The sequence below is a fragment of the Ochotona princeps genome, chromosome 7 (genome assembly GCF_030435755.1).
Source record: "Ochotona princeps isolate mOchPri1 chromosome 7, mOchPri1.hap1, whole genome shotgun sequence".
NCBI lineage: Eukaryota > Metazoa > Chordata > Mammalia > Lagomorpha > Ochotonidae > Ochotona > Ochotona princeps.
Window position 1 is genome coordinate 1,614,784 of NC_080838.1, and position 72,089 is coordinate 1,686,872.

The window sequence follows — 72,089 nt, forward strand, 5'->3', positions numbered from 1 at the left end:
TTCTCTATCCACACTTCTAATCCCATACCTGTAGAATATTTTTCATTTTAACCTAACAAGAATAGCTCAATGTTTTCTAACACTGCAGGTACACCACAAATCTGCCATTTTATCCACATTATTTTTCATATCCTGAAAAATCCCAAAACTTCCATGATAATTTGCAATTTTTTTAAAGATTTATTTTTATTACAAAGTCAGCTATACCAAAGCTGGAGTTGAAATGCTGCAACTATACAATAAATGAGCACTAATGTTTTTCACCACTGTCCAAATATACATGGTAGGCTTGTCATTATTTGCAGTGGATTTATTATATAAAGTCAACACAAATCCTGACATATGGATTGGGCATTGCGGTGTTGCAGGTAAAGATAACAGCTGCAATGTTGATACCCACATGGCTCCTGGCCCTTGTCTCAGATGTTGCCCTTGAGATCCTGCTCCCTTTCAATTTCTGGGAGAAGCTGAAGGTAGTGGTCATAATTGTTCGTACCCTAGCCATCCACATGGAAAAATCCACTTGAAGCTGCTGGATCAACTTCTCACTTCTCTATTACATCTATCTGTGGAGCAAACAATTGCATAGAAATTCCTGACTTGGGACAGTGCAGTGTGCTTGAAGTTATATGGCACAGGGAAAAGCAGTCTGTAAATCAACCAAATGGAAAAAAAATCTTTGCACAATATACAACAGATAGTGGAATAACATCCAAGATTTACAGAGAGCATCAGATACTCAAACAACAGCCAAACAAACAACTCCATTAAGAAATGGATGAAGGACATGAGCAGGAATTTGTCAAAAGGAAAAATTCAAATGGCTGGCAGACATATGAAAAAGCGCTCAGGCTCCATAGCCATTAGAGAAAAGCAAATACAAACCGTACTGAGGTCCCACCTCACTCCAGTGAGAAAGACCTACACACAGAAATCTACTAATACCACCACTCATAAGAATGAGGGAGAAGGGCACACCTGCTTCATTTTGGTGGGGAGAGTACCTTGTAAAGCCACTATGGAAATCAGTATGGAGAGTGCTTTGGCAAGTGGAAACTGATCTGCCATATGATTGAGGTATCCCACTTCTGGGAATATATCCGCATGAATTGAAATCAGAATATGAGAAAGTGACCTGCATACCTATATTTACAGCAGCACAATCCATGATAGCAATCATATACTAATAATCTTATATCCATAGAAACTGCGATGGTTACAAAAGTGGTATATTTACTTCATCAAAACATATATACCCATAAAAAATAATGAAAATCTACCAATAGCAACAATCTACTATTTGTAATTGAAGAGGAGAGCATTATGCTTAGTGAAATAAACAAGTTCCAAAAGGAAAAGAACACAATATGTTCTCTCTGAAATAAGGCAATGTTATGCAACTACACAAAACAAATACATATATTGGTAAACAGATGAGTGTATATATATGTGTGTGTGTGTGTGTGTCTTTTCTCATATATCAACTGCATAATGGAGACTAGAATACTGGGAGTGAATAAATATTCCTGTATGCGTCTCTACTCCTGAATAAAAGACGGACTCCCACATGGGTAAATTCCCATTGTGCCAGGATATATATTTTAAGACAGAATGATGGACTTGTGACTTCTCCTGAAGGACTATAACATTGTGAACCTACGGGAGAAATGGTTAGGAGGAATGGGGAAGAGGATGGGAGAATCCTTAAAGCTGAAAAAAAATCATCACAGAAAACAAAAAACCACTAAAATAGAGGAATAAGGTTTATAAGAAAACTGCCAATATTCAGCAATAGAATAAATACAGAATTTACAATTTAGATCCTTAAATTCATGCCATTTATATTCCAATATTCAATGACTAACAATAATGAATTGATGGTGGAGATTACATCTTTTCATGGCAACTAGGCTGTGCATGAGCCTAATGAGAAATCCCAAGGCACTAACGGGTCACCATGGGGAGGTGCTTCTCAAGAGAGGGCAGGTAGGTTACAGAGGCAGAGTATGCTTCACATCGCTCTCTGCTTCCTTGTCTGCTGTGTAATGAATGGGCTCTCCACTGTTCTCCACCCTCACCAGTTCTGGACTCAATTTTGCATAGCCTATCTAGAGCCTGTTGGCCAAAATAAATCTTCCTTCCTAAGCTATTACTAGTCAGTACTTCAAATAGTCATTAAAAGCTTACTAAAACACAATATAAAACCAGAAGTCAAGGATGCCTTGAGCAGTCACTCTGATCAACCAAGCAAATGAACCCTCTTTGATGAGTCAAGGAATACTTGGCAGTGTGAGAGGAGTTAGACTGGGTAGTAGTAAGTTAGAGTATGCTGGGTCCTCAAGCCATTTTTACTCAAATATAAAAGATTATTTCCCCCCACCATTTCTTGGATTCACCAGAACATGTCTCTTCCAAGGAACAAAGGTGCTTTAGCGTATCAATTCCTCAACCTGAAGTATCAGTCACTATCTTTGGCCATTGTGTGGGAGGGCCTCAGACTGGTCTCCTTATCATTGAAGGACTGGAGGAAGTAGTACTCATCGCTAGGAATGTCCAATGTCTGACACCTGTCTGGTCTTTTGCCCCAAAGCCAGATACCAGGGGGACCAGGAATTTCCTTTTTTCCTTGGAGAGCCCCTTTGAAGTAAACCATTAAAAGATGCTTTCTCCACCATTAATATGGGTTTCTTTTTCCATTTTTCCTCCTGCCACTATGGCAGAGGACTAGGGTCTCTTTTTTCTCCACTTCTGCTGCTACTCTGGCAGGAGGTAAGGGTCCTTTCTATCTCAGAGCCCCCTCCCATCACTAGGACGGGAGTTTCCTTTCTCAACTTTTCTAATAAATCTTGCTTTAAAATTAAATTGTATCCGCACGAAAATTCTTTCCTATGAGACAAGAAATGAGGTTCCTGCTATAATCGGGGTCAAAAACCCAACAACAGCAGGAGCAATCTACCCAAGAAAGTTCAATCAGTGATGTGTGTGTAATCAGAGATGCATGTAAAGAATAATGCAATCATGCATGTCCTCTTTATTTCCCTGACCTGCCCTGACAGTATAACTATATTTAAAGCAAAAATATACTGAATATTCACATAATAGAAATAACACTACCTTAAAAGTGTAAATATTACTTCAACAGTTCCCCCCCACAAAATAGTTTAGGATCAAATAATATCCCAAGAAATGAATGAACAAATTCAATCAGAAACTGAGAATATCTAGTAATCACAAAAACTGAATGTGCAATATAGGACTAGAATTTCCAAGCTTTATTTCATTCTGTTTATTGGAGCTATCAACATATTTTTTGTTATTTGTGAATTTTTTTTTTCATTTTCTTTATACCACTTAGAGAATAATGGAAATATCTTTGGAATTTCACTTTCAAAATGCACAAATTTTAATTGCCTTTTCCACTTGGTTTGGATATTTTTGATGTGCTTTCAAAATAATGGCAATGAACTAGCTACCTAACTTCGTTCATATACATATCAAAGATGGAAAACTTTAAAATTTTGTAGGAAAGCTTTAATCTTTCAAATAATATTCCAGTGACCCAAGAACTTAACAACAGCCACAAAATGAGTAAATACTTCAAAATGAAATATGCAAGATTCACCATACCCTTTCCTATTTACGCTTACAAAAAAATTAACTATGTCATAAAGCAGAATAAAGTAGCCAAAGTTTTCAAGTGTTATCACTGATATACTTACATTTTCCTTTTATTTTCTTGCTTCAAGTCATTCAGGCTTCTTTGAGCAATACAAGCTGCCAACTTAAAGATATGCAAACTTTAGATTAAAATGAGCAACAGCATCTTAGTGAGAGTGTACAAATATCATAGTCAGTGCACATATCATTTTTATTAAAATCTTATCTAAATAAAAGATTTTCATTTTAAGGATTTACTGAAACAGGAAATGAGTTAGAGTAAGAGAATAATGTGAACATAAAACTGAAGCCTATTGTGCACTTGTAAGTGAATGTTAAGCTCCCCATGTCAGATGAAGGATGTTTGATTAATCAAGAAATATTCCATTAGCTATGGCAATGGAAATAAGAGACCCAAAGTCATTATCAATGGCAGCTTTGCTTATTTGCCTCAAGACAATCATTTTTAGAAAAAACTCACTATAATTCTGTGAAATCATAAAGGTTTAAAACAGTGTCACAGCCTGTGGCTAAAGGCTATTTAACAGTTAATATAATCAGAGCTTGCCACATTTCCATTAAGTATATACTATTGTGTAAATACTAACCCATTTATTTCACAAAAGATAAAATTTAGTATGTTACTGACAAAAAAATTACACAACATGGTAAATATCAACCATATTCAATAACCACAAAAAATTAACATGAAAAAGTTAAATGCATTCTGAGGAATATGGAGGTTAGATGCAGTAGTTACCTAGAAAATCTGACTAACCAAACTATCAAAATCCAGCAGTTCGTCACATAAAGGTTGGTAAAATCACTTAGTACATACTTTTGTAATATACAACTGAAAATCACACAGTTCACATTTTTACACATGTAAGGATACACAATAACAAATTTATTATTTAACTTATGATGCATCAAATGGTAGAAAGGAACTTGGCAAAAGAATAGAGCAAACATTCACAAATTATTTGTAGTACTTTCCATCCAAAAAGATTACATATAAAAATCCTTCCCCAACACAAAATGATGTCATCACTTTTTTTCCAAAAACTATGTCACAATCATCCTGTTATTACAATCACCAAATTTTTGAACTAATAATAATATGGAAACAAAATGATTTCAGAATGTTTTCTATAATACTGTAAGATAGCTACTTGTTAATTACAAGGCAGAAAACTATATAGGCAATAGACTACTAATATCAAAGACATGGTGCCAAAAATAAATACATACAAAATCACAGCCAATAGTTAAGACTTCTCTTATTCTTGTATCTGAATGGCAATGGAAACTTTTTCCATACACCTGTTTACTCCTCATCTGCCACACAGCCAGGCAGCCCAACAGAGGACCAGGTATCCTAAGCAGCATCTTTACTGCCACATGAACTGAACACCTAGTTCTGAGTCTACAGCTTATTCTCAAAGAGTAAGACAAATTTCAGCCAATGACTATGTTATACTCCAAGGCACTGTGTTCAAACACTGAGCACTCACATCTACAAAGCCTTCTAAGAGGTCTGCTCACGAAAAAGTGACATTCGCTCACTAATGGAATTTGAAACTCTCTCAGGGTAAAGACACAAAGAATGATCACAGTAAGGCTGTTCTTGGGCCTTGAAGGCAAGCTGCCACTAAAGACAGCCATGTCCCACATTAGAGAACTTGGGTTCAGTTTATGGTTCCATCTACTGGTTCTGGCTTCTTGAACACACAAACACTGGAAAGCAGTGGCAATGGATTAAGCAACTGAATCCCTTGCCACCTGCATGAAAGACATGGACTGAATTCCAAGCTGACCATCAGTAGTCTCAGAAAACTGCACAAGTAGATTAGCTTTCAGAGAACTAAACCAAATAATGACTTCACTTTTGCATGCGTATTTCTCTCTCCCTGCCTCTTTCTTTTTCCATTTCTTTCTCATTGTCTTTCTCCACCAAATTATTTCTCAAGTCTTTAGGCTCATTTCATACACACATATAATGGAACAGCATTCACACAATAAACTTTGTCTTTCACAAAAATATTATGGAATTGGTGACCATTACGCATACTTGTTATTTCAGTCACGAAGAGACATTGATTCTTTCCCTAATTTTGCATAAAAACATACAGAGTGCAACAAATATATAGATATTTTATTATTTCACTATCATTTATAGCCGTGGTCAATTCTCCTGAAGAACACTGTCTAATTATTATAGGTTGAATTATTCAATTAACGAAGGAAAGGCAAAGCTTATGATTGTAAACAAAACGGAAAGTATATAATTTTTAAAACTAAAGCAAAAATAAGAAAGTAGGAAGGAGAGAGGAGACAAGAATAATGTAGAAAGCATATTTTAAAATCATGCATGTGAAATACATGAAATTTCTTAATTTTGTGTATGTGAATAATACATTTAAAATGACCTCAGTAAAGAACACTGTATTCAGCACAGCACATGAAAGAGACTACTATGTAAGTTTAAAGCAAATAAAGTTAATCCAACAGGATGGAACAAAGTAGTGGCCAATGAAGAAAGTAACAGTTGAAATTGTAAACGTAAAAAAGTGGAAACAAAGCAAGCTTAATCAAATGTGTAGGTACTTTCAAAGTATCCACACATTATTTAATGTTCTAGGAAAGGCAGATTTACACAGAGAAATGAACAGAGAACGAAAGATCTTCAATCCAGGATTTTGCTCCCTAAGAGGTACAATGTCCAGAGCTGAGCTGATCTGAAGCTAGCAGCTAGGAGCTTCCTCACAGTCCCCCATGTAGGTGCAGAGTTCCAAGGCACTGGGACAACCTGCACTGCTTTTCTAGGCCAGAAGTAGGGAATACACTTTCTAAATGTTTTAACACAAAGTCACACGTACTAAATAAATATTAAATGCAAACTAATAGAAACTCTACAAGACAAGAATCTAAGTCATCATATGTCCTTGGGCTGTTTTCTCATCTATAACATTTGTAATTATAAAATCCAATTACAGATATTAAATGGATTTCATAACTATAACTATATATGCAGGGCTCAGCGGCATGGCCTGGTGGCTAAGGTCCTTGCCTTGATCCCATGTGGCCGCTGGCTTTGATCCTGGCAGCTCCACTTCCTCTCTGTCTCTCCTCCTCTCAGTATATCTGACTTTGTAATAAAAATAAAATAAATCTTTAAAAAAAACTATGTATGCAAAATACTTCCAAGAACTTTGCCAAGTATAAGAGGATTTTAAAAAATTATCTTTAAAAATTAACATGTATAAGTATTTAGAAAATGCTGAAAAATGGTGAAGAAAACTGAATCAATAATGATGCTAGCTAATTCACTAATGATTCTTCACTTGAACTCTGGAAACCAAAACAAACAGAAAGTCAGAGAGGGGAGGGACCTGACAGTCAACACACCACTCTCTCATTCTATGCTCCTCTCAGACTTGCAAGTCTTCACTATAATAACAATGGTAACACCAGTTAACATTGACTTAATGCTTATCAGTGTCAAGCACTTGACAAACATCCCTGAATGCTGTCTCCACCTCCCTGTGACAGGCACTCCCCAGTAGACAGCTACTGTCAACAGCTCTATCTCTGTTCTTCCTTCTAACTGCTGAAAGTCTACGGCCACTTCACTTCCCCATCATGCAATTCCTCTGCAGCACAACTAGTTCCCCAGATGACCCTTTTCTTAATTTGTACCAACACTCAGAATCACTTAAGAGAACCCTCAGCATTATGATTTCCAGTTTGGCGCATTTGGCCACAAAGAACTGCATTTTGCTTTTTTTTTTAATAGCTGAGTAGTATTCCATGGAGTAGATGAACCATAGCTTTCTTATCCAATAATGCTAAGGGAAATGAACCAATCCCCAAAGGTCAGATACCACATGTTTGCCTTAATTTAAGATGATATGATGTTAAGCATAACATGTTATGTTATGTTATGGATATTATGTCATATGTAGTATATAAACTAAAATTGAACTGTGAATGGGGGGTCACAGAAAGTGGTTAAAAAATCGCATTTATTTTTAACATGTTGACTGCTCAATACCATGTCAATTAATTCCATAACGATGTTAATTGTTGCAGATGGTATATTAGTGCTTTTGTTTGACCGGGATGATACTCTGCTGACTCTGCCCTCAGACCAGAGAGGGTTGGACTTGACTGGACTATAAAATGTTGGACTCTATGCTTGGCATATACTTGCAAAGAGGGAATTTCAACTGAACTTGAACTATGCTTATGCAACAAGGTGGAGGAACCCACCATGGGGGGAGGGTGGGGAGAGAATCCCAGATTCTATGTAATTACAACACAATCTAATTAATGAATAAATTTAATTAAAAAAAAGAGAACCCTCAATGTTACAACTAGAAAGGGCTTTAGCTAGCTCTTTTTCTAATCCCGTTTGTTTGACAAATGAGTAAAATGATCCAGAGACCTTTCAGGCTCTTCTAGATAACAAGGAGCAATCCAATGTCCCAAAATGTAAATACATAAACATGAGCACATGCACCAAGTTCCTCTACTTTGGAAGAAGAAAAATACTAAAACAAGACTGTGAAAACAACCAGGATACAACTTAGAATTTAAAGCTCACAGTAAACATAATTCCATCATTGATGCAAATAAAATTGGCCAAATCTTTTACACACTACGTTTCATAAACTTAACTCCCCAATGTTAGCTCTCTGAATTAAATACACAATTTGGTTTGAAGAAAAGATTAAAAAGGGCATTTGAAACTTACCCAATTATCGTGGGTTTCTTTCTGAACAGAAACAATCTAAAACAATATCATTGAGACATTAATTAGTTTTCTTAAAAAAAAAGCATATCTATTGGTAACAAAGGAAGTAACTCACAAGCTAAGAAACACTCCAAGAACACTTTGTGTCAGTAAACACACTTTTACGGAAATTTCCATCATCTATTGTAACTACACTTAAACACAGCTAAAATTTATATAATAAATTTTTACTTTATTCTCTCTGGTCATCAATCAGCCACAACAGGAACTATCAATTAACAGATAACTGACCTGGCTGAATGTGACACCTTATCAGTGATTTAAAATCTATTTTTATGTCTGCAATGTAATTCCACTTTTCCAAAGAAACAGCAGACATGATGACTCTTAAAATTTCATATCTCATATTCTTTGAATCACTGAAATATGGAAGTGTCTGAAAACCACATGTAACACCTGAAGAAAGATATAAAACTAGTAAAGGAATCACTTTTCCCTTTCTATCCAACGTAAATTCACAGGAACAAGTAAATGCATGTGTACACACACACACAGGCACACACCTACCTCTTGCTGGTAATAATGAAATGTTCTTTGAAGTTCTATTTCAAGATCATTGATTCTGTTTCTGTGAGGAACAAAGAATTACTCCATTATTTAAATGTAATCAAAATACTAAGTCTTTATGCCCATTTAAAAAATACTAACATTAATTGTTGTTTATGCTAGCCTAAAACAAAGCTCAAGATTTATACTAAGTGTAGTATAGTGTATGTTTGTATTAACATGAATAATGCTCACAGATTTACCCTTATATAGATATCTATAATATTAATATAGTCATAGGATATTAATGAAATCCCCCATAAAGCTCTGATCACCTTAAAAATACTAGTAAGATAGAGCAGCACCATGAGACAATGGGCTGTACCTACTGCCTGTATCACAGTAATTCCATAGTGGCAACTGTTCTAGTTCAGCTGCTCACATAAATTCCAACACCCAGACAATGTTGTGTGGAATGTGGAGGATGAGCCTGGTGCTTGGCACCTTGTACCATGTGGAAAACAAGTGAAAGCTACTGGCTCCAGAATTCAAGCTGGCTCAGCCACAATTGTTATGGCCATTTAGAGAGTGAATCAGCAGATGGAAGCTTCACTGTCTGCCTTATTCTCTGTTATCTTTTCACCTTTTCTCACACTCTCTAATTCTGCATTTCAAGTAAATACATCATTCCAAGTTTTTTTTTTTGGTAAACATTAATCTTAGTCTACCTAAATAAAAAGAAGTACCAAAACTCTCAATATACAGACAATTCTTGCCCTTTGTCTCTAAGCTTTCCAGTATCTCCTTAGTCCAACTGAAGAAGGATTCAAGGCAAAAACTAGATTTAATATGAAGAAACTTGAACTGACTGACAAAATGTCCCACTTGTTTCTAGATCCTTTAACATTATTTTCTGGAAATGAGCTTTAGATATGCTTCATCCACAAGACTAAAGTCATTTAATACCTATAGATCAAGATTTCTGTTGCTTTATACTCCCAATCTTCATCAACAAGTGACACATCAACCCTTTGGTCTGGCTGGCAGTTTTCCTCGACCATCAGGCACCTTAAAGCAAAAGTGAAAATTCATATTATATTCAAGGCATGTCATTAAAAAAGACTTATATGCTTTTAACTGTTCCAAAACTGGAGCCTCCCATAAAAATATCCATAATCATCACTGCAAACACAACATGAAAACTAATATGCAAGCATTTCTGTTACAGAATTAACATTACAGACTTAAATTTCAAAGCAACTCCTCTTAACATATTCTTACATATAATACATAAAATATTCATCCAGACTCCTATATAAAGCAGCATTATATTTGTTACACTGAAGTAAGCCACAATAAACTGGGTTCCAGTCATTTCAGATTGGTGGTTAATGATGTGGGAATCCCACATGCAGTGCCTCAGCCAGGCACAGCCCTGGCTGTTGTAGCTATCTGAAGAAATCAACCAGCAAGCACAAGGTCTCTCTCTCTCTCTTTCTCTGTTTCTCTCTCTCTTTCTCTCCAATGCTGACTTTCAAATAAGTAAATGAATAAATAATTTTCAAACCAGTCTTTAAAGTCTTGACGGGGCTTCCAGGTCAGACCAGAAAGCAACAAAATTATATTACACTCAAAGTAAATTTTGCCTTACAAAATTATATTACACCCAAAGTACAATCAGTGCTGCCTATTTCTATTAGTGTGCATACTGCTAGCAGTGATAAGTACTTATGGAGCCCTTAGACTATACCAGAAAATGTCTTAAGCCTGATCGTAAGGACTGAACAGGGATACAGAGGGTTCTAAAATTCCTGTTGAATAAAAATGCAAATGAAACAGAGAAATGAAGTCAAGCCTTGCGTCACTGAAAAACAAGCACAAATTCTGAAAATATACTTGAACTAGTATACTTATCACATCACCAGGTAACACAAATGTTTGGGACCATCATCATATACACTGTCTGACCCAAACAACAGTATGCAATATGTGACTGTGATTTGATCCAGTTGCAGGGCTCACGGATAGTGGTTCTTTGATGCTACACTATCCATCTTGATTGACGTAATATTTGAAAGCCCAAACAGATGACTCTGGACCTTGCTCAGTAAATGTTTTATATTCCACATACTTTCATTTCATTTTCTCCAGTATTAAATTTGGAAATGTGTTACTAAATCACAAAACTGGTAATGAGAAACAGACAGCCAGCATATAGAAAATCAATGAAGCTAAAATACACCATATGTTTTCAAGAATTTAAAATTAACATTTTACCTATACTATTGATTGTATTTGCACGCTACAGAATTTTAGCAGCAACATCCATTGAATCCCATTAGGAAACAGTTTATGGGCAAGAATGACACATTAGTATTAGTATCAATTCACAACAATCCAATTTTGGGAGTGTGAAATCACTGAAAGAACACACATAGTCAGGATCACCTTTTTAAAACAACAGAAAGTACCATTTCCTGTTTAGAATTTCAAATCAACACTGTTTAAAATTCATTAATCAACAACATTCTTTAATGTTTTCATGACAGAGTCAAAAAGTTCCTTCACCTAACTAATTTAACATTCAACTCACTTAATTTTCTCACATGAGCCTAATAAGAAGAACTTACTTTAGGTTTTATTATCTGAGTCATGGCAGCCATACGTCAGCTGATGCATTTTGCCAATTTTAATCTTATTTGATATCATGAAGAACTGCATATGTCCAGAAGTCCATGATGAATAGACATTTTAAAAAAAAATTTGAATTGAATCGAAAGCTAGAGTTGAGGTGTTATAACAGGAGGCTGAATGAGCCTAAACACTACCAACATTTTAAACTCAACAGAATATTAATGTTCCCTATTAGGTTCTAAATACATTCAATACACTTATTATTTGTGCTGGTTCCATTGTATAAAGTCACCACAAATCATGAAAGAGTGATTCAGCCGTGTTGTGGCCTTTAAGGAGACACCTGCAACACCAGCACCCTCTATAGATGCTGAATCATGTCCCACATGCTTCACTTATAACCTCCCTTGAAATACACTGAGATAAGTAAAAATGATTGTCATATTTGTATGCCTGCCCCCTAGCTGGAAGACGAAAACGAGGCTCCTGCATCTGCAGCAATCTACTAGCAACGCTTGCTGCTGAGTATAAGGAGAAAAAAATAACCTGCCCCGTTGTTGGTAGAATCACAGAATAGTATACCTACTATGACAGTGTGAAGAGTGCTCAGACAACTTAATGTTGATCTACCATATGTCCAAGGTGTCCCATTCCTATGAATATATCCAAATGAAGTGATATCTGTGCATGGCAAATCAACTTGTCTCCCCATATATAGCACCAGAATCTATGATAGCAAAGACATTGAAACAATACAGACTCCCATTGAAAGAGGGATGAGTAAGAAAACTGCTACGTTTTCCTCAGGGATACAATATAGCCATTAAGGAAGGGATTCTACCATTTGCAACATTCTATCATTTGCAAAAGTTGATCATCATACCCAGTGAATTAAGCCAGTCCTAAAATGGAAAATAACATGTCTTTTCTCTGATACAAAGCAACTTTCAGGTAAAACACTAAAACAGATATACAGGTAAGCCCAGAGTGTGCGTGTGTGTACACACATATATATATGTTTATACATATATATACATATACATATATATATGTATATATACACATTAGATGTATGCATATACATACATATATGTGTCTATACATACAGGAAGAATTATATAATGAAGATTAACATACAGAAGATTAGAAGATATGTTGCAGTATCTATCAATAGTCAAACAAAAGGAGAACTTAGTCAATAAATTTATCTTGATTATATGGATGTCTATGTTAAAAAGCAGAGTGTTGACAAGTAATTGTTCCTGAAGGACTGTACTACTGTAATAATATGGGGGAAATTGATGGAAGGAAGGTGTTGAGGGAGAAAGCAGAGGTAGAACAGGGACTCTCTCTGTGTCAAGAAAGATCATAAAAATAAACACACACACACAAAAATGAGTATAAGAAAGCTGCCAAAATTTAATTACAGAAAAAATAAAAAGTGCTGTGATTTGGCTCACTGATTTCATCAAACTGTACCTGAAATTTGAAAGTTAATGATCGGAGTCTAGGAAGGTAGCCGAATGTAGAGGTTAGTGTAGCTAAGCACATGCAGAAATAAAGACAAATATTGGCAGAGTAGAGAATAGGAAGAGCAGAATTGCTGGAAAAGTCATCTGAAACTCCCCGGAGTTGGCATGATCAAGGCAGGGGACGAGCAGACATCGAGAACTGAAAAAAAAAAAAAAAAAAAAAAAAAAAAAAAACAAAAAACCTCCCAAGACAGCAAATGGCAACTTGAACTGCTGGAAGCAGGCACCATCTAGGGTAAACACTGTTGCAGACAAAGAAAAAAATAAAAAGAGGAACTGGTGAGTCACTCTTTGAAGTCTCATGTGGCGGAATATGAGCCTATCCCCTCCTGAATACTCTCTTGGATTTGGGCCACTCAGACGGACACCTAAATCACCCAAAACAGAGGATCCTAGGGGATAAAGGTCTCTCTCAGAGACTAAGGCTTCTCTTGGCAACCCAGAAATGGCAGGGCAGATTCCAGGGGAAAACAAGACTGGTGATGCAACAAAGTGAACTGCCCGGCTGGTGGCAGTGGGTGCGTGAGAGCAAAAGCACAGTGAACTGCCATCACTGGCCTATCACAATTGGGAGAAGATGTAATGCCCTTGGAGTGTAGAAAGGCTAGTTTCTGATCACACATAGTGTGGGAGGAGCTGGACCACTCCCACTCAAGGCACCAGGTTGGGCAGGCAGAGGCCGCAAAAGCACAAGGCGGTGGGGGACCTTTGACAGCCAGAACACTCTGAATAGCCACTCCACGGTCAGAACTATCTAATCTATACTAGCTCCATATCTGCCCAACAGCAGGAAAGGTGAGTACCCAGGAAAGTGAAAGCACCTGTCACCCACAAGGTGGCAGCAGCCAACAAACATCCTGACTACCTAACCAGCTGACAGAAAAATTAGTGTTGGATGACAGAGAACCATTAGGATGAACCACAAGAGACAGATTAGAAGGGAAAAAAGGGGTCAGGCAGTTCGCAGGGAGTACCTGGAGACCCTCTTGACAAGGGGAAATGGCAACAATGCTGGAGCAGTGTTGTAGTGAACGGCAATCCCTAACAGTGGCTGGTGAACAACAATACAGACCCCAGCGACAGCCAAGGATCTAGCGGCAGCCATGGCTCAACTCTTGTGGCAGCCAGGTAATACATCTTAGAAATCTGCACTAAGGAGATGGATCTGCCAACCAGAAATGCAATGCCAAATGGCAAAAGAAGACACAGAGGTACTATGATTGTTACTGAAGACTCTCCAGCAAAGGAGGAAACGCCTTGACCACCCTCAGAGTTAACTGAGGAAGACCCTGAAAAAAATGGGAGACACAGAAGTCAGAGAACTCATAAACTTTGTAAACAATGCAAAGCACAAGGAATCTAAGGAATACATTAGAAAGTAAATAACAGCAATGAATCAAATGAAAGCAGATATATCAGAAATTAAGTACACAGTGGAGCAAATTAAAAGTACAGTGGAGACTCTCAAAAAATAGAATGAATGAAGCAGAAGAGAGAATTTCAGAATTGGAAGATATTTCCTGTCAACAGGGGGAAACAATCAAAAAGCTGGAAGCAGAGCAAGGTCAAACTAAAAAAAAAAAAAAAAAAAAAAAAAAAAGTATCCACGAATCAAAAGATACAATTAAAAGACCCCTAAGAGTTAATGGAAGTTCCAGAAGGTGCAGAAACAGAAGCTGGTATTAAAGATGTATTCAAAGAAATAATAAATGAAAAGTTCCCAAAGCTGGAAAAGAATCGGGAAACAATATACAGGAGGGTCATAACACTCCCAACAGAGTTGATCAGAAACAAACTTCACCATGACACATGTAATCAAGCTCTCTTCAGTTGGACATAACGAAAGACCCTTAAATGTGCACATAAAAAAAAATTGAATGACCTATAGAGGAACCCCCTCACTCACAGTTGACCTCTCAGAGGAAACACTAAATGCCAGAAGAGAAAGGAGTGACTTATTCCAGATTCAAAAAGGGAAACATTTTCAGCCCAGAGTAACGTATCCTGAAAAACTCTCCTTTGTCTTTGAAAATGAAATAAAATTATTCCACAGCAAAGATAAATGCAAGAAATTGCTTTCTAGACTTGCCTCGCAAATGATATGAAAGATGTTCTTGTGAAAGCAAAAAGGAATAGCAACTACCAAAACCAAAGGCAAATGTGGAGAACATTCCACTAAAAGACTAGCAGAAGACTAAATCAAATAACAACCCATTGCTAAAATGACAGAACCAAACTGCAACCTATCCATATTAACATTGAATGTAAATGGCTTAAACTTATCAATCAAACACTACAGATTAGAGGACTGGATCAAAAAACTCCACCTATCTGTTGCTTGCAGGAGACACATCTCACCAACAAAGATCAGAAGAAACTGAAAATAAAGAGCTGGTTTTTTGAGAAAATCAACAAAATAGACTCCCCACTAGCCCAACTAATCAAAAAATGGAGTGAGAAGATGAGCATCTATAGCATCAGAGATGAGAAGAAAAATCTAACAACACATAGCTCAGACACACAAGAAAATATTAGGAACTATTACAAGCAAGTATATGCAAACAAATCAGAAGACACAGAAAAGATGGACAGATTTTTGGACATACATATCCACCAAAACTAAATCAAGAGATAATTAACAGCCTAAATACTTATACATTGAACTGAAATTGACTGCAAAATTAAAGCCCTTCTAACCAAGAAAAGTCCTAGACCAGATGGTTTCACTGCTGAGTTCTAAAAAGCTATTCAAGAGGAATTTACTCCAATCCTCCACAAGCTTTCCCAAACAATAGAAATGGAGGCAATCCTTATAAGCTCTATGAAGCCAATATCACCTTAATACCAAAGCCAGATAGAAAAGCAACAGAAAAAGTGAACTGTACACCAATATCCTTCGTGAACAAAGATGCAAAGATCCTCAAGAAAATACTAGTCAACAGGAACAGACAGTACATCAGGCAGATCATTCACCCGGACCAGGTGGGATTCAGCCCAGGCATGCAGGAAAGGTTCAACATTCGTAAATCAATAAATGTGATACATCACATCAACAAATTGAAAAAAAAAATATGATCATCTCAATAAATGCAGAGAAAGCATTTGATAAGATCCACTACCACTAAATGATGAAAACCCTAAGCAAGATCAGTATAGAAGGAACATTCTACAGCACAATCAAAGCCAATGCCAGCATCATACTAAATGGAGTAAGACTGAAAGCCTTTCCACCAAAATCTGGAACTAGACAGGGATGTCCACTGTCACCATTATTATCCAATATAGTATTGGATGTTCATAACAAAGCTATTAGGCAAGAAAATGGAATCAAAGGAACTCAAATTGGAAATGAGGAACTGAAAGTATCTATTTGCAGATGACATGATCCTCTACATAGGAGAATCAAAAAACTCAGTTAAGACACTACTGGAACTCATAAGAGACTTTGGCAGGATAGCAGGATACAAATTAATGAACACAAATCAATGGCACTAGTGTACAAAAATAATTTCATGACTGAGAAGGAAATTGTAAGTACAGTCCTTAAAGCAGAGAGGAATCTTAAATATCTAGGAATTAAGCTAACCAAATATGTGGAAGACCTCTATGATGAAAACTATAAAACATATTAAAAGGAAATAGAAGAAGACACTGAAAAGTGGAGAATTTTACCATATTCCTGGGTTGGCAGGATCAACATCATCAAAATGTCCATATTACCAAAAGTAATATACAGATTCAATGCAATCCCAATCAAAATCCCAACATCATACTTCTCAGAAATACAAGATACAAAAATTCGTCTGGAAACACAAGAGACCACGAATAGCCAAAGCTATCCTGAAGAAGAAAAATCAAGCAGAGGGAATCACAATTCCAGACTTCAAGACATACTACAGTGCAATGGTCATCAACACAGTCTGGTACCGGTACAGAAACAGAGGAGGATATTAATGAAATAGAACAGAAACATCAGAAGGGAACACACACATGCATTACCAACTACTCTTTCACAAGAAAACTGAAAATAATCCAGGAAAAAAATTCTTGGCCATTCAACAAATGCTGTTCGGACAACTGGATAGCAGCCCGCAGAATCAAGAAACAAGACCTGCACTTGCCACATTATACAAAAAAAAATCAGCTCTAAATGGTTCAAGGACCTAAATATACACCAAGAAACCATCAAAGTATTAAATAAAAATAGAGGAAGCTCTCTCCTAGGAATAGGAATGGAACTAGACTTCTTAGGAAAGACCTCAAAATTATAGGTAGTCAAAGATAAAATAAACAAATGGGACTATATCAAACTAAAAATCTTTTATGCAGCAAAGGAAATGATTAACAAAATGAAGAAGCAATTAACAGAATAGGAGAAAATTTTTGCACATTACACAGGTGATAGGGGACTAATATCCAGGATTTACAAAGAGCTTCAGAAACCCAGGGACAGAAAAATCAATCAAGCAAGCAAGCAAGCAAGCAAGCAACCCTGTGAAAAATGGGCAAAGGAAATGAACAGAGATTTTTTTCAAAAGAAGAGATCCAAAGGCTAACAGACATATGAAAAGATACTAAGGCTACCTAGCTGTCAGGAAGATACAAATTAAAACCATTCAGACTGGCCTACATTCAGAACTCAACTAACACCTGCTTGCAGGGGAGTGGGAAGAAGATATCCTCCTTCACTGCTGGTGGGAGTACAGGCCAGTACGGCAATTATGGAAATCAGTATGGATAGTGCTTAGAGAATTGCAAATGAACCTGCCACATGAACCAGGTATTCCTCTCCTAGGAATATACCCAAAGAAAATGAATACTGCATATATGAGAGGCAGCTGTAATCCTACATTCACAGCAACAAAATCTACAGTAGAAAATACATGGAAACAATCAGGATGCCCATCCAAAAGGAGTGGTTAAATAAAGAGCGGTACCTCTATTTTATGGAGTATTACTCAGCCAATAAGAAGAAGGAAATCATATCATTTGCAACTAGATGGTCACACCTAGAGACCATCATCTTCAGTGAAATAAGTCAATCCCAAAAGGACAAATACCATATGTTCTAATACAAGAAAACCATTATGAAAATTAGACTCTGTGTTTTCTTTCCATCACCTATGAACTGATTATTCAATGGCATATTTTTTTAACTCTATGGTACTGTATTTTTGCTTTGCTTTATCTTTGCTTTAACATCATATCTGTTATCAAACTTATTTGTGGCTTCTCAATTAAGGCAATGTATAGTGATGGAGTAAGAGAATATTTGGCTGTGTAATGAATGGTTACTCTACTGTACAGAGCCACAACAGATCTTGAACCCAAAACATCACACAATTTTTGATGTCTCTCCTGTGAGCCAAAATAGAACTACCCTCCTAAGAAACTCCTCTCAAGTGTTATAAAGAACATCATAAAAATCTTACTAATACACATAACAGAAGAAAAGCATGGCTTTAGCAGTCAACTAGACAATAAGGCAAACGACATTTTTCATGAAGACAAGGAATAACTGGGCAGCAGCAAAATGCATATATATAATGGTTACATATAAATATATAATATATATAAATGTCTGTTGCACATAAGGCAAATAAGCATTATGTAGGAAAATTAAACACTCAGGTAACCTAAGTATTTAAAACAAAGGACAAAACGAGTAAACACTTTACAATGAAAAATGCTGGAATCACTGAAATTTCATTATTTAGCCTATAATATTATCTAATCAAGAAAGTAACAATAAAAGAGCCAAAGGTTGTTAAGTGTTACCGTTAAGAAACTAACCTTTTTCTTTTACAAACATACTCTTTCTTTAAGTCATGGAGTTCTCTCTCGGCAAACCGAGCTGCCCACTGAAAAATAACAAAAGATGGAGAAACATGCAGACAAATGTTAGATGAAAATGAGCATGAACATCCTACAGCATACAAATATCGCTGTCAATGTATGCATCCACTGAAATGAAATGCAGATAAAACATTTTGAGTTGAAGGATCTTTTGGAAAAGGAAATATTTCAGGTAAGCAGATGACATGGGCCTAAAACTGGAGATGACTTGTGCACTTGCCAATGAATGCTGCCCTCTGATGTGAGATGGAGGACTGTTTGATTAGTCAAGTAATATGCTAAGGGCAATGTGGGAGGATGCAAGCTTCAGGCAATGGCAACAGAGACTCAGAATCATTACACATGGCAGCTTTGTATATTAGCCTCAAGGCGATCATCGCTACCGAAAATTCACTATGATTCTGTGAAACCATAAAGGTCTAAAACAGTTTTGCAGCATGTGGCTAAATGCTATTTTAAAAAACAGATTAAATTATCAATGCATGTTGTACTTCCAGTAAGTTCATGTTGCTGCATATATCATATCCCATTTTATTCAGTACGAGGTAAAGATAAAATCAAATGTTACAGAGAACAAAGCTTGCACAACCAAGTGACTATCAACAGCATGCAATAATCACAACCATTCAAGTGAAAGGTTAACCCCATTCTGAGAGATCCCCAGATCACTTACACAATTATGTGAGGCTTTGGACTGGAGAAACTATTACGATCAATTAGTCTTAACATTTAAAGATAGATACAGTCACTTAATTTACAATCATGGTAGAGGCATTTAGCTTAATCTGCAATTTCTACAAATAAAATGGAATCCAATAACAAATTTTTACTTTAAAATGAATTCCAATGTAGAAAGAAACTTGACTCCCCAAATTAGAGAAGCACAAAAAACATATCTCATTCATTACTATCCTTCATATCAGAAAGGGTTACACGTATTAACCAACTCCAATATTTATGATGTCATCAACATTTGGTGAAAAACTATGCCAAAATCATTGTTATCGAAATCAACAAATTATTGAATGAGTGATAATATGGAATCAAAATTGTTTGATCTTTTGTTTATTTTTATAAAGTTCTATTTATTTTTATTTGAAAGTCAGATACACAGATAGGACTATCTTTCATCCACTGAATCACTCCACAAGCATCTACAAAGGCCCAAGCTGAGCCTATTCAAAGCCAGGGGCCAGGAGCTTCTTTTGGGTCTCCACTGAAGGTACAGGGTCAAGACTGGGCCATCAACAATATTCCCAGACCACAAGCAGGGAGCAAAATCGGAAGTGGGGTGGCTAGCACATAAACCTGTACCCAACTTGCATTACTGCAAATGCAATGCCAGGACTTTAGCCTCTAGTGTATTTTACTAGGTCCATTTGTGAATCTTTTGTAAAATAAATAAAACACATCTGTCTTTATGAACTAGGCAGAGAAGCATCACAGATAATAAAGAACCAACACTAAAGACATATGGTCAAAAATAAATACATACAAAGTCAGTACTAATAGTTAAGACCTCTCTTATTCTTTTATTTGAATAGTAACGAGACATTTTTTTCCAACACCTGTTCACTCCTCATTTGCCACACAGCCAGAGACAGGCCAGAGTAAAGAAGAACCCAGGATTCAATCTGGATCTCCCACATGGGTGTCAGGGACCAAGTTCTTCAACCATCAGCTGCTTTAGCCCAAGGTGCACATTAGCAGGAAGCTGGGTAAGAAGCAGAGGAGCCTGGATTTAAATCAGGCAGCCCAACAGAGGACCAGGTATCCTAAGCAGCATCTTTACTGCCACATGAACTGAACACCTAGTTCTGAGTCTACAGCTTATTCTCAAAGAGTAAGACAAATTTCAGCCAATCACTATGTTACACTCCAAAACACTGTGTTCAAACACTGAGCACTCACATCTACAAAGCCTTCTAAGAGGTCTGCTGATGAGAAAGTGACATTCGCTCATTCATGGAACTTGAAACTATCTCAGGGTAAAGACACAAAGAATGATTACAGTAAGGGCTGCTGTTGGGCCTTGAAGGCAAGCTGCCACTAAAGACAGCCATGTCCCACTTTAGAAAACTTGGGTTCAATTCGTGGCTCCATCTCCTTGTTCTGAATTCCTGATTAAACAAATCCTAGGAGACAATGATAACTGTTAAGTATCTGGATCCCTTGTCACTCAAATGGAGATGTAGACTGAGGTCCAAGCTCTCAACTTCAACCATCTGGGCTCTGACTAGTTTACTTTCAGTGGACTGAAACAGCACTTTCACTCTTATTCATATTTATGTCCTTCCTCCCCTCTTTCTCCTTCATTGATATCCTAATTATTCTCTCAAATAGTTTTTAGAAATACTTTCACTTCCACAGATACAACGTTAATAGTACTCAGTTATTTAAAAAAAATGAAACCTTGTCTTTCCCAATACATATAGAAATGGAGATTTTACCCTTTAAAAAAAAAGGTCCCACGAATATATGTTATGTGCTCAATTATTTGTAGATAATTGACAGCTGAAAAATATACATATATGTATGTATGTATGTTACATATCTATATCTAAAAGATACAGATAGGGCCTGGCGGTGGGGCCTAGCAGCTAAATGTCCTCAGCTTGAACACCCCGGGATCCCATATGGGCGCCGGTTCTAATCCCAGCAGTTCCACTTCCCATCCAGCTCCCTGCTTGTGGCCTGGGAAAGCAGTTTAGGACAGCCCAATGCATTGGGACCCTGCACCTGTGTGGGAGACCTGGAAGAGGTTACAGGTTCCCGGCTTTGGATTGGCGAGCACCGGCCGTTGCGGCTCACTTGGGAAGTGATTCATCGGATGAAAGATCTTCCTCTCTGTCTCTCTGACTTTGTAATAAAATCAATAAATCTGTTTTTTTTTTAAAAATATATATATATGCACACACACACACACATATATACATGATATTTTGAATTTTGGTCATTTCATGGCCTTTGTACATCTGAGGAACACTACTTTTTCTATTTATTATTTTTGGAGTTTTTTATTTAGAGGAAGGTACAATTTATTATAAAGTTAAATGGAAGGTAAATCACTGCAAAAGCTAAAATAGAAAAATAAGAAAGGATGGAGGGAAAAATAATGTGGATAGTACCATGCTTTTAAAATATGCATTGGAATACAGAAAATTTCTTAATTTTAGGTATATTAATTTAAAACGTTTTGTACAAATGACCTCAGTAATTTATCACCACGCATACAAGACATATTCATCACCAGACATACAAGTAAGTAAGTTCAAAGGAAGAAGGCAATAATTGTAACTGGGTGGAGAAAGAAGGTCAAACAAGTAATAAACAGCTGAAATTATAAGGAAAAGGGAGTAGAAACAGAATAAAGTTAATCAAGTATGAGAGCTGCCTTTTTGTAAAGAAAAATAAATTGTGAAATATTCTTTAGAAATTCTATAATATATTAAGTAAAGAATTCAGGATGCAAATAATAAGATATAGCACAGCCCCTTTCTTGTTAAATTTTCATAAACTTTGTAGCTCAGCAGGTTCAGCCATCTCTATGTTTACCATCATCCCATATCAGAGTTCTTGATTCAAGTCACAGTTACTCTAAGCTTCACAAAGAACTTCCTGCCAATGTGCCTTACAGGGAGGGGAGGATGGATCACTGCCACACCTAGGAGGCCTGAAGCTACTGGCTCCTGCATTCTGGAAGGTCCTACTCCTTGATTTGTGGTCTTTGGAGAGTAAAAAATATATAAATCATTGTTCTCTTTCTCTCTTTCTCATTTCATCCCTTTTCCCAGAATTCAAGTAAATAATCCTTGAAAAAGGTTTTCAAAAAGTACACACAAACGCAGCACTCACACACAATTTCTGTTTCATCTGAACGATGATCGGTGTAGTCATTTATGTGAGGATAAGATCCACATAATGAGCACTCAACTAATGTTTCACTCTGCATACTTAACAGTGAAACTGGCCCAGGGCAAAATACAAGTAAGGAAATTTCAGGAGCTGCAATCAGCAGTCGAACCAAGTCACCTCTGTCTGTGTTGCAGGCATCATAACTGGCATTCTAAAACACCAGACCAAATGCCAGCACTGATTTGATTGTTTCAGTAAATCTATAGTACTTTTCTTAAATCTGGAAAATAGCATTTTGCTGAAATCTAGATGGCACACCTTCTATATGTACTAATGTTAAAGTCACACTTTCCAAACAAGAATTCTACAAAAACTAATAGAATATGTATAAGACTGGACTCTGAAAGACTATGATTTCTATCTCTAGCCTTGACTATCTAATTATGTGATCTTGGGCCGTTTTCTCATCCTAAAACCTGAAACGGTATAATCTAATTTATACTTATTAAATGGGTTTAATAAGGAACATGTGCAAACTACTTTTAAGTATCTTGCCTAAAATAGCAAGAATTTAATAGACATCATCTTCATCCTTTAAAAATAAGTTCTTGCCTTGCACGCATCAGGATTTCATCTGGGTACCAGATCATGTTCCAGTTGCTCCACTTCCCATCCAGCTCCCTGTTTGTGGCCTGGGAAAACCAGTAATGTATGGCCCAAAGCCTTGGGACCACCCAATCTCATGGCAGATTCAAAACAAGCTCCTGCCTCTTGGCTTCATAATGGCTCAGCTCCAGCCATTGCAACCACCTGGGAAGTCAACTGGCTGATGGAAGATCTTTCTGTATCCCTGCTCTCTGTAAATCTGTCTTTTTTAACATAAAATGACTAAATTTTGATAATAACATGCATATGTATTTAGAAAGTGCTGAGAAATGGTGAAGAAAAATGAATCAATAATGATGCTAGCTAATTCACTAATGAATCTTCACTTAAACTCTGGAAACCAAAACAAACAGAATGTCAGAGAGGGGAGGGACCTGACAGTCAACACACCACTCTCTCATTCTATGCTCCTCTCAGACTTGCAAGTCTTCACTATAATAACAATGGCAACACCAGTTAACATTGACTTAATGCTTATCAGTGTCAAGCACTTGACAAACATCCCTGAATGCTGTCTCCACCTCCCTGTGACAGGTACTTCCCAGTAGACAGCTACTGTCAACAGCTCTATCTCTGTTCTTCCTTCTAAATGCTCCAAGTCTACAGCCACTTCACTTCTTCATCATGCAGCACAATTAGTTCCCCAGATGAGCCTTTTCTTAATTTGTACCAACAATCAGAATCACGTAAGAGAACCCTCAATGTTACAACTAGAAAGGGCTTTAGCTAGCTCTTTTTCTAATCCCATTTGTTTGACAAATGAGTAAAATGATCCAGAGACCTTTCAGGCTCTTCTGGATAACAAGGGGCAATCCAATGTCCCAAAATGTAAATACATAAACATGAGCATATGTACCAAGTTCCTCTAACCCTCTCACCCTCTTCTAGGCTATTTTGGAAGAAGAAAATGCTAAAAGAAGACTGATGGAATAACCACCATTTGATAATGTATTATTTCTCCAAATGGAATGTAATAACACTACTGATTTTTTAATATACCATCTTTTTTATAAATTTAAATCCCTAGCATTATCTTCCAGAAGGAAAAGCAAAATTTATTCTAAGAAACAGAGAAATCTTTAAGGCAATTTTTAACTTACCCAATTATGGTGGGCTCTTTTCTTACAATGAATAACCTGAAAAACAGAATGCTTGAAAATTAGTTTTCTTAAACAAAAAGAATATCTGTCTTTAACATAGGAAGTAACTCACAAGAAATAATCCAAGCACATTTTGTGCCTGTAAACACAATTTTCTCCAAAATTTCATGAACACATCATCTATCGTGTGTAAGTACACTAAAGGCAGCTAAAATTTGTAATTCATAAAACTTTTGGTTTATGTTCCCTTGTCAGTATTCAGCCACAAAAGGAACTTTCAGTTAACAGATAAATAGCCTGGTTGAATATGAGACCCAACTGGTGATTTAAAATCTATTTTTATTTCTGCAATGTAATTCCTTTTGTCAAAGACAGGAGACATGGTGACTTGAGATTTTTTTATTACACATTCTTTGAATCACTAAAAAATGGAAATGACTGGATATCACATTTATCACTTAAAGGAAGATATAAAACCAGTAAAGGAATCACTTTTCCCTTTCCATTCTACATAAAGGCACAGGATCTGATAAATACATACACACACTCCTAAACATGCACAACACACACATTCAACAAACACAAACACACACTTACCCTTCCTTGGTAATAAATAGTGGTTCTTTGCACTCTTTCTTCAGTATCTTTGGCTTTTTTACTATATAGAAGATATAAATTTTCAATTATTCATATGTAATCACCATAATAAAATAATATACTCTACCTAAAAAATATACATCAAGAACAATCTATTTACTGGAACAAATAACAAAAACTGCACATGCTGAGAAATACCAAATAGAATTCTCATTTTTTCTTGATCTAATATAAATTCGACTCATTAAGCTTTCCTAAAACAACAGTACATACAGTATTGTAAGTATATGATGAAGATTCATCCAGATATTTATAATCTTTAAATGACTAAAGGAAATGAATTATTTCCCTCACAAAATAATAGACCTTATCAGACTGCACATGTGGGCCTGGTGTTGTGGCACAGAGGGCAACCTACATCACCTGATGCCCATATGGATACCTGTTAAATCCTAGCTACTACTACACATACAATCCAGCACTGTGATAATGTGCCTGAAAAAGTAAAGGATGCTGACCTTTATGCTTCTGCCCTTGTATCAACAGGTGAGTTCCAAAGGAAGCTCTTGGCTCCTGGTTTCAGACTGACCTAGCCTTGGGTGTTGTGACAATTTGGAGAGTTAATCAGCAGATGGAAGGGTCAGTCTCTCCCATTCTGTGTGACTGTGTATCTCTTTGTGTGTATCTCTTTGTGTGTATCTCTTTGTGTGTGTGTGTGTGTGTGTGTGTAATTCTCTCCCCCTACCTCCAGGTTCTATCTTTGTTCTGTCTTTCAAGTGAATAAATCAAAAAAGAAGACAAATCAGCTACTTCCTTCATTAAAATAAGACCGACCCAACACTACTCTTTCTGACATATAATGAAGTATCCCAAGTATGCAAATACAGCTGAATCTTACCCTTTGTGTTTAGGTTTTCCAGTGTCCCCTTTGTGAATTAAGGAAAGCTTCAAGGTAAAAACTAAACTTACTCTCTTATAAACCTATACAAATATTAATATGGCTCATACATTCCTTTATATGTATGAGCCATATGCCAAATCCCTTCATATCCTACACTTTCTTCTCCATTGGAACTAAAGAGTAAAAACCTTGAATTAAATGTCTACCCATAAATTCCCTGATGTAATAGGTAAGACTGGTCCATACTCAAACAAGATTAAAAAAATCACACATGCTGCTTTGATATTGCTTTTCCTTTTAAGGTTTTCTATGAAATTTCATAACAGCAAGGATTTGAAATTAAAAAGTAGCAAAATATGCTACTTATATTTGGCTGCTTAAATATTTTTCTGGCTATTCTCCAGGTCACAAAAGAAAAAACATTAATACCAATATAAGTCAACTTCTCTTGTAGATTTGAAATTTGCATCAACAATCGAGATAGCTTTCTTCTCCGGCTGGGAGTTTTCCTCGATCATCAGGTGCCTCAAAGGAAAAGTGAAAATTTATAATGTATTCAAAGCATGTCATAAAGATTTATATTGTTTTAACTGTATCAAAACTGGAGTCTCCGATAAAAATATCCATAATTATCACTGCAAGCACAACATGAAAAACTAATATGCAACCATTTCTGATGTAGAAATAACACTACACACTCAAATTTCAAAGCAACAACTCTCAAAATAATCTTGCTGTCATAACAGTCTCCAGAGTGTTGTATATGAATCTGGCACAGAATCAAGATTTAAAAGGCAAAATAAAATGAATATAACAGATAACTTATAGATAACATACTCAAATCAGCATTAGACATTAGCAAAACCATAAAGGCATATAGGAGGAATCAAGAGTGATCCTGACAACCTCTTAACAGGAGATCACATGCACAGAGCAGGGGGGGACCCCAGAGTGGAGCAGGTGGACAGGAGGAGGCTTGTATCCCAACCCTGGAGACTCCTGGATCCTCACCAAGGACTATCAGTACAGGCACCAAGGGCTATATCCCAACTGCCAAGGAGACCACGGGGAATTGGACTGCCCTTGTAGGCCAAGAACTCTGAAGTCATCCACTCCCTTTCGGATCTCCCACATGGGATGGAAGAAGCCCAAATCCTTCCTTACAGGATCTAATGTCATTGGAACAATAGCTGGGAGCCCTGAGCAGTCCGCAGAAACAGAACAGTAAATTCCCTTCGAAACTCAAGAGGGGAGCTTTCTCTGGTCCTTACTTATTTCCAGCTTTGGATTCCCACCCTCTCTTGCAATGACCATCGGGATCACTATGGAGCCATTCCCCCACAAAATTAGAATAGATAGGCATAGAACAACAAGGAAAACTTAGAACCAGACAGGAAATGGTCGGCTTGGACTCACATATATCTTACTTGGTGGGACACAAAGATTAGTTACTCCTCACTAAGGTATTGAAGATTCCTCTGCACACACCTCCTAAAACGGTTCTATGCCTCAACTGTTGACATATGCCTTGTTAGAGTTATAAGCAAGTCTCAACTATCCTAAAATCCACCAAGTTCAGTAAAATTTATGCTTCAACACTATAAACTACTAAATACTAAAATGAAAATAGACACGAGACAGCTGAATAGTACCCTATAGCCATTTAAAGGTGCATAGCAGCCGGCTGTGAATAAACTAAAATAGAAATGTCAATGAAGAAGTCACAGGATGTGGTTCAGAACCTGCATTTTCAAACATATTGGTTACTCAATACTATGTCAATTAATTCCATAATGTAGTAATTGTTGTTGATGTCATGCTGTGGCTTTTAATTGGTCAGGATGATTTTTTGTCAGTTCTGCTTTCAGACCAGAGATGGTCTCCCCAAGAAACTGCTGAATTTTTATATATTTTTTATTTTTTACATTTTATTACTATTGCTATCATTTTATGATACATCTCCACATTCCCTTACTCCTCCTAATTCCCTCCTCCCCTACCTAGTTCGTCTATATCATTACTAACATATAGTTCTTCATGCTCAGTCATATGTCCATCATTGTGAGCATGGACAATGGCAGAGTCCAGAATCCTATTGTCAACATATAGTAAACAGTTTCATTGTTAAGTCCACCTTTGTCTGGAAGCAAAAATGCATACCACACTGCATCCTGACATCTGGATGGTAGTCTCCATTTCACAGCTACTGTACATCCCCTTAAATGAAAAGTCATGATACAAAATCAACAATAGAAAGAAAAATAGAAATTTACAATGCCATGAAGTTAAATAACATGTTACCAAATATGACAGTCTCCATTACACAGCTATTACACATCCCCTTAAGTAAAAAGACACAAAACAAAATCAACATCAGGGAGAAAAAAGAAATTAACAACACCAAGAAGTTAAATAACAAGCTATTAAATGACTAATGTGTAGCTGAAGAATGAAAATCAAGAACCTTCTTGAAGAAAATGATGCTACTGCATGATCTACAAGTCATTGAATGATTTCATCATAACAAAGTGTTTTGAAGAGATGAAACTAACAGAAAACAACAAAACCCATGTGATAGTTTCCGCTGATCTTTGTTGAAGTGTGTCTCCTCCAGACAAGAAACAGATGGGTTTTGTTTTTTCATCCAGTCTACTAATCTACAATGTTTGATTGAACTTAAGCCATTTACATTCAGAGTTTAATATACATGGGTGGTACTTTGGTCCTGTCATTTTAGGAATGGGTTGTTCATTGGTTTAGTCTTCTGTTGTCATTTTACAGGATGTTCTTCCCATTTGCCTCTGGTTTTGGTGGGTGCTATTCCTCTTCTCCGTCAAGAGAACATTTTGAGGTACCATTTGTAGGGCAGGTTTGGAAGAGGAAAAATTCTTTTAACTTTTCTTTACTGTGGAAGAATTTTATTTCATTTTCACAGGCAAAAGAAAGTTTTGCTGGATATATTATCATAGGCCAACAGTTTTTTTCTTTTAGAATCTGGAATATGTCACTCCATTCTCTTCTTGCCTGTAGTTTCCTGTGAGAGATCTCCTGTGAGCTTAATTGGCATTCCTTTATATGTCAATTGAATTTTCTCACGTGCACATTTAAGGATCTTTTCCTTATGTTCAATTGAAGATAGCTTGATTATCATATGTCATGGTGAAGATCGCTTTTAATCAAGCCTATTGTGAGTTCTATGCCCTTCCTGGAACTTGTTTCCCAATTCTTTCTCCAGATTAGGGAAATTTTCCTTTAGTATTTCATTAAATACATTTGCAAACTCAGCTTCTCTTTCTGCACCTTCTGGGACGCCCATAACTCTTATATTTGGCCTCTTAATAGTGTCTTTCAATTCTTGAATACTTTTTTGGTCTGATCCAGCTCTGCTTCCAGCTTTTTGTTTGCTTCCCCGATGACTGGAAATATCTTCCAATTCTGAGATTCTTTCTTCTGCTTGCTTCATTCTATTCTGGAGACTCTCCACTGTACTTTAAATTTGCTCTACTGTGTTCTTAATTTCTGATATACCAGCCTCAATTTACTTTGTTGCTTCCTTAAATTCTTTGAACTCTTGCATGAGCTTCTCATTTTTGATCAGAATCTTTAAAATGAGTCTTACAGATTTTGTGTCCCCCATTTTCTCGATGTCTTCCTCAGTGAACTCTGAGGTTGGCATAGCGTTTTGCTCCTTTGCAGGGGAGTTTTTGGTAATATTCATTCTGCCTGTCTCTTCTTTTGCTCTTGATCATTGCACTTCTGGTTAGCAAAGTCTTCTCCTTCGGACAGGTTTCTAAGCTGTGTCATGCACAGATCTACAATGTGATTTTACTTATTGCAGTTGATACACAACTTTTTGCTTGCAGCCACTTGTGCCACAACCTCCAGCGAGTTCCAGGTCTGGGTTCTTATATTAGATTTCCACCGTGGTCTCCATAGCTCCGGCTCCTGGCTCACCATTTTCCTCCTCTTGTGATAGAGTGCTGAGGCTGCACCGTTGTTTCTGAAACCTTTATCCAACTTTCGGTTGGAGCAGGTACCAGGATTAGCAAGACACCAGGCGTCCTATAGAGTTAGGTTGTTGGTGGCACTGATCTTGTTGGAACCTGTTGGACATTAGGTCTGGGTGCCACATGGACCTATTTTGGCCGATACCATGCCACAGTCGGTATTATTTTCCTGCGGGACCAGTGCAATCCATTGAACTCAGTGAGTTCTCACGAGCTCAGCACATGCGCAGTTCACTGTTGTCCCCTGCAGTCCCAAAGCTATTGCCACAGTGTGCAAAATGGCGCCTGATGTATCACTACTAAAGTTCTTCATCTGCTGGCTGTCAGATCCAAGGGCTACCCACACCTGCCCTGGGTGGAACCCATAGAATGGCACATCATTGCAGTTCACCGAGTCAGAAATGAGTTCACTCCCAGCTCAGCGCATGCTCCATCCTGTCCCCTGCCCTTTCCCCCTTATGCAAAATGGTGCCCAATTCGGCTCTAGGGATCTGACCAGGCTGTGAAATCCACCCTGTTCTCACACTGTCTGTCTGGGATCTGCTGCTCTGTCTCTGCTCCTGGTCAAACAGACCAGCAGGACGGACAGGTCTTTGTCTGGGTTCACCTCCCAAGCTCCCAGTGAAAGTCCCTTCCCACCTGGTTGCTGGTGGAGTTCTGACGGCTGGTGGAGTTCAGATTGCCTTGCTGGAGTATCAGTCACTGCAACACCACACTGCTGTACCCAGTGCTTTCCTGTGTCTGTCAGTTTCCAGGTACCCCTTTGCTGTTCTGTCCTTTCCTATTTCCTGAAATATGTCCTCTCTGCTTCATCTGATTAAATGTTTTTCCGTCCGTTTAAATGTGTCCATACCCTATTCCGCCATCTTGATTCTCAAAACTGTTGAATTTATATGGACAATAAGATGCTGGACTCTACGCATGGTACATGCTTGCAATGAAGGAATCATGACTGGATTTTTCTATAATACTGCAGAAGGTGGACGAAGCCACCATGGGGGAGGGTACAGGGAGGGGTTTGGGGAACCCCAAAGTCTTTGAAATTGTGTCATAAAAGAAATGCAATTTAAAAAGATAAAAGAAATGAAATAACATATACAAATACTATTTTTCCACTCCTATATAAAGCAGCATTATATTTGATACACAGGAGTAACCCACAATAAGCTGGGTTCCAGTTGTTTTAGATTGGTGGTAAATGATGTGGGAATTCCACATGTAGCTCCTCAGCCAGGCACAGTGCTGGCTGCTGCAGGTATGTGAAGTATCAACCAGCAGATGCAAGGTTTCTCTCTCTCTCTCTCTCTCTCTCTCTCATGCTGATTTTCAAATAAATGAATAAATGATTTTATATCAGTTTTAAATCTTGAGTTGGCTTCTGGTTCAAATCAAAAAGAAGCAAAATTATACAACACCAAAGTAAATTCTGCTAGTAGTATAATCAGTGCTGCCTATTTTTATCAGTGTGCATACTATTTGCAATAATAAGTACTTATAGAGCCCTTAGATTTTAACATAAGCTGCCCATAAGCCTTGCAGATACTCATCTTAATGACTAAAGCAGCTCCTGTAGAAGGGTAGCTGATATCTGAGATGCCTAGTACCCAAATGGGAGACCAGGTTGAAGCTTGTGTGCTCTGCCCCAGCCCTGACTATTTCAGCTATCCTAGGAGGAGAAACAGTAGATAGATCTCGATCTCTGTTCCGGGAGAAGTTCTGTTGCCTTGCAGACTTTTGCGGAATGAACCAGCAGCAAGTTCATCTTCCTTGCTCTCTTTTGATAAATTTCTTTCTCTTTCTCTCAGTAATTCTGTGTTCCCTGGTATCTAACTTTAGACCATAAAAGGAATTAAGAAAATACTTTATCAGTGAAAAATCCTGAAGTGTTAAATGGTGTATCAGTACTTCGAAGGATAACACAAGGCAACATTCATGCTAGATTATAACAAACACTTTCATCAGTCAACCAATACTTACTATGTAACAGGTTTGCTTTAGTTGTGATTCATTTAATATAGTATTATTGACTTATTAACATTGGGCTCAGAGTCAATAGCCCTGTAATTAACGCCAAAACAAAATTTATCTGACACAAATACATCCTCTTTAAAAAACATAGTATCATTCTTACACTTAGGAACAGTGGAAGACTTTCTGTACTATGCTTGGGGATCACAGTAAGTAGCTAATTAACTAACAACCACCGAAACGTGGCACAATACATACTGTGTATTAGACACTTGTTTATACAATGAGAACTGAAACTTATTTTGCCTTGCTCAATCTCAGCTGGAAATATATGCTTAATAAATTACTAGTTAGCACTGATGTTATATTACAAATGTTAGCAAGCAGGAAATTTTTTAAAACAGAAACTAAAAATTAGCCTGGAATACCCTTTATTAATTTACTAATTAATTTACTAATGAAGTATCAAATTGTTGTATTTTATTTCCCTTTATGATGAAAACCATGAAAACAAAAATAATAAGGGCTATGAAAAATATAAAGGATAGAACAGGGAAAGGGGTTTCACATAATGTTTTAATTATAATTATGTAGCCAGGGAATGATTCTTTGAAGACAACAATGAAAACAGGAAGATCTCATGAAGCTATTGGAATGACTCAGGTGTAAGTGGTAATGGATTACACCAGAATAATAGTAGGCAGCTTGGAGAAAAACAGTCTGTAAATCAACCAAATGGAAAAAAAAATCTTTGCACAATATACAACAGATAGTGGAATAACATCCAAGATTTACAGAGAGCATCAGATACTCAAACAACAGCCAAACAAACAACTCCATTAAGAAATGGATGAAGAACATGAGCAGGAATTTGTCAAAAGGAAAAATTCAAATGGCTGGCAGACATATGAAAAAGCGCTCAGGCACCATAGCCATTAGAGAAAAGCAAATACAAACCGTACTGAGGTCCCACCTCACTCCAGTGAGAAAGACCTACACACAGAAATCTACTAATACCACCACTCATAAGAATGAGGGAGAAGGGCACACCTGCTCCATTTTGGTGGGGAGAGTACCTTGTAAAGCCACTTGGAAATCAGTATGAAGAGTGCTTTGGCAAGTGGAAACTGATCTGCCATATGATTGAAGTATCCCACTTCTGAGAATATATCCACATGAATTGAAATCGGAATATGAGAAAGTGATCTGCATACCTATATTTACAGCAGCACAATCCATGATAGCAAAGAAATGGAAACAATCCAGATACCCTTTGAAAGTGGAATTGGTTATACAAAACAAAACAATGTGGTGCATCTACTTTTTGGATGTAGTTTCCCCCAAAATAAATAATATATTTTCTCTGATGAGAAAAACTCACACAAAATTCAAAAAGAATAGAAATATGGGTAAAAAGTATAGACATATATTCCAATAGATGAATTTAAAAATGGAGGATGGCACACCAGTAATGTAAGATATGTTTTGGTTTGCATCTCTACTCCCAACTGAAAGGAGGACTCCAAGTAAGGCTGTCAAGTACACCGTGACAGTCTGATACTAGATTCTATACCATTAGTTATACCTACAACCCCATTATACACTTCAACAACAAATGATGCACTCATGGCTGTTGCTAAAGAGTAATACTACTGTAATAATATAGGAGAAAATGGTATGGGGGAGAATGAGGAGAGAGGAAGGAGAGCGGCACTGGGAATCTCCAAATAAACACATAAAAAGAGGGCAGAGACCATAAAAATGGTCAAAATACATTTATAAAATGAGTAAAAGTGTTATTATTTGCCTCCCTGAATTCAATCTTCTATTTTCAAAGTAGAAAGGCTAATGATTAATGATAGTTCATTGATGGTGGAGGCAGGATCAAATCATATCATCTAGAAGCTAGTTGCACCTAAAGAAAGGTTGTAGGTCCCTGAATGGTTGCCAAGAGAAGGCAGATCTCTAGAGAGAGAAAGTTACAGAAGCAGAGTATGTTTCCAGTCTCTCTCTGATTCCTGACCCACTTCATGATAAATGGTCTCTACACTGTTCTCCACCCTCACCAAGCCAGAACCCATGAGGCCACTCAATTTTGAATAGTGTACTTCCATCCCATTAGGCAAAAGAAATCTTCCTTAATAAGAAGTTCCTCTCTAGCATTTAAAATGTCATAAAGAGCTTATTAATACAGGATAGAAAAACTGAAGTCTAGTATAACTTGAGGAGTCACCCTGACAAACTAGACAAATGAATATTTAACTAAGACATAGAATACCTGAGCAGGAGCAATTAGCACAAAGGACAGGTGTCAGCTTTATACATATTAGAGATGGATGCGTGCAAAATTAAATGGAACTGAATCCCCTGACCCAGTCAGATAGCATCAATTGTGATCTAATTTAAGGTGATCAGACAGTTAAGTATTCACATGAAAATGATTACACAAGCCTTTGTGTAATAGATTAGAATGTCAAATATTACTTTCAATACTTTCTTGAGGAAAGTGTTTAAGATCAAATAATATTTTATAAATGAGTCATGAATTGTGAATGTCTAGTAATCACAGAAACAGAATATGAAATATACACTTAGGCTTTGGAGTCTAGTTTTCTTGCCATCCAGTGCAGCTTGTCCTATACTCTTTGTCACTGATGACATTTTGCTTCACTTTCTTTCTACATTTATTATTTAAGTTTTTCCTGAAACTTCTGAATTTTTGCCTTTTTCACTGCAAAGATATTTGTTCAGTCTGGAGACGTAAGCATGTTTCTCAATTAGTAATCCTAGAATAAATGACTAGATTAGTCCATATTAAATACTGAAAAACATAAAAGCATACATAAAAATCAATGAAGTTTCTTTCAACTTATGTCAGGTAATCTAGATTCTTTCAACTTATACGTCAGGTAATCTAAGCATTTAAAAAATTGTAAACACTTTACAATGAAAAATGCTGGAATCACTGAAATTTAATTATTTAGCCTATAATATTATCTAATTAAGAAAGTAACAATAAAAGAGCTAAAAGCTGTTAAGTGTTACCATTAAGAAACTTACCTTTTCCTTTTACAAACATATTCTTTCTTTAAGTCATAGAGTTCTCTCTCGGCAAACCGAGCTGCCCACTGAAAAATAACAAAAGATGGAGAAACATGCAAACAAATGTTAGATGAAAATGAGCATGAACATCCTACAGCATACAAATATCGCTGTCAATGTATGCATCCACTGAAATGAAATGCAGATAAAACATTTTGAGTTGAAGGATCTTTTGGAAAAGGAAATATTTCAGGTAAGCAGATGACATGGGCCTAAAACTGGAGATGACTTGTGCACTTGCCAATGAATGCTGCCCTCTGATGTGAGATGGAGGACTGTTTGATTAGTCAAGTAATATGCTAAGGGCAATGTGGGAGGATGCAAGCTTCAGGCAATGGCAACAGAGACTCAGAATCATTACACATGGCAGCTTTGTATATTTGCCTCAAGGTGATCATCGCTACCGAAAATTCACTATGATTCTGTGAAACCATAAAGGTCTAAAACAGTTTTGCAGCATGTGGCTAAATGCTATTTTAAAAAACAGATTAAATTATCAATGCATGTTGTACTTCCAGTAAGTTCATGGCACTGCATAAATCATATCCCATTTTATTCAGTACGAGGTAAAGATAAAATCGAATGTTACAGAGAACAAAGCTTGCACAACCAAGTGAATATCAACAGCATGCAATAATCACAACCATTCAAGTGGAAGGTTAACCCCATTCTGAGAGATCTCCAGATCATTTGCACAATCATTTTGTGAAACTTTGGACTGGGAAAACCATATGATTCACTAGGCTTATCACATAAGTATAGTTAAAGTCACTTAATTTATAATTTATTACAAATAAAAAGAAGTTAGTCTGCACTTTTAAAAAATAAAAGTAATTACTCTGATATTTATTAAAAAGTGAACTGCATGGTAGAAACAGCTTGGACAAATAAACCACATATATATTTATAAAATGAATCACTTATTTGTAAACCTTGCCATCATATAAAAATACATGTGTAAATATTATTCCTACATGTAATGATATAACAAATTTTTACTAAGAAATTATGCCAAAGATAATTACTAAAATAAACTACTGAACTATTGATATGTGGAACCAAAATTATTTGAAATTACAAGAGAAAGAATGAAAAACAGATTAATTGAACATGACTTGTTAAAATAAATTATGAAATATTTGTTTAAAAAATACCTGTAACACATTAAGAAATAAGACTACAAAGTTGGGCTCCTTGCCATGGTCCATGCCTACAATGATGGACATATGGCTGTTTATGCATTACGTGTTATAGTAATAATGCAGGGGAACTCAGTAGGGGAAGGGAACTTGGGAAAGGGGTAAGGGAAATCTGAGGGCCTATGGAATTGTAGCATAAAATGATATAAAAACGGTTTTAGAAAGGCAAAAATACACCTGTAACACATTAATTTCCAGGAGCACAATTCACCACTAACTCTTGTGATTATATGGTTTGTACCAATAAACATTTCATTCTCAAAAAAAAAAAAAAGAAAGAAAGAAATAAGGCTACAAAGATAGGATATAATGTACTCCACTTTTTGTGAAATGCTCATATGAGCTTTTAGTAATCCTCATGGCACCACAGGACTAGAGACAATATCCATATCAGAGAACTTGGTTCAAGTCACAGCTACTCTAAGTTTCATTCAGAGCTTCCTGCCAATGTGATCTAGCGGCAAGGAATGATGGCTCATTGCAACCACATAGGAGATTGCATGGGGAGTTCCTAGATCCTGGATACAATCAGATCTAGACACATTTTGTGGCCATTTTGGACAGTTAACCAGCCGAGCCAATGGAAGAATGCTCAATGTCTTTCTCTGCATCCGCCTCTATCATTCAAATAAGTAAACAAATCTTATAAATATTTTCAAAATGTGTGTAAATGCATGCTTTGTACATCATCTGAATTTGGGTTGCCATATTTATTTATGTGAGGAGGCAGATCGATGGAATAAACTCCTTATACTCTGCTTCACTTCCCAAATCCAACATGAGCTGGAACTGGGCCAGGGCAAAGATGGAAGTAAGGAAATTGAAGGAACAGTTCAAGTGAAATATCCTGTATGTGATGCAGGCATTCTAACTGGCATCCAAAATTCTAGGTCAAATAACTGCCCTGATCTGAACTTTCAGTAAGTATATGCTATTTGTAGTGGATGTGACAAATACTGCTTCATTGAAATCTAGAAGGCACACTTTCTGTATCTTTTAACTTAAAGTCAAACTTACTAAATAATAAATTCAATGCAACGTGACAGAAAATGCACAAGACTTAGGCTCTGAAAGATCAGGATTGCAACCTCTACTTTTCACTTCCTAGTCATGTGACCTTGGGCTGTTGTCTCATCTATAAAATCTGTAATAATAAAATCTACTTCACAGTTATTAAGTGGACTTAATGGATGTTATTTCACACTATTTTCAAGTACAGTGCCTAGAACATTAAAAGGCGCAAAAGTAGCCTCCCCCGCCTCTCTGTGTCAGGGACTCCCCGAAAGACACCTCATAACCTCATGCAGTTCCTCTGCAGCACAGACCAGTGTTCACAATCATCCACTTCTTAATATGTAGTGAGTAACTCAACAAATATTTAAAGAACTCTGAATTTTAGAACTAGAAGGGGCTTAGTTAACTTAGCGCTTTATCCACCCCATTGTTTACAAATGATTAAAATGATTCAGAGAACTTTGTTTCTTCATAAATAACAAGGGGTAATCCAATGCCCCAAAAATGTGAATCTGTGACCATGATCTTTGTATATGCACATCACATCCTTCTGACCCTTGCAGACAGTATAGGTTCCTTTCGAAATAGCAACGTGCTAAAACTAGACTGTATGGATTGGTCAATGTGTTAATTCTCACAAGAAGGGTAATTCCACTTTTGGTGCAATTAGAATAAAGTGATTCTTTTACACAGTAATTTATTTTCTTCAATTTAGTTGCTCAGTATTATCTTCTAGAAATAAAATCATAACTTGATTTATAAAAGGTAAAAAGTTGTATGGGAATTTGATACTTACCCAATTGTCATTTGCATTTTTCTTCAAATAAATAATCTGAAAAACAGAATATTTTAAATGTATACTTTTCTTGTATAAAAACATACCTATCATTTGCTTAGGAAATAACTCAAGTCAAAACTATTCCAAATATCACTAACATCAGTAACAACAATATTGTGCAAATTTTCATGTACACATCACGTATTATAGGCATATGTGAAAACAATCAAAATATAATTAGTACACTTCCACTTTAGGTTCTTTGGTCAATAATTTTCATTTGTGAAATCTAATGTACTTTTACAATAAAGCAGGAGACATGATACCTAAGAATTCTTGTGTCAAGCTCTTTGAAATTCTGAAACTGTTGAAATGTCTTAGCCATATGTGACATTCTAAACAAAAGTGTACAACTGATGGAGCAATTCATTTTCTCTTTTGATTCAACACTCAGGTGCTTGCACACATGTACACAATACCTAAACATGATTATAATGAATGACACATGCATGCATGTGTGTGCACACACATACCTGTACTTGGTAATAAAGAATGGTGCATGCGTGCACATGTGCACACACACATACACATACTCCTGTACCTGATAGTAAAGAGTGGTACATGCATGCATGTATGCACACACATATGTATACCTGGTAATAATGAATGCTACACAGAAACACACACACCTGCAGCTGGTAATAAAGAATGACACACACATGCACGTGTGCACACACACACTGTACCTGTTTATAATGAATGGTACACACATGCATGTACGCACACACAGAGACACACACCTGTACCTGGTAATAATGAATGGTACACACATGAACACACACACACCTGTACCTGGTAATAATGAATGGTACACACATGTGCATGCACACACACATACCTGAAATTGAAAATAATCAATTGTTCTTTCCAATTCTTGTTCAAGGTCTTTGACTCTCCATCTATGAAAAAAAATTATTTTTACATTAATGTATAAGCACAATACCTTGGGCACTCATAAAACGTTATTTACATCAAGAGTTTTCTATTCCTAGCAAAAAACTCCCAAAACTATATATATTGAAAAATAAACATGAGGAATTATCACGTTCTCCAAAAAAACATGATCTGATATTAATATTCTAGTATTTAGGCACTCCTGAGACAAAGGTCATCCCAAGATTTGGACTGTGTGTATATCTGCTTTAAGTCTGATCAAGGGAGGCTTATTTGGACATCTGAAATCTTCATGTGACCATAGAAAATTAATGTCCGCTATTTGACAAATGTTATTCATTACCTTTGCAAGATTAAAATGATGGGGACAGCACTGTGACGAGGTGGTCAAAGGCTGCTATGCTACTGCATCACCCACATCTCGCATGGGCACTCATTTGAGTTTCACCTGCCCCACATTATCAAGCTACCTGCTAACGTGCCTGGGAGCACAGAGAAAGATGGTTTACGTGTTTGGGCCCATGTAGCAGATCCTCAGGAAGCTTCTGGCTCCTTGTTTCGGACTGTCCCACCCACAGCTGTGGTCATTGAGAATGAGTCAGCAGGTAAAAGACTCATTCATTCATCCTTTCTCTAATTGTTCCTTGCTCCATGTTTCTCCTCATTTGTGTTCACTGCCTTTCAACTACATGAATCAATTAAAAAAGACTATCAAGCTAAATCTTTCAGATAAAATCCAACTTTGCTTTTTGTGTCATGCACAACCATTCACATAGAGCTGAATCTTGCCTTTTGTCTATAGCTTTTACATTATTTCCTTGGGTCAACTGAAGAAGGATCCAAGGTTAAAGCTGGACTTAAAATCTTGTAAACAAAGCGGACTCCGTGGCATAATGGGATAAGTCTCCCTCTGAGGCACCATAATCTCATAATCTCATATAGGCCACTCATTCAGATTACAGGAGCTCTATTTCTGGTCATGTGGCCAAGCCAATCTAACTTTTCTCTGTCTTTCTGTACCTCTAACTTTCAAATAAAATAAATAAATGAAAAGAGACTTTTAAACAGCCTAGTGTGATGGCTAAATCTTCACCTTGCAAATCATAGGGATCCTATATGGGCAGCAGTTCCTATCTCAGCTGCTCCACTTCCCACCCAGCTCTATACCTGTGGCCTGGAAAAGAAGGGTGGCTCAAAGCCTTGGGACCCTACAACCATGTGGAAGACTCAGAAAGCTCCTGGTTTTGGATCAGCTCAGCTCCGGCTATTGCAGCTACTTGAGTGAACCAGCTGATGAAAGATCTTTACTCTTTGTATCTCCTCTCTGTAAATCTGCCTTTCCAAGAAAATTGAATAAATTTTTAAAAATTTCATATACCTATCCAAATAATGTTAACTGATTGTGCATTTTCTCTGATTTTTCTGGTACTGAGCTTTTAGCTACTCTCCAACTCACAAAAGAAAAAGCATTTAATACCGGTAACTGTTGACTGCTGCCGTTTCACAGTTAAGATTATCAGCCACTTTGAAAATATGATCTTCTTTCTTTAGTTGGCAATTTTCTTCTACCAGCAATTTCCTTAAGCAAAATATTACACATTTCCCTTAATATGCATCATAAAACAATTTTATTGAATTTTATTGCTTAACTATATCAGAATTGGTGATTCCCAAAAGTATTTCCATACTTATCATTACAAACACGGCATAAAACTGCTATATAAACATAGTATTTAACATTATAAACTCAAATTTTAATGCAAACCATCTAAAATACTACTGCTACCACAACAGATGCCAAGGTTTTGTGTAGGAATTTCACATAGAAATTAATTTAAAAGGTGCAAAAATGAAATTATGAGAACACGTAACATTTATCCAGACTTCCCATATAAAGCAACATTATATTTGTTACACAGGAGTAAGTCACAATAAACCATGTTTAAGTCATTTTAGATTGGTGGTTAATGATGTGGGAATCCCTCATGCAGCTCCTCAGCCAGGCACAGTGCTGGCTGCTGCAAGTATGTGAAGTATCAACCAGCAGATGCAAGGTCCCTCTCCCTCGCTCTAATGCTGATTTTCAAATAAGATTTAACCAGCAAGATACCATTCAAAATAACAGAGAAAAGTATGAAATAACTGGGAATAACTCTAACCAAAAATGTAAGAGACCTATTTGAAGAAAACTACAAACTACTGAAAAAAGAAATTGAACAAGACCTCAAAAGATAGAGTAACATCCCATGCTTCTGGATAGGTAAAATCAATATCATTAAAATGTCTATACTGCCAAAAGCAATATATACATTCAACGCAATCCCAATCAAAATGCCCAAAACATTCTTCACAGATCTGGAAACAATGATCCAAAGGTTCATCTGGAAACACAAAAAACCACAAATAGCCAGAACCATCCTGAAGAACAGGAAATTAGCAGGGGGAATCACAGTCCCGGACCTCTGGACATACAATAGGGCAGTGGTTCTCAAAACAGCCTGGTACTGGCACAAAGATAGAGAGGAAGATCAATGGAGCAGAATAGAAACACCAGAAGGGAACCCAAACAGGTACAGCCAAATAATCTTTGACAAAAAGACAAACGACAACCCAGGCAAATGGGAAGTTCTGCTCAATAAATGCTGTTGGGACAACTGGTTAATAGCCTGCAGAAACAAAAAGATAGACCCACATCTCTTACCATACACTAAGATCAGATCTAAATGGATAACAGATCTAAACCTACATCCAGAAACCTTCAAACTTTTGGAAGAAAATGTTGGAAACACACTGCAACACTTACAGGTAGGCCCTCACTTCCTAAAAAGGACTCCAAAAGCAGTAGAAATCGAGACCAAAATAAACAATTGGGACCTCATCAAACTAAGAAGCTTCTGTACAGCGAGAGAAACAATCAACAAGGTAAAAAGGCAACCCACAGAATGGGAGAAAATCTTCGCGCACGACATAGGTGATAGAGGGCTAATCTCCAGAATATACAAAGAGCTACAAAACAAAAAAAAAAATATCAAAACAAACAAGCCACTCAAGAAATGGGCACAGGAAATGGGCAAACACTTCACAAAGGAACAAACCCAAATGGCAAATAAACATATGAAAAAATGCTCAAGTTCCCTGGCAATAAGGGAAATCCAAATTAAAACATCAATGAGGTACCACCTCATGCCAGTAAGACTGGCCCACATGAATAAAAGCACCAACAACACTTGTTGGCGAGGTTGCGGGGAAAAGGGATCCCTACTCCACTGCTGGTGGGGCTGCAGGCTGGTAAAGCCTCTATGGAAATCAGTATGGAGAATATTCAAACAACTCAAAATCAACATAGTGTATGATCCAGCAATAGCACTCCTAGGAATATATCCAGAACAATTGTTTTATGAGAAACCAACATGCACTCCTATGTTCATAGCAGCACAATCAGTAATTGCAAAAACATGGAAGCAGCCAAAATGCCCATCAACAGAGGATTGGATAAGAAAGCTATGGTTCATCTACTCCATGGAATACTACTCAGCTATTAAAAAAAACAAAATGCAGTTCTTTGTGGCCAAATGGGCCAAACTGGAAACCATAATGCTGAGGGAAATGAGCCAATCCCAAGAGGTTAAATACCACATGTTTGCCTTAATTTAAGATGATATGATGTTATGTATAACATGTTATGTTATGAATGTTATATGTTGTGTATAAACCAAAATTAAAATGTCAATGAGGTGGTCACAGAAGGTGGCTAGGAACTCGCATTTGCTTTTAACATATTGGTTACTCATTACTATGTCAATTAATTCCATAATGATGTAAATTTTTGCTGATGGCATGTTGGAGCTTTTAATTGACTGGGATGATACTCTGCTGGCTCTACCTTCAGACCAGAGAGGGTATACCTAAGAAGTCGTTGAACTTGACTAGACAATAAGATGCTGGACTCTATGTTTGGTATACGCTTGCAATGGGGGAATCTCAACTGAACTTGAGCTGTGATTATGCAACAAGGTGGAGGAATCCACCATGGTGGGAGGGTTTGGGGAGGGGTGGGGAGAACCCAAGTACCTATGAAACTGTGTCACATAATACAATGTAATTAATGAATTAAAAATAATAAATAATTTCAAAAAATCAACTAAAAAAAAAGAAAATGAATCATTTTATATCAGTTTTAAATCCTGAGTTGGCTTCTGGGTCTGATCAGAAAGTAACAAAATCATACTGTACCCAAAGTTAATTATGTTCGTAGTATCATCAGTAATATTTTTATTAGTGTGCATACTTCTTGCAATGATAAGTGGCTTTTGAAGCCCTGAGATTGTACCAGAATCTATCCTTAGGCCTTACATGTAATGATCTTGCTTAAAGACTGAAACAGCACTACAAAAATACAACAATCCATTAAACAATATATATTATATTGTTTAATTCATATATATATATGAATGCAAGAATCTAAGTCAGGTCTTGTATCATGATAAATGCAGATAAATTTTTTTTCTTTATATACATTTTATTTTTTATTTTGTTTACACAGTCGATTAGGGTGGGAAGTGTCCTGGGTTAGGGGAAAGTAGATGAGACCATCGTTTCAAATTTTTTCTACTTTCTGTGTCTTGGAAAACAGGGAATGGGAGGGGAGCAACACCCAGACTCTCAACTGCTTCAGTACCTGGGGATAGGGAATGGCCCTCCAATGCCATCCTAGGGTCCCCAGTGTGGCACAGGCTCCAAGGGTTCTGCTCCCTATTTATTCAGGAAATGCCAATAAAAACCACATTACCATTCCAACAAATACCAGTGAGAATGGTCTATATTTGTCAATCTATTCACAACAGGTGCTGGCATGGATGTGGGAAGAATGGTACCCTGTTTCACCGTTGGTGGCAATGCAACCTAGTGCCACCACTTTGTCAGTCAGTATGGAGAGTATTAGGACAACTGAAAGTGAATCTACCATATTGTCCAGCTAGTCCAATACTGAAAAAAAATCCAAATAATGTGAAATCTGCATATGAAAAAGTGACCTGCAACCCTATATTTATAGCAGCATGATCCATACAAGTGAAGGCATGGAAATAATCCAGATGCCTTTCAAAAGATGGATAAAGAAACTGTGGCAGATCTACTACATGGAATAATACTCAGACTCTGAAATGAATCAAATTCTACCATTTGCTGCAAAATGGTCCCAGCTAGAGACCATTATTCTCAGTGAAATAAGTCAATCCCCAAAGGACAAACATCACATGTTCTCTCTGATATGTCAATCTTCACGCAAAATACCAGATCAATATTTAGGCTAACATATACATACATATATTTATCATTGCAGATACTTTCCAATATGCACCTCTTCTCCCTAATAAAAGAACTCACAATGAAACCGTTAAATATACTTTAACAATAGCATATGAGATTTTCTAGCATTGTCTATACCTACAAAGCCAAGATAAACTTAAATAGAAGAATCATAGACTTGTGATTGTTGCTATAGGATACTATTGTTATAATACAGAAGTTCAGAATGAGGTATGAAGCGGGAATCTCTGTGCCTATAGAAGAGTGAAAATACACTAAATTGGACATAGGTATCATGTCACCAGGTAATTTAAACTTTAGGGACCACCCACATATATACTGTCTGACCTAAACAACAGTGTGCAATGCATGGCTGTGATTTGATCCACAGGCAGGGCTCACAGGTAATGATTCTTTGATACTACACTATCCATCTGGATTGAATTTTAGTGACTTAACTATGGAAGAAATCCTGTGGGAGATTCATAAATGTATTACATCCCACACACTATATCAAATACTGGTTACAAAGAGATACTATGTATGAGGCATCATGCGAGTATAAAAACATCAAATCATTTCATTAGGAAACAATTTATCATGAATATGGATATGGGAGAAAAGAGTGTTTTTGAAGACTCCATAGCCTGCAGATGGTCATTAATTGACACCCGTTCCAATGAGACAAGAGACCTATGTACCCTCTTCTTGATTTTGAAAGGGCCTATTAGAGTATCAATGCAAAAGAAACCCTGATGATATGAATAACACATGGTCGTATCTTACTTCAAATATTTAAAGCAGCACACTTAACTATCAGGTTCTAGCCTTTCAGTCTCTCCAACAATACATTTGGAAAAGTGCTAGTAATATACTAGTAATATTTCCAATACAGTAGTAAGAAATATCAATCCAGCATAGAGAATGCTAATGAGGCTAAATTATACCATATGTATGCAACAATTTAACATTTTGTCAGCACTACCAACTCTCCATTTTAGCTCCAAAAAACTGTCAGCAGCAACATCCATTGAATCTCAGTAGTAAACAGCTGAGGGCAAGAATGAGGTAAATATTTTGGGAAATTCAAAACATTCCAATATAATTAAGTGAAATCACACTCTAAAAACCACACATATCCAGAATCCACTTCTTAAAATCTACAAAAACACACCTTTCTCTTGGAAATTTTAAAACATCATCTAGGGGCCCGGCGGCGTGGCCTAGCGGCCAAAGTCCTCGACTTGAACACACATGCATCCCATATGGGCACTGGTTCTAATCCCGGCAGCTCCACTTCCCATCCAGCTCCCTGCTTGTGACCTGGGAAAGCAGTCGAGGATGGCCCAATGCTTTGGAACCCTGCACCCCCGTGGGAGACTTCAGATCGGCTTTGGATCGGCACAGCACCAGCCTTTGCGGTTACCTGGGGGGTGAATCATCGGGTGGAAGGTCTTCCTCTCTGTCTCTCCTCCTCTCTGTATATCTGACTTTGTAATAAAATGAATAAATAAATCTTGAAAACATCATCTTTAGATTCAGTAATCAACAACATACATTGTGCTCATCCCAGTGGTGCACTCATAAGAATTTTTTTGCACCTCTCATAATCCAACATCCAAATCATTTAGTTATATTTCATGCACATAAAATGAAGGACCTGTTCCAGATTTTCCTAACTGAAACATGGCAGCTATACTACAACTAATCCATTTAGTCATTTTTTTCATATCCTGAAGAATCCCATATGGAAGAGGTACATGATGAATTGCAGAGATTTTTTAAATGCTGAATTGAATCCAAAGCTGGTGTTGAGGTATTACAACTTGACAGTGAATGAACCTAACTAGCCACCAACCATCCTAGTTTACTCCCTACAATTTTCTGGATATATACAACAGACTTCTCCTTATTTGTGCCAGTTACATTCTATAAAGTCACTGAAGACGACATTGTGATGCAGCAGATACAGTGACACCTGTAAAGCCAGCATCTCATATGAATGCTGGCTCATTACCCAGTTGCTTGAGATCCAGCTGCCTTCCAATGGACTGGGGAAAGCAGAGTGAAGGCAGAAATGCTTCCACTCCTTTCACCCACAGGGGAGACCCAGCTGCAACTCCTGGCTTTGGCCTGCAATCAGTTCTCCTTATTTCAGCTTCCCTAGAAATATACCAGCAGATATTCAATCTCTTTCCTTGGGACCAACTAGTTGGCCTACAGGGTTTTGGGGGAATAGAATGGAAAATACAACTCTCATTCTCATTCTCTCTTCCTTTCTTTCTCCCTCCATCACTAATTCTGCCTATCAAATATATAAATCTTATAAAAAGGTCCCTATCTCACCCCACATTAAAACTAGAGGTTGTTTTTAAAGATTTATTTATTTTACTACAAAGTCAGATATACAGAGAAGAGGAGAGACAGAGGAAGATCTTGCGTCCGATGATTCACTACCCAAGTGAGCACAACGGCCGGTGCTGTGCCAATCCAAAGCCAGGAACCTGGAACCTCTTCCAGGTCTCCCACATAGGTGCAGGGTCCCAAAGCATTGGGCTATCCTCGACTGCTTTCCCAGGTCACAAGCAGGGAGCTGGATGGGAAGTGGAGCTGCCGGAATTAGAACCGGCGTCCATATGGGATGCAGGTGTGTTCAAGTCGAGGACTTTGGCCACTAGGCCATGGTGCCGGGCCCCTAGAGTTTTAATAAAATAAATCTGTTCTTGAAATAAAATTCTTAAGTGCCAAATATTGTACCTTTGCTCATAAGGAAAATACAGGCAAATTTCTTCCCTTGATCTTAGTCAAAAGGCTGAGAAGCGATACCGGCAAATTCTTGATAGTTTCTAACCAGAATACGTTCATCAGTCAACCATTTCTACCATTGTTTTATGTTTACTTCAGTATCAATACATTAATATCATATTATTGACTTATTAACATGAGCTCACACTCTACAGATCTGTAACTAAGGCCTAAATAAAATGTGTCTGACACATATACTATCTCCAAAAACCCAACCAAAAAAAAAAACATATCCTTCTTACGCTTAGGAACACTAAACATCATTTCAGCACTACGATTGGGATCATCATAAACACCTAAATGACTAACACACACAAAATGTGGCACTACACATACTATGAAAAACATACCTGCTTATACAATGAGGATTGAAACAAGGCTGCCTTACTCATTCTCAGGTGGAAATACATATGTGCACTAAGTAGCTCAAATTTATTGTAGTTATCAGCAGGTACACAAAAGCTCAGTCGATATTAATAATGTTAAATTACAAACAAATTTTAGCAAGCAGGGAATTTTATAAAACGGAACCCAAAAATAATGACAGACAGGAATGACTTCTATTAAGTAACAAGTGAGGCCTCAAAATGTTGCATTTTATGATGAAAAACATGGGCTAATAGAGATATTTGCAAATCAGAGTCTCTGGGCCTGGCACTGTGGCCTGTGACACCAACATCCCATATCAGTGCTAGTTGGAGACCTGGCTGCTCCACTTGCAATTCAGCTCCATGCTAATGCACCTGGGAAAGCATCAGAAGATAGTACCAGTGGTTGGGCCCCTGAAGCCACATGGAAAACCTGAAAAAATATGAGTTCCTGGCCATTGTCACCTCCTGGAATCCGAGTTCCTGACCACTGTATCCCCGTGGAGAGTGAACCAAATGATGGAAGATTAATTCTCATTCTCCCTCTCTGTAACTCTACCTTCAAATAAATAAAACTAAATCTTAACAAATAGAAAATATGATTCTCCAAATACATTATCTCAAAGGAATTCTCTAGACTTCTACATTCAGGCATCAACACACACACACACACACACACACACACACACACACACACACACACTTTCTCCAATATATAAATGTACTAAGCATATTTATTTATACAATCAGAAATATTTATTGAATATCTACAATGTGTCCTACACAGCATTAGACACTGAGATAACATAATAAAAGAGTTCTATCATGAAACTTACCTTACATGTGGAAACATTTTTTAAAAGCCATTAACATAATCAATCAATTTAATCATGTAATCTAGGAGTTAGTTGAACATGAGAGGCCTAAGGTCACCCTGGGAAGGCAATCCTCTAGAGAGGATGGGGGATAAAAGCAGAGCATGCGTCCCATCTCTGCTTCATCATCCACTGTGTAATGAATAGCCCTCCACTGTTCTCTATCTTCACCAGATTCTGAACCTATGAGGCTACTTAATTTGGACGCTATACCTACAGCATATTAGCCAAAAATAATTCTTCCTTCCTAAGAAGTTCCTTTCCAGTATTTTAAATAAAGCCATAAAATACCTATCAATACAGGATATAACAAAACAGAAGTCAGCAATGGCTTAGGAAATCACCCTGATCAATTAGGCAAATTAACTCCTCTTAGTTAATAAGACAAGAAATACTTCCATAGGAACAATTCACACAGGGTACAGGAATCAGTTTGCCATATATTGGAGTTGTGTATAAGGGATTTAAAATTTAACTGACACTTAAAATTTTCTAAATGAGATACTCCATACATTGGAGATGTGTATAAAGGATACTGAAACCAGACATGCTCAGATTCCCTGACGTAGTCTCAAATATCATTTAATTTAAAGCAATCACATACTGAATAGCCAATTCCTGGAAATTACACAAGATTTTATGAACTAGTTCAAAACTTCCAATAGTACTTTCAACACTTTCTGTTATCTGCCCCAGTTTCTCTCTTAAAGAAACTATCTTAAGGTGAAATAATATTTTTTAAATTTATAATATATATATATGTGTGTGTGTGTGTGTGTGTGTACACACACAAACATACGTGTGTTTTATTTTTATGGTTCCATAGGCACATGCTTTCCACCCTCCCACTACCCAGTCCCCCTCCCCACCATTTTCCCCCATGTTATTACAACAGTATGGCCCTTCAGCAACAATCACACATCCAACATTCTGCAATTTAAATGTATCACACACTGTAGGTATAGACAATGGTAGAAAGTCCAACATCCTATTATCAAGGTATATTTAACTGCTTTCATTGAGAGTTCTTTTATTTAGGAGTGGAGACACACTCTGCAGTGGATCTTCACTTCCCACTATGCTACTCTCCATTCCACAGTTCATCAGAGGGAATGTATGTATACACATGTTTACCTATATAGCTATTTAACTTCTATGTTGCATGAAAGTTTCTTTATATCAGAGAAAACACATGTTCCCTTTGGTACTGGATTTTTTTCAGTGAGCATAATGGTAGATGGTTTGGGACCACTTTCTTGCAGATGGTAGAATATCAGACTTTCCAATGGGTGAACAGTATTCCACCCTAAAAAATGAATGAGCAAATCTAATCATAAATTAAGAATATTCAGTAATCACAGAAATTTGAACATACAATATATGACTATGCTTTCAAAGGGTATTTTACTTGTCATCCAATGGAGTTGGCAATGATTTTTATTACCTGCATGGCATCATGTCATTTCCTTGATATACTTCAGTCATCATTGGGACTTCCTGCGGATGTGTCCCAATTTCACTTCCAAATTGTGTCCCTTCTGACTTCAAAGGTATTTGTTCAGTCAGATGATTTTCAATATGTTCTAAAGAAAATTTTAGGTCATAACAGAAGGAATATTTTAAGCTACACACTAACATCTGAGGGCAAAAGTTACCAAATTAATAAGTTAATAACAAAATTAACAAAATTAAAATGGCTCCAACAATAGAACATCTAATGCTTTTCAATAGTTTAAAGATCTAGATCTACTATTTTAAATATTGTTTCATATTTTCTTATACAATCCTCAAAAACCACCATTGAATTTAGCATCTATTATTCAACCTAGAAGCTAACATCCATTACAAAAGGCTTTTAAAAGCATTTTTTTCAATACTTCCTTAAACTATTTCCATAACAATCAGTAATATCCATTTTATCTAGTAAAGAATTTGCCTCTCAATAGTATTATATTTCTATTCAGCAATAACTTTTAGGCTTAAACATAATATGTGTTATAAATCATATAAGGAATTTAGACCTTATGGCTAATAAAGACTCAGATGTCCTCTAGACTTAAACCAAACTATGTCTGAGAGAAAAGTATAAACTTTAACCTACCTTCAACTGCTAATTCACCTACAGTAATCTATAAAAATGAAAACTACCAATTCTAAATAATCTGAGTGCTTCAAAATCAGTGTATTATTTGATGATAGAATGAAGGAAAGATATATTTTCCAAAATGTGGCATGAATCACTACCACAAACTAAATCACTGCCACAAACTTAATGAAAAGAAAAAATACAAAATCGTATTAGTAAGTCAAAAATTTTAGTAATTACGTGTATTGAGTATATAACTATCCTAAAATACTCACAACTTATTTAAATGAAAATGCAAGGAATTTTTAAGTAAATATCTTAAAAATAAATGATTGAATACACACAAAACTATGTATATCTGTACTTTTAAAAAACTTTTGCAACTCATTTTAAAAGTTAAGCTACTTATTCCACTGCTAAAAACAATTATTAAATTGATGTTGAGTATTTTCTTTTTTTTTTAAAGATTTATTTTTATTGCAAAACCAGATATACAGAGAGGAGGAGAGACAGAGAGGAAGATCTTCTGTCCAATGATTTACTCCCCAAGTGACCACAATGGCCAGAGCTGAGCCAATATGAACCCAGAAGCCAGGAACTTCCTCTAGGTCTCCCACGTGGGTGCAGGATCCCAAGGCTTTAGACCAACCTCAGCTGTTTTCCCAGGCCACAAGTTGGGAGCTGGAGGGGAAGTGGAGCTGCCAAGATTAAAACCAGAGCCCATATGGGATGCAGGTGCGTTCAAGGTGAGGACTAGGCCACCGCACCAGGCCCGAGAATTATTTATAAAACAGTGTTTCATTATTAGAGATAATGCTCATTTAGTGTAGTATTTTGAAAATACAGATTAGATTATAAACTGCCCATGCTTCTCTATTCAAAAATGATCATTATTGACATTCAAATATTTCCTTCAATACTTTACTAATGTAAATTCTGTGAATTAAAATTTTTAAATGAGATGCTTTTTAAAACCCAACTTAAAACTTCAAACTTAAAACTGACTGTAAAAGAAATGTTATAAATATCACTTTATATTTAGTTTTTTTGTTAACCTCTTAATTTGTCTCACCCATAAATTCAGTTTTTTTATAAGTTGTATACTTGCAGGAAAAAAAAAGACATAATAAATGTGAGATTCAAAACAAGTCAGTTTCAAGCCTAAAATCGTGCAACATTCCCCTTACTAAATAAGCCTACTATGAGAAGCAATTTTCTCTTGCCATAATATCGCTATATCACACACGCACAAAAGCACACACACACACACACACACACACACACACACATACACACACCATTTTAAGTACACCTTCCACTTCCAGTCCAGTTTCCTATTAATATACCAGGGAGTCAACAGATGAAAGTTCAAATTCGTGGGTTCAGGCCAACCACTTAGGAGACCTGGATCAATTCCTGGTTTTTTGTTTGGTCCAACCCCAGCTGATATGGGCATTTGGGGACTGAATCAGTAATAAAAGATCTCTCAACACCCATCTCTTTTGTCTGTCAGTGTTCATTTTCAGTAAATCAATAAATACAGAAATCCTTCACAATTTAAAAATCACATCTTTCTTCATGAATGTATTTATTACTTGTGCTGTAGTTCAGTGGGGAAAAGCATAACATTTGGAAGAACTATCAAGGAAGGAAACTTGTTGTAAGGAACATGAGATCTGTCTATATTACTTTTAAATTTCCTGTAAATCTCTAACAATTTCAAAATAAAATATTTTCTAAGATGTATTTCTTTGAATGGCCGAGTTATAGAGAGTGAGGGAGAGTAAAGGAGAACCAGAGACAGAGACCAAACTTTCTTCTGCTGCTTCACATCCCTAACACATCAACAGTCAGGGCTGGGACAAACAGCATCCAGGAACGCAGAGCTCTTTCCAGGTCTCCCTTGTGGGAAGCAGGGACACAGGTGCTTTCATCTTCCATTTCCCACTGTCTTTCTAGCTACTTTAGCGGGAAGCTGGAAAGGAAGTATGGCAGGCAGGACTCAAACAAGTTTTCATACTGATGCCAGCATTGCAGGTGGCACCTTGAAACACTGTGCCACAATGCCAGCTCCTAGATATCACTAAAAGAAAAACAACAAAGTCATCAGAACTGGTTTGAGAACACAGTGAATGGCTTCAGCTAACCCAGTTTTTGGAAGGTCAACTGCAATGGGTAATGGTAAAAATTACTGTGATGATCCAAAGTAGTGTAACGATTTAACTTAATAAAATCTTGAGCTATGAATTAGTGCTTTATGTAGCACTCATATTTTGAGCATGTCACCTACCCATTTGTTTAGCCTACAATAGGGAGAGAAGCAAGCACTGAAATGATTATGGTATTAATTTTTTCCTTACTGCTGTAAGGAAGACATGTATCAGCTGTGAGAAGAACAGTAGGGAAGGAGACTACAAGTCTCTCTAAGGAGTTGAAGGGATTGGTTGAAGGTGTTCCAGCTGAAGGTAAATGTAAATGGAGACAATGACACTGTGTTGCAGACATGCCAAAGCACAGTGTATCAAAAACAAGGACTGCAGGCGAACAACCCAAAGAAGTAGCCATCATTTTATCAAAAAGATGAATCCTGACTTAATACCTAAGGGAGTACCGTTTTCTGAGTCACTCGTCATGTCTTGTTCCACACTGTCATCATCGGTAATATCTTCTCCAAGGATGGCAGAGCAATTTTCCATCTTTAGAAAGTGTTCAGAGATTTAAAAAAAAGACAGAAGGTAATAACTTACACTATTGCATTTATTATTTCTTTTCTCTTAAGATTGATTTACTTCTTTATTTCAAAGTCAACAGAGAGGAGAAGACAAACACTCTTCCATTTATGGGTTTGCTACTCAAATTATCACAACATTCTGAAGCCAGGAGCCAGGACCTCCATCTGGGTCTCCCACATGGGTGGCAGAGGTCCAAGTAATTGGGCCATCTTTCTGTTGCCTTTCCAGGTACACTGCACCAAGGAGCTATGAGATGCTCATGTATGTGGTAGCTTCACCTACAGTACCACAATACCAGCCCAAATGTATTTCTTGTGGATGTACAATTACACTTTTTAAATAAATCTACCTAGAGTAGGTATTTGGCACAATAGTTAAGAAGCCCATTGAGATGCCCATATTCTCATCTGAATGCCTGGGTTCCCATCCTCACTACATCTCCCGATTCCAACTTCTTCTTAGTTCTCCTCCATGACCATATTCACCCCTAAACGCCGCACCAACAGGTGGTGCAAGCAGAAGCATCCCTGCCACCTTGATTGGACATTCAGATGGAGTTCCTGGCTGCTGGCTACAACAAAGTCCAGGCAAGGCTGTTGTGGCTATTAAGTTCTATAAGATAAAACCAAAACTAGTGATTCTTAATGAAACATCTTATAATAGTTCATTCTTGCTAAATCCATATTTTAAAATGGCAAAATGATGTATGAGATGATTATCTGCTACAAATAAAACTGATCATTAACATAATGTATATATTTTATATAATGACCAATCTGTGATATAAAGATTACAAATTTTAATGTATTAAAAAGAAAACATAAATGAGGAGTTCAGCTGAGATAAAATACATTCTTAAGAAGTATTCAAATTAGAACATGAGATGTTTCCCAGCATTGGGTAGTTTTTTCTTGAATTGCAGAAAAATTTTCTAGCACTGTAACAAAAATATCACATGACTGTGTCGTATATTTCTCTGGAAAGCCCCACTTAAATCTATTCTGCTCTACAATTTCCATCCTTCAGTTGCCTCACACTTTTAAGAGTCTGAGGCACCAAACGAAAAGGTCTACAGCTTTGCACACAGTGCTAGGATACTATCTCATTATTGTTCTGTTTAACATGTATTTCAAGGTCTTTCAATCTTTGAGCTTAGAAAAAGTTAAACAATACATTTCTCACATGGCATCCACGAAAAGAAGGGTTCAAGGACAAGCCTTCTAACTCACAAATGCAAAAATCCACATATGTTCAAGTCTCTTATGCACAATAGTGCATTATTCACAAACAGTCCATAAATGCCTACATTTTAACTCAGTTCTATTCTGCTAATGATACTTAGTAACTCTGTTATGGAAATAGTGATAGCATTATATATTTAGAGAATAAGTACAAGAAGAAGAATCTGCCAGACACAATACATTTTTTTTTTTTCAAATAGATCTGATGCACAGTTTGCTGAATCTATAGCTGTGGAAATTGTGGGTGCAGAGGGCAAGCTATATGACAGTAAGAATATTGTCAAGATTCCAGCCTAGCAATTTAATTCATAATTTGCCATTGCAATGATTTGCTTCAGTTTATTTTGTTTGGAAAATAAAGTTTTTAAGTTTCTAAGTTAAGATACAATTCTATCCAACTCAGTCACACGCATCAGTAGAGTCATTTACCTCAATTTGATTTTCATTGTCATTGATAGGTTGGTCTGTCAGTATTGTAGTGCATATAAGTGTCTTTTTCTCTTTAAGTCCACTCAGCTCTTGTTTTGATATTTTAGCTTCTCCAATAAGCTAAAATCACAACAAAAAATGCAATTCATCATACATGTTTGTAAACAGATGCATTTACAAGGCTGGTATGTCAATAACAGACATAAAAAAGACAGGAAAGATGACTCCTATTGCAAAGAATTTTCAAATTGGGGTAGTATAAAATAATAGGCTTAAGTATTCTTTAACTCATTTACATATCTATATAAAATCAAAAGTTTTCTGAGACAAAAACACAGATACTTTACAAAGTTCATGTAAAATGACTAGGGATAAGTTTGTCACTAAAAATTCTTTAAAATCCATGCAAATTTTTAATAGTATGAATTTTTTTCTATAAAATGGTTGGAAACACATCTCTCTCCATTTTCCTCTATCCCTCTGCCATTCTGTTACTTTGCCTGTCCTAGAAAGAAAATCCTTTATTTAAAAGTAACAAACTTAGGCTGAAAAAAGAAACTATGTAGATAAGTAAAAAAAAGGTATAAATTCATGAAAGAAATTTTCCATATACATATGAAAGAAACATCTTACACTTCATAAATTTACCATCAAACAATAAACATTAAATTTCTCTGCCAAACTGGCCCTTCATTGGAGAATATCCTACACAATCACACCCCCAAAAATCCTTTTCTGTAAAATTACCAAAGAATCAGGTGATGGCTAACAGGCAAAATAAAATGAATACTGGGGCCCGTGCTGTGGCACAGACAGTCAGGCCTCCACTTGAAAGACCTGCATCCCCTGGGGGTATCCAATCAAGTACTGGTGGCTCCATTTCTGATCCAGCTCCCTGCTTATATCCTGGGAAAGCAGTCTGGGATGGCTTAAATTCTTGGGCCCTTGAATCCATACAGGAGATCCAGAAGAAGCTCCAGCTATTGCAGCCATTTGGGGAGTCAACCAGAGAGGAAAAGGTCTCTCTTTCTCTATAACACTACATGTCTCTCTTGTAAACATGCTTTTCAAATAAAAGTAAGCCCTAAAAAACTGAAATTAAATGGCCTGGAGTGATAGCCTAGTAGTTAAAGTCCTTGTTTTGAATGCGCCTGGATCCCATATGGGCACTAGTTCTAATCCTGGCAGGCTTGCCTTCCATCCAGCTCCCTGCTTGTGGCCTGGGAAAAGCAGGTAAGGATGGCCCAAAGCCTTGGGACCCTGCACCTGTGTGGGAGACCTAGAAGAGGTTCCTGGCTCCTGACTCCTGGCTTCAGATCAGCTCAACTCCAGCTATTGCGGCCACTTGGGGAGTGAATCAATGGATGGAGGATCTTCCTGTCTCCCTTCCTCTCAAAGTATCTGACTTTGCAATAAAAATAATAAAAAATTGAAACCAAGGAAAAATCATCAAATTTAGTGACTAGATGCTATCTAATACACTGCTAAAAAGTGATGTAAACATGCAGTAATAAAAGGTTAGTGAATGATCATTATTACAATAATTTGTTTCAGGAACACTGATAATTAAAACTACATAAAAGTAGTTGTAACAAGTAATGCCATCTAAGTCATTTTTTTTAATAGAAAAGTGTATTTTTGATTCTATCAGAAGCTTATCACTGGGTTGACCATCACTTGCTCTTGACATTAAGATGACAAAAGATTGCTGCTTTTTGTTATTTTAGAGGCATAGTGTTTAATAGGTAAAATAGGAAATGCATCAAAGATGACTGTAAAAACAAAACATGGAAAGTGACAGAAAAATAGTAATAAACTCAGTAGACCTCAGAAGCTAAGACATAAAAATGGGAATGCCTAAAGTCAGATTAATTTGGTAACACTCCGCAAAAATTAAATAGTCTGAAGGCAAAAAAAAAAAGCCAGCAAGAGCATCAGCAAAAAAAAAAAAAAAAGGAAGAAGGAGAAGGGAGGAGGGGGAGGGAGGAGGAGGAGGGGGAGGGAGGAGGAGGAGGGGGTGGAGGGAGGGGGGAGGAGGGGGGAGGAGCGGGGATGAGGGAGGAGGAAGAAGAAGAAGAAAAAGAAGAAGAATTGGATTGAGCCTCTCATGTAACAAGGCGCCACTCGACATCCACATCCAGTATCTCTGATAATGAAGCGGCTCAAGTCTCTGTCCACCCAGTTTCCTCTTTCCAATAAATACAACCCTGAAGACTCAGTAGGTGATGGTTTGTGAAGGTGGATCCCTGCTGCCTACATGGCAGACCAAGAGTGAGCTCCCAGTTCTGAGTGTTGGCCTGGCTCAGCCTAAAATTACAACTATTTGGGGAGTAACCAAGAAGATAAGAACTTTCTCTATCTCCACCTCTCAAATAAACACATTTTATAAGATTTACATCTCTTGAAAACAGTGTATTGATGAATTATGAATAGCTATATAGGAAACAAAATAATTATGTTAAAGAAAATGTTGGTGAGACAGAAAATGTAATCCTATTACAAGACCCAGATACAGCACTTACAGAATTCTGATAATGCAATTATTGATCATATGTAAAGTTTCCCACTGAAAAACTATCAAGTTACTGGGAAAAAAAATACATGTGAATGAGTGTATCTTACCTATATAAATGGGGAAGAAAAGGATAAATATAAAGTCCTCATTTTATCTACCTCGAGAATCACGTGTGCCATTAAACCTCAGATAAGGTTTGGATGTAACTGCTATCTGCTGTGATTGCCAAGGTATAAAATATGCTGGTTTACTTTCACTCCCAGGAAAGAGTAGCAGAAGAATATACACTTGTGTACCCCTCCCTAAAATATACACTTGCAAGTGGGTAAAGAAAGTGTCCTACTCTGATAATAACAAGAAAAAATATCTACTCTAGGTCTTAATATGTTGTTGGTCACAAGTATGCCCAAAGTGCTTCTAATGACATAGCTGAAAGCTAGAGTCTCTATAGAGTACAAACCTGTTTCAAGCTTTCGTGAAGCTGCAAATTTTCAAACAATACCTTAATTATATCCAAATGTGTTTGAAAGCTCTTGGTTGTTGTTATAGCCTAAGTATAAAACATATTAAGTCAGTAACAATTAACATAACACAATAGATCATCTTCATGGACTCCCTAGTATATCCACGTGGACAACAGCTAAAGCATCCTAAAGCATGGAAACAACATGCCAACAGAGGCAGCCCAGCATAGCAGGAAGAAAGAACCTAGAATCAGAGTATAGTTCTGCCACCAATTTGCCATGTAACCTTGGACAAATGACATAACCTGTTATCAATGTCCATGTATTGCATAGCAAATTTTGTGAACAATGTATTCTGTATCTCATCCACTAAAAGCTAACTTTATGAGAGTTTTTCTGCCTTAATATGTTAAACACCAAGCATCTTCAACAGGACTCAGTATATAGCAACAGCTTTTCAAATATGTGTACAGTGTTACAATAAACTTTCATCAAGTGCCTTATATGTGTGTGTAAACTGAAGATCATCTACCTCTGAAACCCTAACATCAAATAGTATCCCTGAATAATAAAAGCAACAATCAAATTTAATTTATTTGCAAAAGCAACAGACCTACAAGTGTTAAGACAAATTCAACTTACTGCAGCAATTTGTGATTGGAGGAATTTTCTTTCATCATCCAGGGTCTGGATGCTTTGTTTTGCCTGGAAAGAAAGTATCAGTTAGTAGAGAAGTATTACTAAATCCCTCCAATTTTCAAGATGCCACATCTCAACTTTGATACTTCACAACACTTAAGGTACATAATGTACATTACACCTTACACACATCATGATTTTAACTGCTCATATTTACAATGTCCTAACCAAAATTTTTAATGAATAAAAACTATACAGTGTCTATGTGATCATTCAACATAAATGATTTATATGGCCTACATCAGTAGTGAATGTAGAAAGTTCTGTAAGAAAATATGCAAAAAAAAACCCTACTTCACATATGGCATCTAAGGAAGGGAAAACAGAGGATCTGGAAAATGGTGCTCTCCATTTTTTGACCTCTATATTCCTTACCTTTTTGTATAGTACATGTTATACTTTGGCCAATAAAATTACATTTTGAAACCCATTAGCATTTTATAATATTTTCATTGAATACAAAAAGTCTTACCAATGCGTGTCGCTCAAAATGTTCAGATTTCTCTTTTTCTAATTGTTTTTCTAAAAAGAAAACGTCATCCTGTACGTTGAATTTGCAACTCTCCAGCTTTTCATGCGTTTCCTAAAAGAAAAGTCAACTTTGTAAGACATATGAGGGAATTTGTAGTTAGGGAAATCAGGTGACTACATCCAAACACATGATTTTCAGAACAAAGTGCCAGCAAGCAGGTGCCAACAAGCTTCTTCACAGAGAATAAACAGTTCAGGCTTTCAGGCCACACAATCTCTATCACAGTTATTCACACACATACTATGTTAATTAGAAACAAAGACAATTCTAACTGAATGAGCAGCATTGTGCCGTAGAACTTTTTTTTTTTTTTTTAACAAAAAACAGGTGGGGTGAGAGAGGAAATCCTTGAGCCTACGGAACTATATCATGAAAAATCAAACAGAAAAAAGAAACTGTTGGAGAATCCACTGTGTAGAGTTTGCCAACCTTTGCTTTAAAGCATTCTAAAACAAAAAAGGTGAAATAACCTAATTCATTATAATGTAATAACATCAAAATTAAATAAAATCAAGATTTCTTCATATTTGATATTGAATTAAAATAACTGTGCAGTTAAAATTTTAAATAATTTTAAATAATGTAATAAACATGCCTCTGCCATATGAGCCTTCAACAAACTTATTTAAAGTTGAAAAAACAAAATCAAAAGTTTCAAATGTAAAGCAAGCAAAAATAATTTTTTTTAAAAAAGCTCTATTGTGCTGCTGAAAAAAAAAAACTTATTTTTCCTATCTCTCTAAATTTCACTATTTTTATAGCAATTCTGTGACCTGAATCAGAAATACTCTACCTGCTCTACTGATTTAATTTTTTTTCTAGATTCAACTACTAAGTTCGTGCAAATTCTCACACAGTTTGTATTCAGTTATGACTACTACCACTGAAAATAAATGCTATGTCTTCTTAATTAGTAATACAAGAAAAAAAAATTCCAAAATATCCAATTAGCTAATTTTTCTGGTATGTTACATAACTGAAATGCCTCCACAACAGGCTGGCATATTCCCTTATTTCAGTTTGTCTACACATATACTCCAGGTTGAATAAATGTGTTTGCTATTGAGTTTTTCCAGTTCTGTTAGCATGCCAAATGCCTTGTAAAATTCTTCTAAGTCATCAAACCATTAGTCAATTACTACTACGATGGTGTTTTAAAGGGTCAGCAAGTATAAGAGGTTATCAATATGCTTTTGATATTATTAGGTAACACAGGAAGAAAGCATTGATAGATATATCATATTTGCAATACAATTTATACCATCCTTTGCACTGCACAAGGAAATTAATGACAAACAGATGTTCTGATGATGAAAGACATCAGTGATTGAAACTGCCACATGGAATTGAACTCCTACACCTAATTAAAGTGACTACCACCTTCTAACTTCACATCGGTGGAAGCAGACCTCTTCTGTACTGCGTTATTACTCCCTGCTTTTCACATCCCGATCTTTAAGAGGTAGTGGCATATTCTAGTCACTTAACTTAATCCATCTTAATTGAACTAAAGTGTAGTATATTTTCCTTAAAAGGAGTTGAATCACACCAGGCTCAGGAAAGCTGAATCATGAGAATACTCCTCATTCAGTAACCTCAGGTTGGTAACTTCAGACCAGCCATGGGGGAACATTCTTTTTTCCTCAGAACTCAGCAAATGATTTTTGGACAGCCAGTTCTGAAACACTTAGCAGCATATCAATATTTACAATGCAAATCCCTGATCTGATGCTGAATAATTCCCAGTGTTCTGAAGATTACACAAAGGTAAATACCATTACATAGTTTAGGTAATTTATTGCTGACAACTATTCCTGAAATTGTTTAGAATGAATCCTTCGTCTGTTTGTGGAGTAAACTGGGTCCAAAAAAGCAAAGGTCACTTCAGGAATTTTGCAGGAAGGAAGAACAAACAGCTTCTAGTGAGCTCTACCGTGAACTGAATATGCCTCAGTCAAAACATGCTACCTAGCAATGACCTATTCCTAATATTTAACCATTTTTAAGTTATAAAAGCTAAATTATTCTTTCACACTTCTTTGTAACTTACTTTACTGACAATATATTATCTATAAAGTCTATGTTAGTCATCAGCAACAATATTTGCCCCAGCTTTGAAAAGGAGGCCATTTGGTTTCTTTACCTTCAAAGCTTGTGCTTTATTGGACTCCTCAATGCTGGAATGTTTTAAAGATGGCTCTAAATTCTCATTCTGAAACAAACTAACACCGTGAGCACAAACTATAAATTATTCTAATAAACATTTACTTATTTGTTTGGAAGGCAGAGCTTCACACAGAGTGAACTTATGAAAACACCTGTTTGCAAGAGCCAGATTAGAAAACCATAACTGAAATACACATAATGAAAAAAGGACTCCCTTATAAAATGTAGGAAAATTATTAAAAGGAAAATATGAATATGCTTTTTTAAATGTGAAAAAGCAAGTCCATAAAAAGAAAATTCAAGTGGTTCAAAGATATATAAGCAAACTCATTAGGACAACACAGGGTAAAACCAGAATGAGACAATGTCACTCCTAACACAATGGCTAAAATTAGTAAAAACTGTTAAATGTTGAAGTGAAGAACAGCATAATGCTGTATTACACTCCAAATAAACTATTTACACAAAACTATGAACATAATAATTAGTTTTCTGGCTCTTATTTTTTATTTTCAAAATTGTCTTACCTCTTTATCTGCAAAGCTATGTTTGTCAAGTAGTTCATGTTTTTCTTGTATTATTCCAGAAACTTCTACAGCAAGCTTTTTGTTTTTCACTAAAAACATATAATAAACTGTAAGTTTTCAGATAATACACAAAAATTATGAGATCTAGAATAGAACAATAAAAAAAAGCTTACCTGTAAAACCACAATTCTTAACCTGAAACAAATTTTGAACAAAAGATGTTAAAGCAAATATACATTTAGGTAAATCCAAGTTAACTTCTGCCAATGTAAATGTTCCAAATAATTTCTCCATGACAAATGCTCTATTTCCAATGAGAAAATCTACATGTGAAAGTCTTCCTTTCAAATTCTTAAATTAAGTAGTATATAAACAGCTCTGAAATAGTTTTTTGTAAAGATTCCTGTTTCATTTCACTGATTTACTTTCCCTAAAAAAATCTGGCACTAAAAGAAATATTTTCAGAAAACTATTATCACATTCCCTAATGCTAACATTCAAAATAAATATGATAGATATCATCAACTGGACACATCTGAACTGATTGTAAAGAAAACAGTAAAGCAAACCTTACTTTTCTTTGATCTTTATCGAATAATAAAGTTAAAAAATCCATTTTCAACAGCCCCATTAGGGATGAGGAAGAAAATAAAAGAAAACTTAATTCAGCTATAAAATATGGATACAAATAAAATTAAACAAGGAAAAATTGGGTATAATAGAATGCTACAATGGTAAATTAGTGAATAAAAACATTATTTTGAGAAACTCCCTCAAGCTTAAAGGAAAAAAATCAGCCCAACTGCTTAATCCTCTGCCTGCCAGCACTCAGTATCCCATAAGGGTGCCAGATCTCATCCTGGATGCTCAACTTCCCATCCAGCTCTATGCTTGTGGCCTGGGAAAGAACTGAAGGATGGTCCAAAGGCTTGGCACCTGTACCCATGTGGGAAACCTAGAAGAAGAGCTTGGATTCTGGCTTCTGATCAACTCCATTCCCACCATGGGTACACTTTGGAGAGTGAATTAGCAGATGGAAGATCGTCCTCTTCTCTCCTTGTCTCTGTAAATCTGCCTTTCCAATAAAAATAAATAAATCTTCAAAATTAAAAAAATGAAAAATAAAAAGAAAAGCAATACCTGAAAAACATTAGTTCAAAAAGAGAAAACAATTTTTAAAATGAAGAAAAAATTTCTCCATGTTTACAAAAAGACAATCCTAACTTTGAGTCTGCAGAAGTCTAAAAGATAGAGAAAAGGAATTTTATGGCTAGACGCATTATATTCAAAGCAGAATAACAAGTTAAAAGACCCTTAGAGAGCCCTTATGATGCCATAGTATGTTATGCTATCATCTGTGATAGCAGCATCTCATATGGATACTGATTGCTCTATTTCAAATCCAGCTCCTTGTGAATGCACCCAGGAAAGCAGTAAGAGGTGGCCCATGTTATTGGGCCCATGCACCCACTTAGGACACTGGAAAAAGCTCCTGGCTCCTGTCATCTTTTGGCCTGGCTCAGCCTCACTGGTTGTAGCCAAAATTTTGGGAGAGAACCAGAAGATGAAAAAATAACTCCCCTCCCTCAGTCTTCATCTCCCCCTCCAACTATGCCTTTCAAATAAATCTTTCTTTCACCATACCTTTTAAAACTATTTTTCTGTAATGTTTATGTTAATGATGAGATCACAGACACATTTGGGGATACATGTGTAGCATAAGGAAAGTGAGAAAAAGAGAAGCTTGTGTTTTTATCTATGTTCATCAGGAGAGAGTGCACTCCTTCCTGCTGCACGGCTCTCTTGACCCAGGAAAGGGAGTGGCTGCATGATGTCACCCTCAAGTTCCACAGGAAAGGAGCATATCTTGGAAACGGGATCAGTTTCTCCAAGAGATCAGCAGCTCCATTTACAGTCCAATTCCATTACTGACTTAGGAAGCAGCAAATGGTTGCTCAAGAATTTGAATTCCTGGCACATACGGGGGAAGACACAGATGCAATTTCTGGGCTGCATTCTGACCCAGGCTTTAGTTATTACAGCCACTTGAAGAATGAACCAGTCATTACAAGATTAATTGCTTGTTCCCTCTATTTTTCTTGCTACATTTCAAATAAATGTGGTTTTTTGTTTGTTTGTTTTTGGTAAGTGGAAGAAGTTAATAAACTAAGCTTGAAGAAACTAAGTACATCAGTTATCAGTAACCATAATAAACTTCTGAACTTGACCTACTGATGGAAAACAGTCTGGTAAGATGGTCACAATCCAAAGGACAGGGCTTGGGTTCAATCTCCAGCTCTACCTCTTGCCTCCATGGTCCTGCAAATACAAACCAACCACAGGAGGCACCAGCAACAGCTCACGTATTTGGGCCATGCTACTCATGCAGGAGGCTCTGATTGGGTTCTCAACTCACAACCACAGCTGGCCCATCCCTAGCTATTGGAGGTATCTGAGCAGTGAAATAGCAGAGTGGACATTTCTTTTGGTCTGTATGTCTCTCTGTGTTTCTCTATCTCACTGTCTAATAAAGCTTTAAAAATAGAGAAAAAAGAAATGAAAGAATTTTGGTATTTTAATATTACAGAAAACTTCTACAGGAAATTCTTTCAAAATTTGGTACTTACAAAATTGTTCTGAATGCCTTTGGTTTTTATATTAGACATAGAACATAAGTGATTGTCTTTCCTAAAAGCAATACACATTTCTTATATTAACTGTTCAGCTAAAAGAATGAACTTTTTTTAGTATAGCATTGTTTACTTACACATTGAAAAATTCTCCACAAAAACATGAAAATTAGAAAACATGCAACAACAGTTACATAGATCTTCCAGTCCCATGGAAAACCACAAGAATCTTGACTTTGTCCAATAGTATCAGGTAGCGTAATCAAAACCTTAAAGACAAAGGAAATTAAGTTCTTAAAATGCAATTTAGGTAATAAGTACTGATTACAAACACAGTTACAACTCTATATAGTCAGCTCCCTCATTTTCTTTTGAGGAAACAAAATCACCACACAGAAGGCACCACAGGATATTTTTCTGCAAACTTCTACCTACTGTCACTCTACAATAAAGAAGTGCAATAGATGGAAAGGCAATGATTTCTTTTTTTTAAAGATTTATTTTATTTTTTTATTACAAAGTCAGATACACTGAGAGGAGGAGAGATAGAGAGGAAGTGGAGCTGCCGGGATTAGAACCAGCGGCCATATGGGATCAAGGCGAGGACCTTAGCCACTAGGCCACGCTGCCAAGCCCCAAGGCAATGATTTCTTAAACTGGAAGCATACAGATGTGTTCCCATAACTTCGAAAGAAAAGAACAGAAACAAAGAAGGCCAAAAAAAGAAGCTGAGTGACCTAAGTTCTGTTACGTTTTAACACCAATGGGGTTTTATATATAAATTATACTGTATTTTACACAAAATATATTCCTACTGGAAAGAAAATATTTATCTGAAGCTTGCAAATAGATGTTGGGGAGTGGATATTTTTGTTTAATGATTAAGATACTCACATCCCACAGAATTACCTTGTTCAATTCCCAGTTCCAGGTACTGACTCCAGCTTGCTGCTAATGCAGACTATGGGAAGCAGCAGTGATGGCTCAAGTAACTGAGTTCCTGACCCCACATGGGAAACCTAAGTTGTATGCATGACTCCCAGCTTCAGCCCCAGACACAGCAGACACTCAGGGAGCAGACAAGCAAGTGAAAGCACTCTCATTCTGACTCGATCTCCACAACTCTCAAACAAATATCTCAATTAAAAAGTTTAAAAACCAATGACAAGCTTGAGTTTAAAGTTCTGTTTTAAAGAACTCATTTTATTTACTTCAGAAGTAGAGTGAAACAGAGATAACTCTTCTATCCACTTCCCCCAATCACAAAAGCAGAAGAAGCTAGGAATGACCAAATCAAATGTCTACAACAACATCTGGGTCTCCCACATGGGCCGCAGCAGTCCAAACACATGGGCCAGCTTCTGCTTCTTTCCCATGTACATCAGAGTAAGTACATCAGAAGTGGAACAGCCAGTATTTCAGCACAGAATGGCAATGTCATGATTCTGGTCCCTGTGTTTAGATTCTGAACCCCTGCATCCAAACTCTATAGGTTTCTGTGATTATCTATGATGGGAATGAGACATTTGGAACACTCAGGTAATTCAGAGGGTGAACGTTCCCCACCCCCCATTCATGGTAGTCATGCCATAACTGTGACCTTGTAAATCATTTCTTTCCCCCACCCCCACAATAGGTCTTGAGCACAACACAGCTCAAGACTTCCAACATTGTTTCTGTGCTTCAACTTTCTCTGGGTCAGCTTATCACCCATCATCACTCAATAAGATTTTTCTGTTGTTTCTTTGCCAAGCCCCAGATGCTACTCTACCAAAAACAAAGGAGGCAGGTAGGAGAAAGAAGGAGAATAAAAACACATTTTAAAGAGTCTTCTGAAGTACAAGGTTAGTTCTTTCCAGGTTTCAATCCAAAATCTCTACAGCAACTGTTCACTTGCTAGGAACTTTCTGCCTAAAAAAATACCCTTTAATAAGTACTCTCCCTTCCAAAATCATTTTTCTAACTCTAATCCCCACACCCAGGTTGCTGTCTATAGTTCATTAACCTATAGCAAATAAATAAACCCGATAATAGCTTTTTTATGGGGGGGGGACAGAGAAAGAACAACAACAAAAAAAAGAAAGAAAAACCAAACTAGTTCTCCCCTAGTTTTTCACTCTCCAAATGCCTGCACTTGAATGCCTAGAGTGCCACAGCCAGAAAGCTGGCAGTTATTCCAGATCCTTTTTCTCCCTCATCCCTAATTAAAGCAATATCCATTTTAATTTCCAATGCTTAAATATATCCTCATTCATTGTCCCCTATCACTGCAGCTCTACCTTCAGTTTTGCTTCTCTGACATCTAACCTACATCCTTACCTAGGCTCAGGAAGGCCCAGGTCTAACTCCTGAAAAGGCTTCAAACAGCTCCCCAGTGCCAGCAAGCATGCCAACATACCAGTTCCTGAGCCCACTTGCCACTAACACAGCTGCTTTTTACCTTGAAGCACTGCTGTGCTTCATGCCTGCACTGCTTAAAACATTTCCTCAGCCTACAGACTTCCATATTCAGGAGAATGTCAGCTGCCCAGCCTATAAGTTTCCCTAGCAGGTGTGTGTGCTTCAGTAAGCATTTGATTTTTTAATACTAGTGATCTGTTCTAACTGTTGTCTTCTTCTCCTTGACACCTTGATACTGGTGGCCAAAACTTTGTTACTTCACTCAGAATACACACACACACACACACACCTCCCTCACGCTACAGTGCAATAAATGAAAGAACAGCATAATTACATCTGCCTCAATGTTTAGTCTTTTAAAAATATTAGTGTTTTTTTTAAACTTGGAAATATGCAACAAAGACAACTATACACTCTGAAAGGGAGGAGGTCTCTGTTACCTAATAATGAAGTGAACCAAAAAAAAAAAAGTAACGCTGGGAATTGACAATCACTAAGCTTTAACAATCTCCTTTCTGTTAACAAGACAAAGATGAAACAGGGTGAAGAATCTCACTGAAAAGCACCTCAATCTCACCTCATTGAAGATAATGAGATATAATCCCAAACTTTCAACTGAGCTCAAGTGTCCTTTCAGTACAAGAGGTTTCATCACTAAATTGATTTGGGGAGATTTGTCCTCAAAATTGTCACAGTTGGAAAACTCATGTGTCATGGATCCCTGCCCAAAATTTAAAACAAACATAACAAAAAGGCCACTTCATTTGACACTCTGAAACCATTCCCTTACTTTGTGACATCCAATAAACCAATAAACCAATGAAGCTCCCTCTTCATGTTCCTGATACCCAGGTCCTGCTCTACCATAGGAATAAACCACCCAATACACCTGGCCATAGGTGAGGGCTGGCCTCAGACCCTGTGGCAACAGTGGCTCAGATCACAAAACCCTCATGGCGCCCAGACTCACGTCGTGTAGCTCATCCAGGAACCACCCCACATATGAATGAGGGGTGGCCCCTGGTGGCTCCATGAAACAAGGCAGCTTCAGTGGTCACCACCACATCCACGGCCTCGCAGCAAAGAACACTGATTTTTTTTCTGAAATCTAAACCTGGCAACCGGAACGTACCACTGCAGAGCCAGCTATGGGGGACCAGGGAGAGCCAGGGAAAATGGATCCCACAGGCCTGTGGTGTCACACCACACAACTGCTAGGGTGTCATGGCCCCTCTATTAAACTTTCTATTTCAGTATAATGCAGGTCTGAATCCATCCCACTAGAGCCTGTGGCATACCCCCTTCCCACCATCCCCCCCTCCCCTCTATGTAAATGGAATCATCCAACTGCCACTGTGAGGTCAGAGGCACATGCTGGCCCCTCCATCTTAGAGGGAGGCTCTCTTAAATGGGCAGATGCTATTCCTGGGTATGCCCCCCCAAATCCAGGAAGATAAAGTATTTGGGTCTGGAGAATCTAATTGGGCCTCAGGTCCTGAGCTGTAGTGTATGCTACACAGCCAGAAAGATTGGGGCTGTGGCTCAGAAACTCAGGCCTTGGGAAGCTGTGGTGGTGGCTGCCAAGCTACTTCCAAGGGTCTCACAGTGCAGCTCCATGGGGTGATTACAGTGTACCCGCCTTGACCCAGCAGCCCAAGACAGCCCAGACCTGAGCCTCAGCAGTTTGTCAATAGTAACAGAGGCACAACACAGGGACAGCCTGTAAATGTCCAAGTGCTATCAGGAAGCTGGTCAATCATGGCACTCGGGGTGGGAGGAATCTGTGAGTTCCATTCTACATGTGGCCATTCTGGGAAAGGGGCTGTCAGGGACCCATTAAGAGGCATCTTCTTGCCATCTGAGGATGTGTTGCCACTGTACTTCCAGCTCTGAGCCCTGAGCCAGATCTAGGACCATGCCAGAGCACAGAAATGGGAAGCCTGATTTCCGTTGAAAGTCTCCGGTTCTCTAGTCCTGAGTCCTCAAACACTCACCTGCCCACTTGCCTGACCATGCGCACAGATCAGAACACAGGAGTCTCCCTGCTGATCAAGTAGCTGAGGGGGTGTGGCATGCAACACCTGCTTGCTGGGCTCCCTGCAGAAAAAATGTGGTGAGTTAGAGATGCTTTTGTCCATGGGTGCCCCCCTCTTCTAGATGTTCCCTGAGCCACTTCTTCCAATCAAGCTGGACATTCCACTTGGCATCAGCATGATCACCTGCTCTGGGCATTGCCTGGAGGGGCTTTCTGGCACCAGGGGAGGAAGCAATGCAGGAGAGATGAGGGTATCCAGTGCCCTACAGAACCACAGGGAAGACCCAGGACCCAACCAATGATCACAGATATGGTCCAGCATATCAACAAAAACTTGTGTTGAGAACTTTCAATGGATCTCAGGAAGGGATTTGAGATCCACAGCAAGGTCATTACCAGTTCAGTATCAGGTCCCCACAGTTATGGGCAAGAGGACAGCCCCTCTCCAAGCCCTCCCCATTTCCTAGGATGAAGAGCTCTCAGCATGAGAACCAGGTGCTCACAAAGTCTTTTTATTTATCAAATCAATTTCCTTTTCCAAAAAAAAAGGTTTTTTAAATGCTTGAGATAGGTATATCAATTTCACCATTCAAAAATAACAGGCTGCTTGTAGGCCACAGAGTGAAGAGAATATAAATGTAAAAATGGAAAGCCTTGGAACTGCTATTGTGACACAGCAGGTAGGGCTGCAGCCTGTGGTGCCTGCATCTCATGCAGATGCTGGTTCAAACCTTGGATGCTCCACTTTCAATCTAGCTGGCATGGTGTTTGGGTCCCTGCTCCCAAAAAGAGAGACACAGATGCAGCGCTTAGCTCCAGCTTTCGCCTGGCCCAGCCCTGGTCATTACAACAAACTGGGGCATGAATCGGAGCAGACAGAATAATCTCTCTCTGCATCTGTCTTTCTCTAATTTGGACTTTTTACATAAATTAAACAATAAAGATCAGAAGCCTTTGTTGTGCTGCAGTGTGTTAGGTTGCTGTGTGGGACGCCCTCATCCCATGTTGGAATACATGTGATCTGATCTAGTTCTGTCTCCTCTGCAATGTCGCTCTAACTTAGCTTCCTGCTAATGCACAGGAATAAGAGGAGCATGTGACGGGCCAAACACTGGCTCCTGGAGTCAGCCAGGTCCAGCTGCAGCTGTTGTCATCCACTGGGGAGAGAAGTAGCAGATGGATGGTGTGTGTGTGTGTGTGTGTGTGCACGTGCATGCGCGCAGGTTCACATGCAGCTTTCCCTCTAATTTTTAAGGAAGCAAATAAAAATGCAGCTTTTCAGAAACGGGGAGAGTTTAAACTAGTTAAAATACTTGCTGTTGTAAGTGAGCAATACAGAGTGGACAGAGAGCAGATGTGCATGGCCAGTGTAACTCCATTTAACCAGGTCTGTGAGTGGTCGTTTCTATGAGATCTTTTTCCCTCCAGATGGCTCATAGCAGTTAGTTCAGGACACTCCATTTCTAATCACCTTCCAAACTGGATCTCTTGACTCCTTCTGCAATGTCAGGGCTGGTTACAGCCACTGGCTGGATTCTGGGAAGCATTAGGGCTTCAGAACGGACTTGCCACTCCATCAGTGTAGTAAGTGCTCATCTCTCTTCCTGCCTCTGACACTGATTGATACACTATTAGGGCCAAATGTAAGACAGGTTGAACCTTTGAATGAACTTGCATCCTCACCAGAGGGAGGCACCTTGCTTTTTCCTTTCCATGTAGTGGATGACAATTTCTGGATCCTGTTACTAATTGGCCCTGGTATCCAACTTGGGAAACAGGATCCTTGGTAGTGTAAGTACAATCACCTACTTCGTCCTCCAAAAGCGGAACAACCTTACGAATGTAATGAGTGTGGAAAAACTTTTTGCCATATGCCATCCTTTATAAGACATTGGCAAACACCCACCAGGGAGAAACCTTATGAATTCTACCACTGGAAAAGCCTTTATCTAGAAATCACAACTTAGAATACATCACGGAACAAACATAGGGGAGAGACCTCATGAATACATAGCTCTGGAAAAAGATTTCTGTATAAACCATGTCTTATGGATGTCAGTGAAGTCAGAAAAGGGAGACAGACATGAGAGTAGTGACTTCAAATTGCCTTTTTATGAAAATCTGTTCTCATGAAACAGGAAATTTACCAGGGATAGAAACTTTATGAATGTTCAGAATGGGACAGTCCTTTGCCAAAATCAAATGTCAGGACAGAGTATTCACTAAGGACAAAATCTTATCATTGTAACGCACAGGGAATAGTCTTTTTTTCAAGCTGTAGTACCTCAGTAAATCAGGGAACTAAACAGAGCTGCTGCAAAGGCGAAGGCTGCTGGGAGTGCATACTGCTTCTCTCCTGCACCGACAAGTGCCACTGTACCTTTTGGACAAGGTCTGTGCCAATAGCCAACTCACAGCATGTGCCAGCGGCCAGAGCCCTGCAGGTTGCTGTTTTTCACAAGGAAGACAAAGGGAAAGGGTTTCAAAGAGAATGTGGACTCACTAAAATAAGGTGGGAAATTGATCTTGCCACTGAGACTATCTCATCTTTAGAGTTGGTGACATCTTCAATTGTGGAGAAAGGGCTTCTGCTGGAATTGCATCTCAGATGGGAGACTGAAGCTTCCTGGAACTCCCAACAGGCTTCTGGGTGAAATGAGCCTTTAGTGTGGATAGTAGAACTCATGGCTGCTTGCGTGCTCCATGCGTGAGGCCATCACTCCAGGTGGGGGAGGCACAGCCTAGAATCCTGGCTCAGGATACAGTTTCGCTCCCAGACAGCAGCTGCCTCGATCTCAACAAGGATGGGGGAGGAGATTATCCTGCACACATGGATCCCTCTCCCATGAGACACTCCCTGAATACAAAAGCCCCTTTCTCATGAGGCCAACCCTGCACTCACAGGCTCCTTTGCATGAGATCATTCCTACAAAACCACTATCACACAAGACCATACCTGCACCCATGGGCTTCTGTTGCATGAGGAAATCTCTGCAACCAAAGGCCAAGGTTGAGTCAAGCCTTCCTGCAACCACAGTTCTCCATTGCATGAGGCCATCCCTGTACCCAATGGTCCCTGATATCAGAGTCTTTTCTGTACCCACAGGGCCCTCACGCATGAGGCCATTTCAGCATACAAACAACCCTTTCACACAA

General features: G+C 37.5%; 1 protein-coding gene and 2 long non-coding RNA genes across 3 annotated transcripts; all 3 read right to left on the minus strand.

Moving 5' to 3' along the window:
• Positions 1–9,918: 9,918 nt before the first annotated feature.
• LOC131480853 (cTAGE family member 6-like) lies at positions 9,919–26,618 on the minus strand. Its single transcript, XM_058667329.1, has 5 exons — positions 26,530–26,618; positions 25,200–25,260; positions 24,603–24,638; positions 18,919–18,986; positions 9,919–10,027 (listed from the first exon to the last, which is right to left on the minus strand). The coding sequence occupies exons 1-5, from the start codon at positions 26,616–26,618 to the stop codon at positions 9,919–9,921; spliced, it is 363 nt and encodes a 120-aa protein (XP_058523312.1).
• Positions 26,619–35,136: 8,518 nt separating this feature from the next.
• Positions 35,137–40,641, minus strand: LOC131480741 (uncharacterized). The gene is made up of 4 exons (XR_009245773.1): positions 40,600–40,641; positions 39,067–39,127; positions 38,187–38,222; positions 35,137–35,203 (listed from the first exon to the last, which is right to left on the minus strand). It is a non-coding gene; the product is annotated as an uncharacterized LOC131480741 (long non-coding RNA).
• Positions 40,642–49,926: 9,285 nt separating this feature from the next.
• LOC131480742 (uncharacterized) lies at positions 49,927–55,011 on the minus strand. Its single transcript, XR_009245774.1, has 3 exons — positions 54,966–55,011; positions 53,175–53,259; positions 49,927–50,060 (listed from the first exon to the last, which is right to left on the minus strand). It is a non-coding gene; the product is annotated as an uncharacterized LOC131480742 (long non-coding RNA).
• Positions 55,012–72,089: the final 17,078 nt, after the last annotated feature.

What these genes read in the sequence shown, in the direction of transcription:
- LOC131480853 (XM_058667329.1), bottom strand. Translation starts at nt 26,618, where the DNA reads ATGATCGAGGAAAACTCCCAGCCGGAGAAGAAAGCTATCTCGATTGTT. An exon ending in AGAGAAGTTGACTTATATTG is followed by an intron (nt 25,261 to 26,529) that starts GTATTAATGTTT and finishes TCTTCTATATAG; the next exon opens with TAAAAAAGCCAAAGATACTG. An exon ending in TATGTTTGTAAAAGAAAAAG is followed by an intron (nt 10,028 to 18,918) that starts GTTAGTTTCTTA and finishes TTTTGCTTTAAG; the next exon opens with GTGCCTGATGGTCGAGGAAA.